Source organism: Engystomops pustulosus, chromosome 2 (genome assembly GCF_040894005.1).
Source record: "Engystomops pustulosus chromosome 2, aEngPut4.maternal, whole genome shotgun sequence".
Lineage (NCBI taxonomy): Eukaryota > Metazoa > Chordata > Amphibia > Anura > Leptodactylidae > Engystomops > Engystomops pustulosus.
Window position 1 is genome coordinate 30,139,974 of NC_092412.1, and position 72,089 is coordinate 30,212,062.

The 72,089-nt window shown below is 43.3% G+C and overlaps 1 protein-coding gene across 3 annotated transcripts; it reads right to left on the reverse strand.

Annotated features, from left to right (window-relative positions):
• Window positions 1-7,342: 7,342 nt before the first annotated feature.
• SESN3 (sestrin 3) lies at window positions 7,343-60,505 on the reverse strand. 3 transcript variants are annotated; one of them, XM_072134159.1, is made up of 11 exons: window positions 60,312-60,505; window positions 27,154-27,216; window positions 23,283-23,480; window positions 22,968-23,150; window positions 22,017-22,253; window positions 20,935-21,082; window positions 15,400-15,518; window positions 14,179-14,369; window positions 12,831-12,975; window positions 12,475-12,571; window positions 7,343-7,738 (listed from the first exon to the last, which is right to left on the reverse strand). In XM_072134159.1, exons 1-10 carry the CDS (start codon window positions 60,372-60,374, stop codon window positions 12,485-12,487), a joined length of 1,434 nt encoding a protein of 477 aa, XP_071990260.1. In that variant the 5' UTR covers window positions 60,375-60,505; the 3' UTR covers window positions 7,343-7,738; window positions 12,475-12,484. The 3 variants fall into 3 exon arrangements, with proteins under 3 accessions (XP_071990260.1, XP_071990259.1, XP_071990261.1); XM_072134158.1 differs by lacking the exon at window positions 7,343-7,738 and having other exon boundaries at window positions 11,673-12,571; window positions 60,312-60,504; XM_072134160.1 differs by lacking the exons at window positions 7,343-7,738; window positions 27,154-27,216 and having other exon boundaries at window positions 11,673-12,571; window positions 60,312-60,504.
• Between the last annotated feature and the right edge of the window lie 11,584 nt (window positions 60,506-72,089).

Below are 72,089 nucleotides of genomic sequence, written 5' to 3' on the forward strand. Positions count from 1 at the left end.
GGCACGTCGCACAACAGTCGGTGAGCGGGCAGTTGGAGGCGGCGCTGCGCTGCCCTGAGAGTGGCAGCATCTGTGCTGGACTTCCTGAAATGCGCACAGATGCGGCGCACCTTCGTGAGCAAATCAGACAGATTGGGGTATGTCTTGAGGAAACGCTGAACTATCAGATTTAACACATGGGCCAGGCATGGCACATGTGTCAGTCTGCCGAGTTGCAGAGCCGCCACCAGGTTACGGCCGTTGTCACACACAACCATGCCTGGCTTCAGGTTCAGCGGTGCCAGCCACAGATCAGTCTGCGCCGTGATGCCCTGTAATAGCTCTTGGGCGGTGTGCCTTTTATCGCCTAGGCTCAGCAGTTTGAGCACCGCCTGCTGTCGCTTAGCGACGGCACTGCTGCTGTGCCTAGAGCTACCGACTGATGGCGGCATGGCCACGGATGGTAGTTCGGAGGAGGAGGTGGAGGAGGGGTGGGAGGAGGAGGAGGCATAGTAGGCCTGAAAGACCTGGACCGAGGTAGGCCCCGCAATCCTCGGCGTCGGCAGTATATGACCAGCCGTAGGGTCAGCCTCCACCAAGTTAACCCAATGTGCCGTCAGCGATATATAGTGGCCCTGCCCGGCAGCACTCGTCCACGTGTCCGTGGTCAGGTGGACCTTGTCAGAAACGGCGTTGGTCAGGGCACGGATGATGTTGTCTGACACGTGCTGGTGCAGGGCTGGGACGGCACATCGGGAAAAGTAGTGGCGGCTGGGGACCGAATACCGAGGGGCGGCCGCCGCCATGAGGTTGCGAAAGGCCTCGGTCTCTACTAGCCTATAGGGCAGCATCTCCAGGCTAAGCAATCTGGAGATGTGGACATTAAGGGCTTGGGCGTGCGGGTGGGTTGCACTATATTTACGTTTCCGCTCCAGCGTCTGGGGTATAGAGAGCTGAACGCTGGTGGATGCTGTGGAGGATCGTGGAGGCGACGATGGGGTTTTTGTGCCAGGGTCCTGGGCAGGGGGCTGACTATCAGCTGACACAGGGGAAGGAGCAGTGGTGTGCACGGCCGGAGGTGAACGGGCTTGGTGCCACTGAGTGGGGTGTTTAGCATTCATATGCCTGCGCATACTGGTGGTAGTTAAGCTAGTAGTGGTGGAACCCCTGCTGATCCTGGTTTGGCAAAGGTTGCACACCACAGTCCGTCGGTCATCCGGTGTTTCCTTAAAGAACCTCCAGACTTCTGAAAATCTAGCCCTCGCCGCGGGAGCCCTCGCCACGGGAGCTTCACTACGTGACACATTTGGCGCTGATGCACCTGCTCTGGCCCTGCCTCTCCGTCTGGCCCCACCACTGCCTCTTCCAACCTGTTCTGGTCGAGGACTCTCCTCCGTCTCAGAAGCACTGTGTTCACCCGGCCTCTCAACCCAGCTTGGGTCTGTCACCTCATCATCCTCCGATCCCTCACTCTGCTCCCCCCTCGGACTTCCTGCCCTGACAACAACTTCACCACTGTCTGACAACCGTGTCTCCTCATCGTCGGACACCTCTTTACACACTTCTTCCACTACGTCAAGAAGGTCATCATCACCCACAGACTGCGACTAGTGGAAAACCTGGGCATCGGAAAATTGCTCAGCAGCAACCGGACAAGTGGTTTGTGACTGTGGGAAGGGTCCAGAAAACAGTTCCTCAGAGTATGCCGGTTCAAATGGCAAATTTTCCTGGGAGGGGACAGACTGGGGGGGAGGAGGCTGAGGTGCAGGAGCTGGAGGAGTGCCGATTTCGGTGACATGGGTGGACTGCGTGGAAGACTGACTGGTGGACAAATTGCTCGAAGCATTGTCGGCAATCCACGACATCACCTGTTCGCACTGTTCTGGCCTCAACAGTGCTCTACCACGAGTCCCAGTAACTTCAGACATGAACCTAGGGAGTGTAGCTCTGCGGCGTTCCCCTGCTCCCTCATCAGCAGGTGGTGTCTCACCCCGCCCAGGACCACGGCCTCTGACCCCTGCAGTAGTTGGACGCCCACGTCCCCGCCCTCGTCCTCTACCCCTAGCCCTCGGGTTAAACATTTTGAAAATGAAAGTTAAAAAAAAGTTAAAAAAAAATTAAAGTTATGTGTTTTTTAGTTTTTTTTTGTGTTTTTTAGTTTTTAAAACCAAACAATGCTATCCTATTGCTATGGCTATTTTCTAGCCAAGTATGAAAGCACACTGCTATGCCAGATGAGATGACGCTGAGTTATGAAAAAATAAACGTAAAATAAAAAGAAACTGCCAGACTGTGCCTAATTGAAATCCAACCCCTAATAAATTATCCCACTTCGGTCTTTGCGATGGATATGTGCGTCACTAAGCGCTAAACACAGCGGTCGCAAGTCTCACTCCAAATTCCTGACAATTGGCTAGTAGATGCACTGCAGCAAGTACAGCCACCAGCAGATCAACCAGAAATAAAATATATATAACGCTACTGTAGGCGTAAGTAAGCCATTTGGATTCTCCTTTGGCTATTTTCTAGCCAAGTATGAAAGCACACTACTATGCCAGATGAGATGACACTGAGTTATGAAAAAATAAACGTAAAATAAAAAGGAAATGGCAGACTGTGCCTAATTGAAATCCAACCCCTAATAAATTTTCCCACTTTGGTGTTTGAGGTGGATATGTGTGTCACTAAGAGCTAAACACAACGGTAGCAAGTCCCCCTGCAAATTCCTCACAATATGGTACTAGCTGCACTACTAGTGCCAGCAAGCCCAGCCACAAGCAAACAAAAAAAAAAAAAAGTATAACGTTATTGTAGCCCTAAGAAGGGCTGTTGGGTTCTTGTTGAATCACTCCTGCCTAACACTATTCTAATAGAACACCCTAACGCTTTCCCTGACCAGCAGCAGCTCTCTCCCTAGCGGCATCCAGACACAGAATGATCCGAGCAGCGCGGCCAGCGGCTAGTCTATCCCAGGGTCACCTGATCTGGCCAGCCAACCACTGCTATCGACGTGTAAGGGTACCACGTCATGCTGGGTGGAGTGCAGAGTCTCCTGGCTTGTGATTGGCTCTGTTTCTGGCCGCCAAAAAGCAAAACGGCGGGAGCTGCCATTTTCTCGAGCGGGCGAAGTATTCGTCCGAGCAACGAGCAGTTTCGAGTACGCTAATGCTAGAACGAGCATCAAGCTCGGACGAGTATGTTCGCTCATCTCTAATACTCACATATAGTATATATACATCACATATGTTATACATATTATACTGTACCATGTGCAGCATAATATGTATATAATGGGGCACATCCTCCATTCTTTAGTGTGTCAGGTTGGATGCCTGGGCCCCCTAACACTGCGAGCCCCACAGTAGCTGCTATCACTAGCACGTGCTATCACCTTTTCATTTGAAGTGACCCCTCCTCTTTAATCCTTGGCTTTGAATGATCACAGGGGTGCCAAATTTATACAGGTTTTTTACTACATTGAAAAAAAAGGTTTACCGTAATAACCTTTTCATACTTTGATGTACGGAGCTGTGTGAGGTGTAATTTTTTGGGGGGGTGAGCTGACGTTTTCTTTGCTAACATTTTGGGGACTGTATGAACATTTGATCACTTATAAAAAATTTAGCAAAATGATGAAAAATTGGCAATTTAGACATTGGGGCGCTATTTACTGTTACAGGGTTCAACACCGTATATATTTTGATAGAGCGGACATTTTGGGATGCAGCGATACTGAATATGTTTATGATGTTAGCTGTATTTTATATCAGTTATAGGGAAAGGGGGTGATTTGAACTATATAGTTTTGGGGTTTTTTTTCAACTATTTCTCAGACTCCGTAGCTTGTCTGATCCTACCATATACTACAGATCCTCGCTCCTGGATGACGTGAAAGGAAGCAATGATCTAAACCATTATGGCAGTGCCCACACGCTGCCGGCTTTGATGTGATCAGTGCTCGCATCAAACGCGGGTGTAACCGTTGGGTATTTCCTGCAATATCCCCATGAGCCCTCTCCATACCCCCGTTACCGACGTGTGACGTACCAATAAGTCACACATCGGTAAGGGGTTAAACTCAAGTCACCCGTCATGAGATTGGGACAAGCTAGTGACATCATTTGCCAGCCTTTTTTTTTTTCCCCAGACAAAAAAAAACAACAAATAACACCTGGACGGTTTTTTTTGGGGGGATATACGGCTCAGAAACGGATTACACACAGATGCCACGCAGACCTCAAATTGGACCACGGATCTGTTGTTTGTGACCAGCAAATGCACGGACTTGCATGATATATCGTTTTTCGCCCTCTTGTTTATTAAAAACGTTATTATTTTTCTTTAGGTCTTCACCGGCCCCTGTAAATTTTTAAAAAACTACTTTAGAACACAAAACCTCGTGATTTTTAATAATACCAAAACGAATGGAAACCTCTGGATTGGTCAATATTCCTCATGTTCCAAGGTTCTTTCCAGGGTCAGGCATTGACACAAAGGGTAACCACCAAGAGGTGGCATCATTCCGTTTGGAGGAGAGCTCATTTGCATAGCTCAGTATCTTCTAAATTATACTACTTCTGCTGGAACTCCCAAGATAATTCTGGGTGAATGTTGAACTCTATGAACCATAAAAACATTAAAATTGTGATTATTTTATTGTTGCACATACAAAGGAAAGAATCTAAAAGCTTTGAGCTCTTCTTTACTTAGGTTTCAGCTGATCGGTAGTGATCCTAGTAGTAGATTAGCTGTAATAATGTAAACGTATAAAACATTAAAAATATGCGATTAAAAAAAATAAAATGGTCACTACACATGTGCATATATTAATTATGAAAACATTTTTCGGGAAACTTCTAGCAGTTTTGACCCATAATAATTGCAGACATGTTGGACATTGACCCTGGAGATGTGTGTAACCATACCTTTGTATGTTATAAGCAGCAGGACTGTGATATATGCATTTATATTACAGGAATGTAACTGGACTTCTAGATCTTTTTACTACACAGAATAGCTCCTCCCCTTTGCTCGAAGTCACAACTGAAGGATTATGGTTAGATATGACATCAATTTCAATCCAGATTCAAAGGACACAGAAAACGTGTGAGGAGACTTCCCAGGGCGTAAAGTCCAGCTACAATCCTGGAATCCTATAAATCTGAATTTCACAGTAATTTGAAACAGTAACACTATTTCTGGTCATATTTTAACATTCATTCTTTATTTTCTTCTCTGCAGTCCTCCCTGTGCTGATGGGTGGAGACCTAGCTGCTTTGACTCAGCTCCTGCACACCTATCCCCCCCCCCCTCTCCATAGACCTACATGCAATCAAATACCTTTTGTCATTTTTGCAAGGATCCTGCAGATAGAAATTTACTTTGCAGTAAAGGGGTGGCCTATAACCAAGCAAAAAAATAAAAACAAAGACAAACTCACTTATGCAAAATTCTCTTTATTTACATAAAATACAGAGTCTCTCTATAAGATGTTGGATACATTGAAACACAGTAATGAAGTTACTGCTGGAAAATCAGTCAAATGACACAATAACAATATAAAGTTTTAAAAGCAAATGATAAAACTTCAGCCATCGCAGCCGATTTATCAACATGGCGACAATCTGCTGCAATGTAGAGCAAACTTCCCGGCTGTATTATGACTGATTCAGCTGGGAAGGACTACAGAGCACGATCTGCGTGCCACGTTTTATTGAGCAATAAATTGGTGGTCAGTAGGAGGTCTCAGCTTGTCAGGTCAAGCTTTAAAGGGGATCACTTAAAGAAAAAAGGCTTGTTTTCAAAATTTGAGTAACGCCACCACTTTTGTCCACCATGGACTGAATCTAGAACTAACTCAGCCCTTTATTAGGGGGGAAGATGCAATACCAGTTGCAGCCACTGAGCAAGGGTGGCGCCATTTCTGAAAAAAAAAAAAAAATGTTTCCGTTCTGGAAAAATTCCTTTCAATTTTTTTGCAGCTCTGGGAATATGATGGTTCTAATATCCATCATGGCCGTTGAGGAAAATAAACCTCTGTATAACCTCACAACGTGAAGGAAACACCACCAAAACATACATCACCATCCACAAATAACTCTCTTAGGCCTCGTTCAGACATAGTTTATGTGGCACTTCAACTGCTGGGGTCTATTTTAGATGTTACCAATGGACCAACAAGTAACCCCAGTCATTTCAATGGAACGAATGCCACACCTCCTACATGTCTGGCCGGAGGACCCCTTTAAATTCTGACTTCCTTGTTTAAATTCCTAAAATATTCTCAAAACAAGATCTGATCTGGAACCTTACCCGTGGGAGTCAGAGGAGACTTTTTCCTAGACAAATGAGAATTATGGAACATTGTGCTATAAGGAATTGTCCAGGACAAGAAAAACATGGCAGCTTTCACCCAGGTACAGTGCTGTACACGAGTACTGTGTGGTATTGCAGCATAGCTCATTAACTGTCAAGTAGGTGGAGCCAACCCACGACCACCCACTTGACAACAGAGAGCCTAATTTCCATAATTGGATGCCGAAACCAATGGCATAAAAAATGGTGAGGCCAAGAGGAAAAAAAATATAAAATCCACCTGTACCGAACTATTAAAGGAGAAGAGATTTGGCGCAATTGGAGGTGGTAAAAGATCCTCTTTAAAAGAGAATACTGCTGCGATATCAGACACAATCCCTGGACAGGTTTTATAAGAAATTATCAAAAAAATCTTTGAAGACCACCAAAAGATATGATATAGAGCACATCCCCTTAAAGGGGCAAGGCAAATTGCACTAAAAGGGGAGGTCTGTTACCTAATCTTGGGGCTTAGATTCCTGTCTCCATTTACATGTCTTGCATTACTTAAAGGGGTTGGCTACTTTACCTCATGATTTTTTGTTGTGTGTAACAAATACACACACTTTCTTGATATGTAAATTATGGATTATGGGTTCAGGATTAAAAGGGGTTGGCCACTTTACCTCATGATTTTTCTTTGTAATGTGTGTGAGGGGGGCAGGATATGAGGTAATTTACCAATATGCATCTATTCCCAATTCTGCTCTGCTTTCTTGATGTGTAAAGTAAAGTTTTCCATCTTTTTTACCTCATAAACCAAACATTCCTGATCATAAAATGGAGGCAGATGGAGGGTCATGTGATCTGACGGTCCCTGAAAAATCACCCTGCCAGGACCTGGATCTTGTAGGCGATTGCTCACGGACAGATAGAGATCACATGACCCTCCATCTGCCGCCATTTTATGATCAGGAATGTTTGTTTTATGAGGTAAAAAAGATGGAAAACTTCACTTTACACATCAAGAAAGCAGAGCAGAATTAGGAATAGATGCATATTGGTAAATTAGCTCATATCCCCCAAACACACACACACATAAAAAAAAAAAAAATCATGAGGTAAAGTGACAAACCCCTTTTAATCCTAAACCCATAATCCGGCCCATGATATACAATTATGACGTTTACAGGTTTTTTTTTTTATATAAACCTCCTCCTTTAATTTTTTTCCCCAAAGTATAAAAAAAAACTAAACGAAAACCAAACAATAATCATCTATTCTGGTTTTTCAGGTTATAAAGAGATTCCGAAAGGACACTTCAGCTTCATACAAAAGGGGGCAAGGTGGTCGCCTTCCGTGAATATTGCACTTTACCTTTTGTTCACTTTAAACAACATTGCATACGAAATATATCACAGCTTGGAGCCATCGCGACTACACTGATGAATGAAGGTAAAATGATCTGGAGTAAACATCAAAAAAAAAAAAAACATCAGAAAAAAAAAAGATAACATACAAATATAGCAATCAAGTACAACAGGTGCCCACCGCTCTCCTACCGGAAGGGGGCCCTGGAAGTATGTGCAAAACTTTATTTTTTTTTGGTCAGCTTTTTCTTACCCAACACCCCTTTATTGTATGAGGCAGCTACATAGTTACAAAAATTTTTTTTAAACTTGGGAGGGTGCTTTAATACTAGGACTATCGAAAAAAAGTGCAGTTGGCACCATGGCGGGCACTGCGGCGTGGGCAGTGCTTCACAGAACATGTGCGGGCTTAGCAGTTTTCGGATACTGTTATTGCTTCTTGGCAAGATTTTTAGAACATAAACACACAGGGAGAGTTTAGGTGTTATGTTTGACTTCCCTGACCCACCGTTACACGTTTTATAATCCGTTCCTGCTGTGCCGGCACCAATTTTACCGCATGAACACTGAAGTTTTAAAAGGGGTTGTCCATTTTGTTAAAAAAAAAAAAAACACAACTGCAAGTGTTCCTTTCTCCTGGAGCGCCTCCGCAGGGGAAATGAAGCATTGCAATCCAGGAGGTCCCAAAAGAGGGGCTTGATTTTAACATTTCAGGACTCCCTAAAAGGGTATTTTATATTGTATATATTTTATATTGTAAAGGGTATTTTATATTGTATATCTATTTTGGACAACCCCTTTAAAGTACACAACCTACATTAGATTAGCTAAATTTGGATTTAAAATGTCATGAAGGTGCACCTCTGGTTTAGAGATATTCACACCATTTAAATGAGGTGTTGCCATATTTGTAAATCCATAAAATACACTCCCAAGCAGAAACTTAAGAGGAGTCTTAAAGGGGCATTCCATTTCTTATTTTTTAAAGACCCTCCAAGGGTGAGGTGTTCAGACAAGCACTATGGCTTCTTTAAACTTTAAAACCAAGGACAGCACCATACATTGCATAGTGGCTGTGTTTGGTATTACATCCACTTAAGCAAGCAAGTCATATGATCGATTACACCACCAAATGGATGTGATATTATTAAACAGGCTTGTGTAAGGTATATTAAGGAATCACAAATGTCACCATTACTTAATATAAGGCACCCCCTGAGATACCATTTAGAGGATAGCTACCAAACCAGCTACGCACTAGTTTAGAGTAAACTCGTCACAGTGTACCAGCGTATCAATTCAAGAAAACGCCCCCTTAACGTTGGCACATTAAGTGCCTCAATGATGCCCCCTGCTAGTCAACCAGCAGAATGGCGTCCTTGTCATTGAGGTGGGATCTCAAGAATCGATTGGTTTGGCACACATAGCAGAAGGTGACGGGTTCACTATAAAGCATATAAGCCCATCATACAGCTACTGATCCATAGCAGGTCAACAACCCAATAAAAAAAAAAAAAAGCTATATAAATCTATTCACATGTGCCATGACTATATGTAACTGGAGTGCAAACACGTTCCCTTACAACACAGCATCTGGCCTCATGGCACAGGAAGTCTGGTGTGCGCTGGAAAATGCCTTCCCCTAACAATTCCTATATCAGATTTAGATCATGATCATTACATAACTTTTTTTTTTACAAATATATCTGTAAATGTTACAGTAGTTTTTCTTTTACATATACATTTTTTTTAGGTTGCATTAAAGTTCTAATAAATCTGCATTGACAATCTGGGTCTAGTGATATGGCACATTTTGTGGCACGCATTTTAAAGAACAGTCTAGGTAGACGATCGCTGAACAGAAATAACGCATCGTAAGAGCGAAACAGGTCACGTACGATCTAGGTGAGTGGTCGGTGGTGGGCAATATCAATTTGTTAGGGATCAAACTTGCTGGCTAAGAAGGAGACCACTGGTGGCCATCTTAATTTGGACAAGGGAGTAGTGAGTCGATCTGGATTACAATGGGTCAGAAAAAGAGACCATTAATGGTCATGCCCTGGTTCGTAAAGGGCCACTTATGGGTTGTGTAAGGGTATAAAGCCAAATACCACAAGTCAACAGACCATTGGTGGTAATGTCTGGATCATGGCTGGGATGTTAAAAGTAAGATCATTGCCATCAATGTCGGGATTGCCTAGAAGACTACCAGTTGTCAAGCCTGAGTACAAGTAAAACAACTGGCGATCATGTCTTGATTGTTAAGAAAGTATTGATGGGCATGCCAGAGACCATCCGTGGTCCTGACTGGATTGTTAAAGAGACCATCCGTGGTCCTGACTGGATTGTTAAAGAGACCATCCGTGGTCCTGACTGGATTGTTATAGAGACCATCCGTGGTCCTGACTGGATTGTTATAGAGACCATCCGTGGTCCTGACTGGATTGTTAAAGAGACCAACGGTGGTCCTGACTGGATTGTTAAAGAGACCAACGGTGGTCCTGACTGGATTGTTAAAGAGACCAACGGTGGTCCTGACTGGATTGTTAAAGAGACCATCCGTGGTCCTGACTGGATTGTTAAAGAGACCATCCGTGGTCCTGACTGGATTGTTAAAGAGACCATCCGTGGTCCTGACTGGATTGTTAAAGAGACCATCCGTGGTCCTGACTGGATTGTTAAAGAGACCAACGGTGGTCCTGACTGGATTGTTAAAGAGACCAACGGTGGTCCTGACTGGATTGTTAAAGAGACCAACGGTGGTCCTGACTGGATTGTTAAAGAGACCATCCGTGGTCCTGACTGGATTGTTAAAGAGACCATCCGTGGTCCTGACTGGATTGTTAAAGAGACCATCCGTGGTCCTGACTGGATTGTTAAAGAGACCAACGGTGGTCCTGACTGGATTGTTAAAGAGACCAACGGTGGTCCTGACTGGATTGTTAAAGAGACCATCCGTGGTCCTGACTGGATTGTTAAAGAGACCATCCGTGGTCCTGACTGGATTGTTAAAGAGACCAACGGTGGTCCTGACTGGATTGTTAAAGAGACCATCCGTGGTCCTGACTGGATTGTTAAAGAGACCATCCGTGGTCCTGACTGGATTGTTAAAGAGACCATCCGTGGTCCTGACTGGATTGTTAAAGAGACCATCCGTGGTCCTGACTGGATTGTTAAAGAGACCATCCGTGGTCCTGACTGGATTGTTAAAGAGACCAACGGTGGTCCTGACTGGATTGTTAAAGAGACCAACGGTGGTCCTGACTGGATTGTTAAAGAGACCAACGGTGGTCCTGACTGGATTCTTAAAGAGACCATCGGTGGTCCTGACTGGATTCTTAAGGAAACCAATGCTGGTCCTCACTGGATTGTTAAAGAGACCATTGGTGGTCATCCCTGGGTTGTTAGGGAAATCATTGGTGGTCATTACTGGATTGCTAGCAGGACCACTGGTGGTCATGCTTGGACTGTTGACGAAACCATTGGAGGCCATCCCTGGATTGTTAAGGAGACCATTGAGATCCTGGTCATATATGGGTCAGGTTATACTAAAGACCAATGACCTAGACTTGTCAACTAGCCCGCTCATCAAACTTGACACACATCAGCAGTGTGGTGGCCACCACACCTTATAAGCAGCACCAAAGATAAGTTCACATGATTAACCTGCAGCGAAATTATCGCCTTGAGTAAGGGATGGCTTTGCCCCCCAACCCACTATATAAAGTGACTATTTTTGCTACATCAACCAAATTCTCATGGTCAGAGAAACGGTATGAGATCAAGGCCACCTACCTACTGCCCACCACCGACTCGGGACACCTTCAATTAGCTTATGCATGTATTTTGTGTATACTGTTATGTGGAAACAAAAAAAAAAAAAAAATAATAATAATAATAATATCACCATTATCGGCTAAGAGAGTCTCACAGCTACAGAAAGTTTTTTGGGAAAGCACTCTCCATATCCAAGAAAAAAAAAACAAGCATATCACAAAGCTTTGCACTTCAGTAGGATGCTGCAGGACATTCTATAAAGGGAGAAGATATTTTTCACATTTTTTTTTTTGTATTTTTTTTTTTTTAGCAATCAGCTACTATCCACATTCAGGAAGTCAGTCTTTTTATTTTTATTTTTTTGACAGATTTGGTGAATATCTACTTCCCAAACCTGATTGGAGATTACCTGGATGTGGAAGCTGTTAAGCTATAACGTAATACCGATATGTACAAAACAACTTTATGGCACCGATTCAGCTTTTCAACCAAGAAGTTGGCACAAGACTGGTCGTAAAGCTTCTAAGTTCTACGAATTAGACAGTACAGCTTATTTTGTTGAGTTTTTTTTTTAGGTTTTTCCATAATTTTTTTTCTAGCTTTTCCTCCTTTAAACCCCCCTATCACACCTCCCGTCGCCGCCCCCCCCCCCCCCCCCATCTCGTGTATAAAACAAAGCACTCTACACATAACAGGAACAAGGCAAACCAGGATAACAAATGTATAACTGTACAAAAGAGGGGGGGGAAACAAAATTAAATTTCCCCAAAAATCGGAAATCCGGTGTCTAAAAGAAAACTTTTTGACAAAGCAGTGTGGATTAGTTACTGCTGTAAAGTATAAAAAAAAAAAACCCAAAAACATCATAGTAGTGCCATTTTTCTAACATTAGATAGAGCATTGTAGAAAAAAACAAAAAACAAAAACAGGTCATTCATTGCACATTACTGCCACATTTTTGGCCAGCATGGACACTAGAAATGCATATATGTTGGATGCTACATGACAGGCGGCCGCTGTTAAAGGTGAAGTCACGTTGCATGTCAATAATTACGTGCAAGACTTCAGGTCAGGTGACGGGTTATAGCACGCAGGGCATAGAGAAGTTCTGCCTGCATGCGTGCTTCCATGAGAAGAAGGTTGACATGGACCTGGAAAAAAAGGGGAGAGAATATTTACGAGGTGGCTGCGAGGTAGACAATGGCATAATACTTTAATCTAGACATGTGGTCTGGTGGAAACATAAGCATTTACTGAATAAGTATTGCATGTTGTATTGAATGAGAGCTTTATAAATCTGAATACAAAAAGCGCCATCTAGTGGTGACTCCAGACAGTCAGCATTTTATCATCTAAATTGTAAGTCTATGGAGCGAATTCATCAGAAAAATATCTTCCGGGAGGACTTACCTTTTCAGAGTGCTTGAACTGGCGCCAGTACCCGTCATACATGCGTTTGGTGGCTCGTTCAGGGTAACAGGTCACAGTTTTAATGTAAACCTTAAGGTTTCTCTCAAGTAACTGATTAACTTCCCCGTAATCGTAGTCATCGTACCTGGGGGGGAAAATCAGGTCAGACGCAGAGAATTAGCCACTCAGTTGATCTCTTGAGTGTATAAGTACAGTACGTGGCAGCTTAGACCCCGTTATTAATCATTGTACGCCATCTTTCAGCACACAAACTGCAGTTACCATAGAAATGTTAAAGGAGTTAAATAAGTTTTAGCACATATGACATAGGGGAAAAAAAATAGCTGGGGGTCATGTTCCTAGACATCATTAAAGTGACCTGTTCTATACAGACCGAGGCTTCTAGGATTGACTGTCCTGAGCAGGAAGTAGCAGAAAAGTCAATGGAGTTTAGTCCTACACTAAAAACCACAACACATCTGCAACAGAGTCAATGCACAGACAAATATTACTTCTTTATTATATTTGCCCTGATAGGCATTGTGATCAGTCACCCTTAATAAAATGGATTATGTCTGTCCAGCTATCCAGTCTTTAAATCTAGATTATGTCTGCCCTAACAGGCAATATGCCAAGACACCCTTGGGATTCTTTCAATGTGATCTAAGTCTGCTCTAGCAGGCAATATGGACAGACATATTCCATGACTAAGAGCGACCAGTTCCCTTGAAACGCGTAGGAATTTTGGAGTAACACTATGGACAAATGAATGATTGACGAAATAAAAGTCTAAAAAGATCACTTTTGCTGGCTGGACCATCAACTTTATTACTCAATATGGACAGACACCCCTGAGGTGGCAATATAATCCGAATTTGATTATATTGCCCAGTTAGGCAATATAGTCAAACATCCAAAAGGACCCTTTTGTAAAAAGATCACAGAGGCGTCTGACCATATTGCCTGAACAGCCTATTGTTCTTTGTATTACCTCATACAGTCCAGAGGGGTGGCCATTTCCCCTATCCTGGTAGGTCGTAACAATTATCCGTGTACAAAGGTAAACGATGTGGGTCAGCACATCATATTATAATTTATTTTAGAATTATTTTTACATCCATTAAATCATTTTCAAATCTAAATTTACATAAATTATACATACATATATACACATATACACATTTAATGTCCTAAAATATAAGGGGTGCTTTAATGAGCCTTCCGCATCTACTCTATTACAGGTTGTATTAGTGAAGGTTTGTCTCGTATGGGAACGAAATATATAAAGATATTTTTTTAAAAAGATGTAATAAACAATAAAAAAACCCACCAAAGTGGCACTACATACCTGATTCCAAACATACAGTGAACATAATTAAATAAGGCTCTTCTCAACATGGTGGTGTCCACGTCCTCATGAGTGGCCATGGTGTTATAGGTGAGATTATAGACCATTCGAAACTTGTCATCTAATAGATGGCCAATGTCGGAGTACAGTCTGTTCACCAGTGAGAAACCGTGATCTTCCCAGGAGTAGTCCTGTACATCAAGAACAATCTGATGAGAACATACCACTACAAACAAGGGGCTAATACCCAAATTCCTGTTCCTAAAGTCACATGTCACTTTCTTCCATCTTCTCCAACTCAGAGTAACACGTCACTGCAGGATCTGACTACGCATGGCTTATCTGTAGTCTGTCACCATGGAGATGATACATTTGTTTTGTCAGGTTTGTCTACGTAAAATGATGACATCTAGTGGATATTAAGCTACATTACACCTTACAGAAAGCTGGATGTTATAGCCATCACTAGTAAGCAGATCAATGGCCCATCCCGTGTTCTGCCTCAGATAAGACACATAGTTGGGTTATCTAGAAAGGACCGGGTGATATCTGGCAGTGAATTGTGGTTTTCCAGTAACACAAGCTATAAAGCAAGTGTGAACAGAATCTAAAGGGGGTCATCTCACATGTGACACTCCCCAACGTAGGGCAGCAGGATACCTGTATTTTATTTACTGTATTTTATCACTGAATGTCCTAATTGACACTTGTCCTGTTCTGGCGATTAAAGAGAAGCATCGTAGGTGTAAATGCCCCTTTAAAGGCCTTTGGTGACTGTGTCCCTTTTCCCTTTGTAGAGGAGTAAAAGGAAAGAATGTATTGCCAATGCAACAAAATACTAGCCAACTATAACAGAGACAATGCCTCACTGTCCTCCAGGATATCTATAACCCGTGCTGTACCTGCCAACGTGTGTTGAAATGAAATTTCCACTTGTGAAACCTGAACAGTGTGTGAACTTTGCTTCTCTTGGACAGGACTCGTCTGCACTTTATTGTCCTGTCTATTGCTAGTCAGTAAATATTCTTGGTAGATAAAAGTTGGCTCTACCACAAGCTCCATGTACACAGTCATGGATACGAGTCAAACTATTGGTTTTTAAAACAAAATCATTACTAAAGTGAACATTCCCTTTAAATTAGGAGGTCAAACTTCCTCAATCCAGCTTGTGAAGGTCATGTCACCTACACCAGGGTCTATACATAGAAGATGTATACGTACATGTGCTCGGAATGTAGGCAGATGTTCTTCCCCTCGCCTTGCAAAATCCTTGTATCCAAATCCGGGATCTTCTATATAACGAGAGGCATTGGACATCGACACCACATCATCATCGAAAGCTGAGAAGAGAAACATACAAGGGATGTCAGGTTTAGCAGTACAGGATAAGTAATGTCATGTATGTACACAGTGACTGCACCAGCAGCAGAATAGTGAGTGTAGCTCTGGAGTATAATGCAGGATGTAACTCAGGATCAGTACAGGATAAGTAATGTCATGTATGTACACAGTGGCTGCACCAGCAGCAGAATAGTGAGTGCAGCTCTGGGGTATAATACAGGGTGTAACTCAGGATCAGTACAGGATAAGTAATGTCATGTATGTACACAGTGACTGCACCAGCAGCAGAATAGTGAGTGCAGCTCTGGGGTATAATACAGGGTGTAACTCAGGATCAGTACAGGATAAGTAATGTCATGTATGTACACAGTGACTGCACCAGCAGCAGAATAGTGAGTGCAGCTCTGGGGTATAATACAGGGTGTAACTCAGGATCAGTACAGGATAAGTAATGTCATGTATGTACACAGTGACTGCACCACCAGCAGCAGAATAGTGAGTGCAGCTCTGGGGTATTATACAGGATGTAACTCAGGATCAGTACAGGATAAGTAATGTCATGTATGTACACAGTGACTGCACTAGCAGCAGAATAGTGAGTGCAGCTCTGGAGTATAATACAGGATGTAACTCGGGATCAGTACAGGATAAGTAATGTCATGTATGTGCACAGTGACTGCACTACCAGCAGCAGAATAGTGAGTGCAGCTCTGGAGTATAATACAGGATGTAACATATTTAGCATTAATTATACTGTATGATCCTAAGTTACGCAACTTTCCCTGACGATGACATATAAGTTAGTGGACAGGATTAGTTGCACGGATGATAACTAATCAGTGAAATGTCAGCTTTATGGAGCGGTGTCTGGGCAGAGCAGATGTGCTGGTGGTGTTTGCAGTAGCCAGGTAATTCTCTAGAGCTGTAACAATGTGTTACTAAGCAAATACCGTTCCCCTATCTATAAAGTGCGTCCTCTATTCCTGAAGAGGCAGGTGGCTTATATTGTGTAACTAAATGGCCGTGGAGGTAATTACCCGCCGGCTGACTGCGCGTGACCTTGGTGGCGATGCTCAGACGAGCTCCTCCGAGCCGTGCAGAACATAGCCGCCATATGGCCTTCACTGGCCGCCAACAATCACGAGGGATGAGTCGTGTCCCTGCGCTTCATTAACCCATCTAAGAGCCACTCCGCAAGGGGTTAACAAAAACGGAGAACATGAGGTCCTCGTACCCTAAAAATCACTCCTAAATATTGGCCATTCAATTTTTACGAAAATGAATACTAAAAATTTATAACCAATATAGCCATGGTTAGATAGCTATTCCTTACGACTCCCCGATGCACTTGCATGCTCACATCACATCTTAAATTATCTTCTCGAAAGAAATATTGGAGCATGATATCGAACATAGCCTACCCCTCCTCTGGGGATGTCAGAACACCCCTTCAAATATTCAATGAACACCCACTGTGCTTAAATTGGAAGCTTAGCAGACCCTCATCGTATATGACTGAGCTCCCCTAGTGCTGCAATCAGATATTCCCCCATATTTAAAGGGATTGTCTGTAGTTTTTTTCTTTTAAAAGTTTGATATTTTTATAAAAGTTTACCCCTTTAAGGTTGTATAGAAATGAATGGAGCTTAGTTGCAACACCACAAACTAGCCATGATCAGGGGTGGCACAAATTTTTGGAAGAAAAGCCTCCTCGTACAACCCCTTTAAGGTAGGGGATGTACATATATACATGAATTATGAAGTTAAAAAAAAATAGAGATTTTAATTGAAATATTGAACAAAGTTTAAGATCCATGATATTCTCTCATCTCTGATCAGATAACCGAGGTCTACCGTTTCCCAGGGAACCTTTTGTAACTTTCTAAAACACATCTGACAGCAAGGTGGAGCTCAGCTGTAGTCTGTTACCAAGGGCGACCTGCCAAAATTTTACAACAGCAGTAAGTGACATAATAAGACTCCAAAACTGTACTGAAATAGTAGGTATGTGACGAGTTACTTAACTTTTCTGTAAAATGACCCTCGATTCATCTTTGCAGGTGTGTAGAGACTGATACTAGATGGGCTCCCGGGGCGCGCACCCCCGGGCCCTCACTATTTTGCCCTTAACTGGCCCCCACCAAGTGTGGACATTTTAAACCGGTTCATAGAGGTACGTATTATGTAGACACTTGGGTCGTAGGTGTGGCAATCCAGTTTGTGCAAATTTAGGAAGGTTTTAGCTATTTTTATACTAAGGGCGGGAGAGGGTTCTGGGTGCTGTATGAGTACAGTTCAGCTGCCAACGATTAATTTGGGATTCCCCGTCTCATCGGGTCTACGCGCCAGGTTGTTGTCATTACATGAAGAGTAATTACAGTGGGAAAGTGCAGTGTGCGGCGCTGTCCTTGGAAGCAGCAGTCTGTGTTCTCTGAAACGTTGACGTTCCATGTGCGCGGCACACGTATCAGCAATGTGATCAGTAAACAGCGCTCAGAGTTAGGGTGTTAGCCAAAACCAGTTCTATCTTGACAAGACGGAGCTCTCAGCCGTGATCTCTGACTCCAGATAATAAGAAGATACGAAGTTGCCAGATTTTTAAAAAAAAAAGAAAAAATGTGGTGGCGCAAAACGTTTTACATTGCGTTCGATCAGATCCGAGCTTTCCGGAGATATTCACCTTTTTAAAGATATTCAAATTAGGCTGCAAGTGCAGTAGGGGCGGGACCATTTTCTACATTCGTTCTAAAGCAGACAGGCAAAATACATCACTGACGGCTAAAGGGATTGAAGTGTCCAGAGCCGATTCATGACATTTGCAGCTGTTAATAGGCAAATAGGCCCCGCCTCCAGTGCACTTGCAGGCCAATTTGAATATTGGTAAAAACGTGATCATCTCTGCACGGCTCCATCAGTTTGTACTCCATTTATATTAACCAGCAGAGGCGGACTATCTTTTACGTGCCCCCGATGTGATGTAATGGGGGGGGCAAGATTTCGGCTGTCACATCTCAAACATGAACCGTGGATGACCTCGGCACGCGGAATGCAAATAAAATCCAGAAAAACCTGTTTTCTGTGGTAAATAAAAACTAAAAATAAACCATGTTACGTAAAAGGCAGAAGGTCCCACAAATATTCATTTCTCATATGTTGAGCAAATATTAGTTATTATCCATGAGAAGTGACAGCTCTGGCCTCCCACACCAATGACATCGCTGCTCAGTGCCTTTGAATAGGGGCAGAAACATATCTATGTGACAACAAATGCAAAGATCAGCAGCTTTTTATGGATATGCAAATCAGCCTACAAGTGCATTAGGGGTGGAGTCAGATTTTCTCGACAGCTGTAGGCGCTCAGTTTTTCTTCTGAAGTCAAATCCAAAAGTTCCCCTTTGAAACATGATTGATATTTTCATCCTCTGGCCACATTTGCCAACATACGGCCTTAATGCAGAAAATTTGGCACCGCCCCCAATGCACTTAATGAACGATTGCATATAAAATAATGCTAAAATGATGATAATTATGTTTATTTCTAAAATGCGGTCATAAAAGTCTTTCTGTTCTGTTGAAATGCCTCTATTACGGGAGGAGGAAAAATATTGCATGATGAAAAGGATCTTTATATATACATTAAACATCTTTTTGACGTTTCGGATCATCAGGTTTTATTTTACTAGTGTAGGAGACACTCAAACAGCTTTATATAAAAGCTACAGCTCATGCATTAACAAAAGCAGCTCTTCCTGCCTCTACCCCAGCAGCAAGTCACAGCACTCATGTTAAAAGCAAATCAATGAGAGAATTCCAGTTTTGTCTCTATGGGTCTAAAGCTCCACAAACCACCCTGTGGTGAATAATTATAGGGAACTCTAACACCGAGCAACGGGACTATGCATTTTGCACCAAGAATCTCTTCCCATCTGCCATAATATTTAACGGTTGGTGGAATTTTCCAATTTACGACGACGGAATCTAACGTCTATGTTACGTCCTGCGCAGATCAATGCAGTCTATTGTTCCTTGTTATCAGGTTAGGGAGTGGCTAGCTGTAAATTATTCATTTGGATTACCCTTTAAGTTGTATTAATTTTTAACCATATATAAAATACCCCTACCAGAAACACAATCTATATAGTGATGGGAGATAAAGTTTGCTGATCCTTTATATAGGTTACTCATTTTAATATCCACTGCCCTCTCCCCTCCCTCCCCCGCTGCAAATCATGAAAAAAAAAAAAAAAAACTACCCTGGAAGCCATAATAGCCTCTTCTTACATAACATAATACATAACCAGTTCAAGGTCAATGGCGGGAGGCTGCACACTATGACTCTCCGATCTTTATCTTGCATTATATGCACCAGTTAAAGCTTACCTAACCTCTCAACAAACTTTACAGACAGTAGTAGTTCATAAGAAGCAAGACTTGCTCTCTTCATTTTGTAGCAGCTCACATTTTTCTATAGTCTGTCAAATTTGCAATCCTTTCTGTGTTGCGGGGGGAGACCTAGCTGCTGTGACTCAATTATCCCACTCCCCTTTACATAGACTTCTTTTTAATCTGGTACCCAAAATTCTGTTGAGATCCTGCCCACAAATATTTTGGTGCTGATAGGTGGAGATCTAGCAGCTTTGACTCACTCCCTCCCCCTCCCCTGTCCATAGACTTCTCAACAGAATCTCCGGTTCCAGATTAAATAGATCTTGCCCACAATCCTCTTGGTGCTAGTGGATGGACAGCTGCTGTGACTGACTCCACTCCCTCCCCTCTACATTTTAATCTGGCACTTGAGATTGTTGAGATCCTGCCCATAATCCTTTTTGGTGCAGACCTTAGCTTCTGTGACTCACTGCTCCCTCTCCCATCTCCATAGACTTCTTTTTAATCTGGCACCTCTAGCCAACAATCCCTACAGTGCTGGTTGGAGACCTAGCTGCTTTTCCTCACTGCTCCCCCTCCCAAACATTCAATTAAATCTGGCACCCGAGAACCTGTTGAGTTCTTGCTCACAATCCTCTTGGTGCTGGTCTTTTTATATCTAGCTGCTGTAACTCACCCCTCCCCTCTACATAGACTTCTTTTTAATCCGACGACAAATATTCTGCTGAAATAACTAAATGAGCAAACCTGACCCTAGTTCTTTCAACAGGACTCCTTTTATCAAGTGTTTTCTAATGTATTGAGTCAACCTGATGTCTCTAGATATTGTTCTTTCCGACCACCACTATGGTCGTCCGATTTCCTATGAACGTCTTTGTAGTCACACTCCACCCCATACAAATGGGTCATTGACTATTTGTTTTAAATATTATAATATAATAAGGTTATAATTTAAAAAGGAAAGAAGCATCTGTCTTAGACACAATGATGGCCCCCTATAGTGTATAATGTACTATATAGTGTACTGACCTCCAGAGACTACAAGAAGACTTTCCTTCTTTTCTTTCTCAAATCGTGTGGCCATCTCCTCCTGGGACGCCTCCTCCTCCTCTCGTTCTTCTTGAAGTTTCTTCATCTTTTCCATCAAAGCTTCAATCTCGCTTTCATAGTCTGCGTTCTGTGAAGGATTGGATATTGTCAGTTCTGGGTATATATCCATGGCCCACCAGAGGATTCTCTGATCCAATTCCTATCCAATTATAAATGGGCTCCCAAGATCCAGCTGAAAACAACACTTTTTGGGCAATCACTTGACACAAAGGCTGCATTCACACAATTGTAGGGTGGTGCATGTACGGATGCAAGCTTGCGGCCGTACATGCGTCCACATAGATGGCAATGGCCGCACGGACTGATACGCTGCAGCACACGAGCGGCACCGCACACGAAACAAAAGATAGGACATGTCATATCTTTCCCGTGGATCTCTATGGAGAGGGGAGGCTTCACCCCTTCTCCTTTCCATGGCGCCGGACGTATGCCCACCCATATGTCAATTCAGACTAAGGCCTCCGTCTTATAGGGGGTTTCACAAATAGTATATCTTACTGATGATACATTCTACATGGGCCTCCCACGAGACACGTTAGGCCCTATCCTAGGCTAAACCCTATCCACAGGGCCCAACTTGTTTTGTCGGAAAACCCCTTTAAGGATGGATTCGCAGGGGGAGGGTTTATCAGAAGAGAGCAGAACTGTTCTAGTTGCCCCTGAAAACCAATCAGAGATCAGCTTACATTTTCCCACAGCGGTTTATAATTGGTTTCCATGGACAACTAGAACAGTTTTACCTCAGCCACTTCTGATAAATCTCCCCCCATACTGTATATCGCACCAATATCTGAAATCACGACCTACAAAACCCAGGTTTCTGGCCATTGTACTTACCAGCCATCAACACTGAATCTCAACATCAAAGACAAGTGGTCCCCATTCTCCCACCAGTGCCATGTAAATGTAGTCACATACCAAGACCCCATTTCTTGATATTAAGGGTCTCAATTTCACCCCCACAGATGGGAGACTGGACCAAGACCCCAGATTGCCCTTACCTGTGTGCTGTTGCTCATCAGGCCCGTGTTCTCTATACTGTTGTCGTTGGCAAGATCGCAGACGCAAAACTTGTTTTTCACCACTAGGTGGAGCCCATTGGAAGGTTCGTGTTCTCGATCAGGGTTTATGCCACTGCCGAAAACAAAGCTTGCCAGTGCGTGGTAGTGAGCCAGCAGTACCACCGCGTGCACCAGCTCTGCCAGCGACCAGTTGTTCTCTCCCGTTTTCACCAATTTCTGAAAGGGGAAAAAAAATTTAAAAAAAACAAAAAAAATAAAATAAAATCAACCAGCAACATATACAATGTAATACTCCCAAATTAGAAATGAGGGGTGCACCGATGTAATGGTGTAAGTTATAAGGTAGCAGGGTAAGTTTTCTGGGTTAAGGTGAAAATGCAATATCAGACAAATCCTATGGATAAGGGTGGCGCCGTTTTATAAAGCAGATATGACTTCAATCTTTTTTTGAATATCTTTTTTCACTTTTAGTTATTAAGATAATGGTCAAAATAGAAAAAAAAAAAAAATTGTAAAGAACATTACTTTTTTCCCTCTCTTTACAGAAGCCTATTTTTTTCAGCACAAAAAAAATGTACTGCAAGGGGGGGAATCACAAGACTCACTTCATCCAATGAGTGGCCTCCTCGGAGCAGGTGACAACACAGGAAGTGATGTCCCCTTTAAAACAAAGTGACACCCGTGAGCTGTGGAGGCCACTCATTGGCTGCAGTGGATGTCACGGCCTCCCCTCAGGCTCCAAAACCCAAAGTACCAAAAAATTTGGGAAACTGAGCTGTACTGGGGAAAGTATGTGTTCTTTCCAAGAAAACTTAAAAAAAAAAAAAGTTCTGATAACCCACTGCTACGAGCGGTGTGAACAGTATCTAGTAAGAGCCCACGTGCCGCACCCTTTGCATAGACATCACATGGCATAGCTTGCGCCATTACCTGTATGTGATCTTTCGTGACGAGCCAGGGTCTGTGTGCGAGAAGCTTGTTGATTTCGTTGAGATTTTTTAGCCTCTGCGGTACATACTCCAACCCGTTCAGCCATTCAGAGGATCCTCCTGTGTTCAGGAACTCGTCCACGTGCATGTTTATCAGGTACGCGCACTGGTGCCGCGCCGCCGCCTGAGGAGAGGGGTGGGGACTATTACACATCAAGTCGTCAATGGGCGACAAATACAAAAATCTCCTATATGCCAATCCCCACAGGTATACACGACACCTCCTACATCACAGCGCACCGCCAGGAGCACTCACCATGATGGCGATGTAGTGCCTGTAATGGTAGGGCAGGGGACCGTCCATACGGAGCATATAGAACTGTGTGCGGAGGAAGGACTCCAGGTATTGCGGGTGCAGGCTCATGACTTGGGTGATGTTGTCCAGGCGGCCGGACGTGCTGTACTCTTCCACCAGCCGGTTAACGAGGGTGACCACATCGTTGGTTTGGCCAAACTAATTGCAAAAAGAACAAGATGTCAGACAAGAGAGACACTCCCTTGTATAAACAGGTGACAACATCAAGATTTACAGGGAAGACAAAACCAGATTTACATTCACGATAATCCGGAAATTTCTGCCTTCATGCAAGGGTTGACGGGCAGCAAACGCCACCAGGATAGCGAACCACAAAATATGGAAATATCCAAACACAATCAAAAATTTATATGATCCCAATGTAATCATTGCAAAAAGTTGTGCAAACTTTAAAAACTTTTTACAATGCAAAATTATAAAAATCTAAAAAGAAAAAAATCGCCTGCCAATGTTTTATGTACAAGACTCCACAGCGGTCAATGTACAATGAACCCATTGACCCCAGAAGAAAGGGATTCCTGAAACCCACCACAAAACTTGGTCAAAAGAGACATTATAAGCCCCCTCTATAGTCTGTTTTTCATGTGGGGGGGGGGGGGGGGGGAGGCAAATGAAGCGTGTCCATTAATTAAAGCTCACCCCCCCCCTCCCTCCATTGAGCCAGGGAGTATTTTTAGTAATAATGCAAACACAAAGCCCATAGCCTCCACCCAGAGAGATGCAAGATCAGCAATGCCTTCATTTTACCAGACAAACCCAGTGACCCCGATCATAGCGAAACTGGAGCGCATGAAAGAGATGAGCAACTAGAGATCCCCATAGAACTGTTCTGCTTATAGCCACCAGGAAAATGCTATGTGATCTACAGGCGGCATGTTATAGAGCAGGAGGAGCTCTGCAGATTGTACGTAGTGTCCTATCTGCAGGGACAATGTTAAAGAGCAGGAGGAGCTGAGAAGAATTAGCATAGTGTCCCATTTATTTATTTTTTATCAGAATTTTTTTTTTAAAGAGTTTTCTGGTATAATCATATATATGCACACACAAAGCACAGGCAGCAGGTTATAGAGCAGGAGGAGCTGAGCAGATTTCTCTCAGATAGAACTCTATGAGCAAAGAATTACAGAGAATATAAATGGCTGGACCTTTATACAAGTTCTTATACCTCTTGTGTCCCCCTCTCATCCTCATTGACTGCAAGCTCTTGGGAGCAGGGCCCCCACTCCTATTGTTCCATATGACTAGGTTTGTACTCTGATGTATTATTTTGTTTGTATAGGATTTGTAAAGCGCTACGGAATACGTTTATTATTCTTTACTGTAAAAACTAAGAACCCTCTGTAACATTTAGAGACTCTCAATAATAAGAATATCCCCCATCAACTCCAGTGGTTCTATACACAATCAGATTTTCCCAGTGGATACGGTCCTGGCTTCCCACTCCATGTACTACAGGGGACTATATGCAGGGAGGGGGAAGCTCCCGGCAGGGCAATACCTATATATTTTGAGAATGTAAGTGAGTAAGTTCTCTGAATACACAGAGATAGCGTGATGTCCCCAGGAGGTAGAGAAGGACAGGGATTGCATTCCCTTTTCCTTGATGCTCATCCCTTTCCTGTTTCCTATTCTAATTTCCTTCCTTACACTTCACAAGTCACTGGAGAAACTGCTTCATCATTGTAACGCATCAAAGGAAGAAAAATCACATCTATAGAAGTATATAGAGCACAGAGAGTATAGAGATGAATATAGAGAGAAGCAACACAGGCTCAACCCAATGCACTATATGTCCATTATATAATAACTTATCTATCTACAGACTCTCCATTATTATAATAATATCTAATATTTATGTATATGTTGTATAGGAGAGAAGATATTAAATTTGTCCATAATCTGTCCATTTAGATGCATTTATCTAATAACAGTATCTTGAAGCAATATCGATCTCTCCTATTGATCCATCCCACCCTCATCCATCCAGCCATCCATCCCACCCTCATCCATCCAGCCATCCATCCCACCCTCAGCCATCCATCCATCCATCCAAACCAACAGCTATCCATCCATCCCACCCTCATCCATCCATCCATCCCACCCTCATCCTTCCAGCCATCTATGCATCCCACCCTCATCCACCCAGCCATCCATCCCACCCTCCATCCAACCCTCATCTATGCATCCCACCCTCATCCACCCAGCCATCCATCCCACCCTCCATCCAACCCTCATCTATCCATCCCACCCTCATCTATGCATCCCACCCTCATCTATGCATCCCACCCTCATCTATGCATCCCACCCTCATCTATGCATCCCACCCTCATCTATGCATCCCACCCTCATCTATGCATCCCACCCTCATCTATGCATCCCACCCTCATCTATGCATCCCACCCTCATCTATGCATCCCACCCTCATCTATGCATCCCACCCTCATCCACCCAGCCATCCATCCAACCCTCATCCATCCATCCATCCCACCCTCACCCTTCCAGCCATCTATGCATCCCATCCAGCCATCCATCCATCCCAGCCTCATCCATCCATCCCAGCCTCATCCATCCATCCCAGCCTCATCCATCCATCCCAGCCTCATCCATCCATCCCAGCCTCATCCATCCATCCCAGCCTCATCCATCCATCCCAGCCTCATCCATCCATCCCAGCCTCATCCATCCATCCCAGCCTCATCCATCCATCCCAGCCTCATCCATCCATCCCAGCCTCATCCATCCAGCCACCCATGCATCCCAGCCTCATCCATCCAGCCACCCATGCATCCCAGCCTCATCCATCCAGCCACCCATGCATCCTAGCCTCATCCATCCAGCCACCCATGCATCCTAGCCTCATCCATCCAGCCATACATCCCACCCACCCTACATCCAGCCATCCATCCATCGCACCCTCCCTACATCCAGCCATCCATCCATCGCACCCTCATTCAGCCATCCATCCCTTCCTCATCCATCCAGCCTCCCATGCATCCCACCCTCATCCATCCATCCATCCATCCCTCATCCATCCATCCAACCCTCATCCATCCAGCCATCCATCCATCCAACCCAACAGCCATCCATCCATCCAACCCAACAGCCATCCATCCATCCAACCCAACAGCCATCCATCCATCCCACCCTTCCAACCATCTATGCATCCCACCCTCATCCATCCATCCATCCCACCCTCATTCATTCATCAAGCCATCCATCCCACCCTCATCCTTCCAGCCATCTATGCATCCCACCCTCATCCATCCCACCTCCAGCCATCCATCCCACCCTCATTCATCCAGCCATCCATCCCTCATCCATCCTACCCTCCAGCCATCCATCCATTCCACTCATATCCATCCATGTCAGGCTGTCTCGCTCAGTTTGGTTTGACTCATATACACTAGCCCTCTCTGGTGTATGGACGATGATACCGGTGTCAGTACATCTTATTTTATTTGTGAGGTGATGGTGACCCCAACCAGAGGGGTTTCTAAAGAAGAAACTTCTAGGCCTCAACTATAATGAAAGCGCTGGTCTTTCTGTATAAGGAAGAGGCACCTCAGGTTACACCCCTGGTCTTCTCACAGCGTTTCCCCCTATATATTATCACATCAATCACAGTATAAGCACAAGTACACACACAGGACTGCACGACAGACAGACAACAGCGGACACACACAGTGTCTATATGTACCGGGCCTATAGGTGTAATGATTGGATACTGGAGAAGTGATCATCTTTATAAATTACTTGTGGATCCCATCTATAGGCGAGGCCATGACAAATACGAACTGTAGGATGTATTTACCTCCTTCTCAGGTATAAAGGCACTGGGTCCTCTTGATGGTTGGGATATTATGATTTTCTTATCCTAAAATAAAATGGATAAAAGGCCTTGTGAAAGATCATGTCAGATTTCTAACATGGCCTCTAAGAAGTCATTCTGGCGGGGTTGCTTTTTGCGGATTAAATTTGCGTCCACCATTTTTGTACAGACTTGGCTCATGTAGTCAGGTGCATCTCCCCCTAAAAGCGTGTTCATACTGTGCAAAAAGCTCATCCACTTGTGGGAAGTAAGGGTGCAATCAGCGCAAACGCAATTTTTCCAATGGTTATCTCTCCCAATATTCCCCTTTCAACAATTCCTCTGTTATTCCTCCCGAAAATATATGAAATATTTGACAACTAGGCGTAACTTTACCGTAAGTTACTACTGTATCTCTTATGGCACAGTGCAATATCTTCTGTTTATATTGTACCCTACTAACCCAGTTTTCGATGTATTGGTGTATTTCCAGGATGAGTAATCAGAGGGACTACATCAGGAGCAGGGGGTATATTACTATGCCGCATGTCAGATGTATCATCAGGATTTATTGCCATAATGTTTGGCACCCAGCTTCCACAGAAACAGGAAAATAATTGCTTATTTTGGTTTAAAGGTTTTATTTTTTAATACTTTTTTTTTTTTTTTTTTAAACTTAATTTGAGAGAAATATGACATGTTTTGTATCTGATGTGTAGACCATGTACAAGGGGGAACAACACACAGAACAGGATTACACAAGGTGTCACATTGGACAAGACATCTTTAACAAAGGAATGGGTTAAAAAACAAAAAAAAAAAAAATAATAACATGGGCCTGTCTGCTAATAAAAAAATTCTGTATTGGTGTCACTCCTCTGTTACTCCGCCTGGCAATGTATAGATTAACTTACAAGTTGGTGGAATAGTTCCCGTTGTCATTAGGACACATTGGGGCTCATTTACTAAGGGTCCGAATCATGCACTTTCGTCGGGTTTCCCGATGATTTTCGACTTGCCCTGAATTGCCCCTGGATTTTGGCACGCATGACCGGATTTTGGCGCATCGGCGCCGCCTTTCACGCGACAGAAATCGGGGGGCATGGCTGTCAGACAACCTGACGGATTCGGAAAAACCACAGAATTTAAAAAAGAATTTGTGTCGCAAGATCAGCACTTATATGCACCGGGAAGAAGGTGAACTCCGGCAGACCTCGGCGCAGTAGCGACACCTGCTGGATATCGGGCGCACGGACCTAAGTGAATGCCGGCAGACCCGAATCAGCGTCTGACAATGCGCTGCAGGATCGTGGTTGGACCGGGTAGGTAAATGTGCCCCAATGTGACACAAATCAATCCTGGGTGGAAAAAGTATGGGAGAACTTGGGGAATGCACAGGTGCAGTGGTAACGCCTACTTGTCAATTTATACACTTCAAGGAGGAACTGAGCAACGCCAATTCCTTAAAATTAGAAATAGATCTTCTACCCCTACCCTGACACTGAAGGGTGACCCATTTATGTAAACAAATTCCACCTAAAAACAACTTTTTGCAAGAGATGTCTATTTTATGGTGATGTGGGACTTGAAATATTCCTTAAATTTGGGATATAAAAAGGGAGGGCACCTACCTATGGATTTCTTATTGTATGAACCCTGCACTCACTGAGCCCTAAACCAATCCTATAGGTTCCAGAAGGGTGAGAGAAGACCCCATTAACACAGGGTGGACACACCCCTGGACACAGGGGTGGCCTTGGGTCAGAATAGCTCCCATAATCCCTGCAGTGCTGCCCATAGGTAACAAACTTCATACAAGCTTCCACCCTAATCCCTTAAATCATTGAGATAATTTGTGAGTCACACATTGCCCTGGGAAAAAAAACTAATGAAAAACATGTGCTTGTCATAACGGGTTATTCTACTTCCATGATCTAATCACAAAGAGGGATCAGTTATAACCCGAGTCAATTTATCTACAGTGCCCCCACAGGAAATGTTTAGAATTACACAGCGTCCGTTCAAATAAATTGGGTTTTCTATATAATACATTATAGGACAAGGGCCTCCAGATCAAAAGACGTTCTCTTTAATCAAACAAAATGCGAATCCCAACAGAGGATTAAAGGGAATGTGTCAGCAAGTCTTGCTCTGTAGTACTGCAGACAGTGTTGGGTATTGCCATTGGAGATCTGCTTAATTATACCTTCGTACTGTATTCCAGGATTGTAGCTGGATTTCGAACATTGGGGGTGTGTCCACACACTGCTGTGCTCTTAGCGCACTGCACTGATCTGCAGACAGTGTTAGGCATTGTGACGTCACACAGTATTACAAATTAGAGCAATTGGAGCGGTGTGTTATAACGAGGCGCGCACCGGTGTGACATCACATGACCAGGCAGCGGGTTGTCTACACAGGAAGTAAATAATGAAGCTTCCTGTTGAATGACAATAAGCAGCGATCTAGAAAACCGCAAGGAATTGATAAAGAAAGTATATGGTAAAATATTTTATAACTTTTCATTACACAAACATTGTTACTTGCTTTAAAAATGGACAACCCCTTTAAGGACCAATAAGAGGGACTTTTTCGTTTGCAAAATCAAGTGTCAGCAAATCAGTAAGGTTAGTAAACATACAAGTCAAAAGCTCATCCATTAGTCAGCGGCTGACGTTTAACCCCCCCCGCAGTGTGTTATTGGGTGTCAGGGACACACCTTCCTGTTTATATGGAAGAGGAAAAGTGCAGCGACCCGGGATGACCTATGACCCCTGAACAGTCTCGCAATCTGCAGCAGATGACAATGTGGTTACAAAGAATGGGTCGAGATCACCTGTCATACGTGTCACACATCACTGTGACTTGCAGGATTGTCTAGGACACACGTAGCCGCTATGAACAAGTATACTGAGCCCGATTGGTGCCAGTTAAACAGCGCCACGTCTGTCCAATGGTTGTGTCGGGTATTGCAGGTCAGTTCAGTTGAAGAAAATTGAGCTGAGATGCAATACCTCTCATAACATGTGATTAGGTGTGGTGTATTTTGCCCGACTGGGAAAAAAAAACAAAAAAACATTTAAATAGGGTTGCCCTGCACAAAACTGCCCCAGCAGTTACCTGGCTGTGCCAGGAATAGCAGCCGACCCCTTGTAAATTAACTTCTACTCTGCCTCTACTATAATAAAAAAAATAAAAATAATGATATATATGGCTGCTCTTCTGCAAATACAGCGCCACACCTGACTGTGGTTGGTGCCGGTATTGCAGCTCAGCTGTATAGAGGTCAACTGAGCTTAGTTATTTTAAAGGGGTTGTCCAGAGGTTGAAAATCATGGCTGCTTTATTCCAAAAACAGCGCCACTGCTGACCATGGTTAGTGCGGGATATTGCAACTTATCTCCTTTTATCTCTATGCAGCTGAGCTGCAATACCAGCACCGACCACGGTCAGGTGTGGCGCTGTTTTTCGCAAAAAAGCAGCCATCTTTTTCAATCCCAGGACAATCCCTTTAAATCTCAGGACTAACCCTTTAAACAGGCACAATACAAATACCATTTGAAACAATGGGTCCCTGTTGTAGGAAAAAAATAAAAATTCTTATCTAAAAACTGTGGATTGTGGGATTTCCAGGCGCTAATCCCTAAACCACAGTCACTGCTACTCAATATCAGTAAGACGTTCATAAAGCCTCAACCTCAAACCAGGGTGATGGACGATCCCAGAAGTAATACTGAAAGATTGTTGGCCTGTAGATTATCAGAAAGGATTCTGGGAACTGGAAACTTATACACAGTGTAGATTTACAGCGGCAGTAAAGTGACAAGTCAGGGAATTTTTTTTTCTCTTTTTTCCCTACAAAGAGCTGCATTTTGCTGCTCGGATCAGAGTGGGTTGTGGTAACGGAGAAGCTTTCACAATAGCGATAGGAGCTGCGGTCTGTACCATATCTGTGCAGGAGCGGCAGAGGCCCCGGCACAGATACTTCCATGACCTTGGCCTTGTTAGATAAAACTCTGCGGCTTCTGGGAGTAATAGATCTTCTGGAATGGTTTAACTCTTAAAGTGCAGCTGGACCTTCCAGTAGAAAGTCATAGAGGCTCCTTAAAAATGTAAAGGCCTCTACGACTCCTAGTAGAATAATCAAGTCTCCGGGGTACTGCCAAAGTTTCCTTAAGTGAGCGCTGTAGTATAGGCAAATTATTAGACTCCTTCCTCAGTTGGCACGGCACTACAGCGGTTAATTTGATGGAATTATTTTGTGGGGGTCTGATCAGTATGTTTTTTTCCCCCAACTTTATGCCCCCCAGTTCCAGCACGGGTGGCCTGGTCACTAGGAGTCATGGGGTCACATTCAATGTCTGAGCCAAAGTGTACTTTTTAAAACTGCACTAAATCCAGTGTGTGTGAATGGGGGTCTAAAAAAAAAAAAAGACTTGGAGTATAGGTATGGGCTTGATGACCGCAGCCTGACCAATTGCAGACCTCAGAGGTCACAGGATTTTTAGTTTTTAAACTAACAAAAATCGGAATAGAACTGGGGTCTTAAGGATTCATAAGGGAATGGAAAAGGGTTGTATAGAGTCCCCCTCTTATCCAAGGCTGTGAAGCCCGATTATACAACATGCTTCACCCCTTACCCATCTCCCCGGACCCTCAGCTCAGCTCCTGAAAAATAAACTCCATCTGCCCAACCTCTTTCTAGGATGTCTGCCATTGGGGTGAGGGTCAGGTGGCCTTTAAACACATCATTTGGTCAACTGGCAAGTAGGTTGATATTGAATATAAAAAAAATTACAAAAAAAAAACACCACACAAGTTATCAAAATTTTTGAGTGTCAAAAGTAATAAAAAATTAAAAGACACAATTTAGTTATCTTAGACTATAGAGACATTGCTAATCAATGGTGGGAAGCCAATTACTGATCTTACAAGAAAAAAAGAAAATAACTGTAAAAAAAAAATTCTAGTATGCTATATACACCGGTAGTTGACATAAAATCTCCCATGCAGTTATACAGGATGCACCTGTGCTTTAGCTATGTGCTGTAACCCGTGTTGCGATTGTAGGTCTGCGCCAAGCGTCTTAAAGAACCCGCAGGGAGATTTACTTCACCTCTTTAAGATCAGCGTTCCTAAAAGCGTTAGGAATAAAATAACCTTATTGACGCGCAGATCAATCCAGTAAAGAAAGGCATTAACAAATACTCTCTGCAACAAGTCCTGGTGAGCTTGTGACTATAGAGACAGCAGACAATCTGTACAAGTGGAACTGCAGTATAAAGCATGGGGGACAAAGCAGTCCAATGTTTGGATACTGTTTTTAAGAGCCCTTAGCAGCGGTTTTCAGTCAGTCAGACGGGCAGCGGTTTTCAGTCAGTTTGTTCAGTGTAGCTGGTTCTTTTTTTCCTGATTGAAGACTGTGGTCTCTCTTTTCTATGCCAATGGATCAGTGAAAAAGTCATTGCACTTGCATGTACCTCAGAGCACAATGCGATTTTGATGCATCCCCATACACGTCTGTAGGGCACGTGAAATTAAATGGGTCTTAGTCCAATGCAAGTCCTGCACAACTGAAAAGTGTCAAAAACGCTCATGTGAAAGGGGCCTAATAGGTACAGAATTTTCAAAAGATCTTTCTTTGCCACTCAGGAATCCCAAAACCAACTTCACCATTATCAGTATACACGAAATCTGTGGTAGTGGCAAGGTCGGCTGATAGCGGGCTCTACCCCCCCCCCCCCCCCTTTTCCCTGAAGAGCTCATTAGTCGAGTTTTTCAAGAAAACAAAATGTAGCGTTAATACGAGAAAATCAGAGCACTGGGTCTTTCCCTCCGCAGCATTACGAGGCTGGGGGGGGCGGGCCCGCCACGTGAGGACGTGGTCACAGATTATAGACCATAAAGCCAGGGAGCCAGGGGTCCCCCTAGATTGGTAGAATTCTTACATTTTATTTAGGAGACTCTCTATAATGTGAACTCCACACTAGCACCGGCCTTGGCACACCTCCCCACAGGTTTGGGTAGTATACATAGACTTTATCAACCACACCGTGTTATCAGGAAGCAGATTAGGCCTATCAGCTATTTCCTGGTGGATAAATACAATATAATAACCAACGCAATAAGTTATTGTAGGTGAATATCAGGGACTCTTAATATTCCCAATTTTTGGTTACTTAAAGGTCAAGGGGAATGTGGTCTGAACAGATGGCGGGCAAGGGACGTGTACCTTAGGATAGGGTTTCAATATCAAATGGGCACGGGCCACATAGGGTTGTGTGTTCAACTACCAAATAAGGGACCGCCCCTTTGAGGCCATTGTTCTCGAGTCCATCCCATTATTTTGAAAAGTATTTTTGAGTCCTGCCTCTTATGGCTGGTAGTTTTAATCCCCACCTCCCCAATATTTTTAAATTCCCGCCTCCTCTTGTGGAGGTCTTTTTTTAGCCCTCCCTTGTGTTGAGGCTGGTATTCCAGAGCCCAGCATTCTGTTGAGGCCATTTTTTTTTAAGCCCCGCCTCCTATTAAAGTCGATATTTTTTTTAGTCCCGCCTCCTTGTGTGGCCGTTATTTATCAACCCTACGGTGCCAAGAGGAGCCGGTAAGTAGAAACTCGTGAGGGGAAACCTGTTAGATATTGGAATTTGAAAAGCAGGGAATATATTAGGGTAATACAATTTTAAAATTTTGAAACCTATTCTTTAGTTAAATTATTTTTCACCAGTGGGCAAACCCTATATACTATGTGGTTATAGACAACCCCACTCAACCCTCCCGAAAAAAAGTTTCCTAGATATTGTGTGACAACGTTGGCACACACCATCTACATAAAAGTGCAAAGTAACCAACTATTTATAGCTGGTTTTCTAAATCCCATCTGGCTGCCGAACTTCCTTTTTTTAATGGCCACATCTCCTTTTCAGATTGGGTTTCTGCTGTTTTTAGCATCATGTGGGTTATTTATGTGTAACCCATATACAGAACAGAGGACAAACACACTGAAGCCTTCAACTATGTATATATAGGTAGTAATGATCGCATTGAAAGATGATCATTGGCGGGGGGTGTTCCATGGCTGGATCGGTATCAATCACCCGATCACCAATTCTTGTCTGCCTTCTTACACTTTCTACATGTCCAATAACGGTCTATATTCCTCCCCAGGAGAAGGTTCAAACAATTAAAAAAGTGCAGACGGTGTTACCCCTTGGGGCAGGAACAGTAACGTTTTTTGCTTATTCCACATCACTGTAGCCCATTGATGTCTGGAGCGCCAGAGAACAGGAGCATGATGCTGGAACTGGTACCTAGAGCAGGGCAAGTAAGCCGTAGTATTAAGTACTGGGTTTTTTACGATTCTCAAAAAAAAAAAATCCCTTTAAATTATTTTCCAGGACTATAGCTTATGGGCGAGAACAAGGCGAGATTATAAACACATTCACAGTCCTGCTGCTACTACCACCACACACAAACTTACGATTACACAGCTCTCAAGGGATAATACCAAACATTGGCTGCTGAGAACTAAGAGCACAGAAGGGGAGGACAAACCCCAATGCACTTGGAGAGGCTACAGTCGTGAAATATAAATACATATTTCACAGTCCTGCTGCTACTAACAATTCACACAAAGATATGATTACAAAGATCTCCAGGGACATTACGTAACCCTGTCTGCAGGTTTGTATGGCAAGAGCACCCGACAGACTGGCTTTAAATAGTGGGTGTTCAGAATGAGTCCTAAATTTGTATAAAGAAGACCAGTCAAAATCATCACAAACTGCAGTTCTCTTTTTGGTGCAGATTACAGAACGGAGATGAGTCAACTACTTGGTTATCACCCTCACCCCCGTCTGATGAAAGAAAACGTGTAAAGCTTTTTGAGGAAATTAACCCACAAGTGACGGGTGACCCCACAAGCTTCTCCTGCTCTACGTCCTATACTAAATTTAATTGGCAATCAGCATGGGTCTGGAGTTCCTGGGCCCACCAGATAAAATTAGTGAAGGACCTCTTCTCCATCAACACTTAGGAAATGAACCTCCAAATTAGGTGGTCTTCTGCTGGACATCTGGCATCCTGTATTAGGTAAGAGTCTGGGCCCACCAAAGGATCCTCCGAGTCTCCGGTGGGACAGTCCGACACGTTTACAAGGACTTCTTTATGTAGTTTGAAAATTACATTGACCAACTAAACAAGATCTTTTTACTGAGGCTGGAGGGGAAGTGTCATTGCAGATACCCCAATCTTGTGCTCTATAGCAGCTTGAACAAGAATTCTGATGTCATTGAAAAGATGAACATTTCCTTTTTTTTTTGGCATCAGTCTTTTTTTTTTATAAAATATACATTGTCTTGTGTAAACACGGCATCTACAACCATGGTTTAGGTCTTTTCTCTCTTATATTTGTATTTTATATATTCTTTACATGGTTAGTTATATTCTTGAGTGTTACATTGCACGGAATGTAATGGCAGAAGTGGTTATAAACCACTTCTGCCTTTCCCTACGTTGTATTTCAGAGAATGTATATGAGCAAGCGCTTGGATAACAATAACACATTAGGACATTCACACAGAACAAGTGATATTTTTCTCTAAAAAGTAAAAAAAAATTAAAAAAACATTTAGTATTTCAGTACGTTCACAACACCGTGAATCCAGAATGCAACCACATGACTGGCCAAACTCCACAGGGACTTTGCTTTTTAGGATTATCTGAGAGATCGCAGCATGTGAACTTTTAATATTACTCTCGCATTCTGCTTTTTTGAACTCTTGGCATTTTGACTCCTAACCCATTTCTCTACAAAGCAGAGGAGGACGAATTCGGAGAGTAGGACAGAAACAGAAAGTAGAGACCTGCCGTGTAATGAGCAGGAAACAAAGTTCGGTGCATGGTCGGTTCTGTACCTTAACTTTTAGAGAGCATATACCACCAGAATGAAGGACTGTATGCAAATGAGCCTGAGGGGCTCCAGCCTCCCGGAGCTCCTTAAGCTTATTTGCATACAGTCTTTCATCCTGGTGATAGATGCCCTTTAAGGAGGTCTGTGCCCCCTTATGCCACTTTTTTCCAAAAGTTGAGGGTAATGAAGAAGAGATTAGGGAAATAGCAGTGACTTTCCAAGACCCAACCAATTTACTATAAAGCATCGTAAATTATAGCTCAAATTCACCCCAGCTCCTCAGGAGGACTACATTTTAGTTTTTTCACCAATACATTAGAGGTTTCTCCATTACAATAGAATGGTCCCTTAACAAGTAGATAATTAAAGGAAATCTACCATTATGAACCAAAAATACCTTGAGAATGCTGCAGAAAGGTCTCTTGGTTAATCCCTGAATGCAGTGGTTTTGCCCAAAAAACAATTATAAAATTAAGGACCTTTAAAAAGCTGGGTAATGCTGGCTGCTGTACATAAACACATTACACAGAGCTTCCTGACCTGTTCAGACAGGACTAACCAACCTGAGCTCATACACATCAGCTGGGGGATGGTGCAGTGATTGATTACTTCTGCCTGTCAGGGACAACAGTGATTACATAATTCTCTGGAGCAGTACATAATTAGGGTAAGAGGAGAAGTGCTGGGGCAGCCACAGGAGTGACAGAGCCTCATTATCATAACTTTATCATTGTTGTTTTCAGCAAAAACACTCAATTGAGGGATTAACCAAGATATGCATCACTGTAGCTACAGCATTCTCAGGGTATGTTTGGTTCACAATACATAAAAGCAAAATGGTAGATTTCCTTTAAGCTGCTATAGATACAAAATTTGCAGCAAAAATTACTACTGTGGAATATAGGTACAATACTATTATCGAGCTCGCAGCAAGGAGGCGGCAGAAACCATTATTGTTGGAATTGCTGACGAATGTCCACAACAAATATAGCGCAACAATTTTGCAAATGAATTTCCCTGCATTATGACATTTGTACGTCGGGATGTTTAACTACACCTTAAAGCTTATCCACAGGTTCTGGATCTGCACAATGACTGGGTTCCATTTACAGAAATTCTCCTATACAGTTCCCCTAATATCATACAGACAATTTATCGTCTGTATGTGCTTCACAGAATTTATGTTTGCAAGAAGAGTGAAAAAAAAAAAAAATGCCTTTATCAGCATTTCGGGATTTACTATTTGCAAAGACACTAAAAGCAAAAGTGCAGAAGCAGCAAGATTCACTGCTGTGGGTTATCTCTAAATGTAGTCACATACAGTAGCTACAGGTTATATAACATGAACAAGGTCCACGCTGTAAAGCCATAGGAATCGAAGGTCAATCTATAAAGCTAACGCAAAAGGAAACTGCTAAAGATTCTAGAACAGAAGCAACACCATTACCCATTAATGGTTCCTCAATGGGGAGAGAAGATGCTACCGCTCAAGGGTGGAAGCAAAGGGTCGTGAGAGGTTTAGAACAAATATATCAGATCCTTTTGCTCCCTCTTGAAGTCCACCACCACGGTAGAGTCCAGAAGATCCCATAAAAATCAAATAAACAGCTGACCGCACTAAAAATCGGAGGATTTGGTTGACACCCATTTACGAAGCCTAGAAGTCTACTTGGAATACATAGTATTGAAGATCCATCTCTAATGGAAACCAGACCAATAAGATCATCAAATATCACCGGTCTCCCGTATTACTGGTTGGAACAGAAATGGAGTATCCAATGCTATAGAGATATTATTACTAGGACACCATTAAAATTTCATCTCCGTCCACAAATGACTGACCTGTTGAGCTTCGGAAGGAATCTCCTTGTTAGCCATGGTCCTCAGACGTGTTACGACTTGTCTAGAGAACTTTACTCAAGATTTGCATGGTAAGATAACAAAAAGGAAACCACCCATCCCCACCCAATAAGGTAATGGGGAAATCTTCCCATTTACGGTAAATAAGGGGATTTTTATTTTTCCAAAGGATCTGTACGTCTAGTCCATCTAGTTGCTCTTTTGCATCTTCAGGTCTCGTTAAAAGCTTAGTCTTGGTCAGATGGGTTCTTCTAAAACCTGACATTATCTGCCATGATTGGTCAACAAATATCAATCTTAACAATGAAGTAGTACAAGATTCACCTAATACTAGGAACAGTGGAGGAGAGATCTAAACCAGACATCTGCCCTCTAGTTTCTGCTATCCTCTAGCTACAGACATGGCATCCAACATCTGATGTGAAACTAAGCAAGCTGGGAGCATAGGTTTCACCACAAATTGAGAACCGCAGGTTGGAAACCACTTTCTCCATGGAAAGTCACATTAAGTGCTATTATTGCTTCTACTATCAGAACATAGGTCTTCATACACTGGAATAACTTCTTTTTGCCATCCTCCTATAAGAGAACCTATAAAAGGGGCTTTTACACCACTGAACAGCCAGCCCCTTCCCATAGGGTATTTACCGTATATACTCGAGTATAAGCCGACCCGAGTATAAGCCGAGACCCCTCATTTTACCACCAAAAACTGGGAAAACCTATTGACTCGAGTATAAGCCGAGGGTGTAGTATACAGCCTGCCCCCATAGAGTATACAGCCTGCCCCCATAGAGTATACAGCCTGCCCCCATAGAGTATACAGCCTGCCCCCATAGAGTATACAGCCTGCCCCCTGCCAAGCGAATAAAAAAAAAATAAAAAACGTAATACTCACCATCCGGTGTCCTGATCTTCAGCGCGAGGCTCCCGTTCCTCGGCGCGGTACCAGGCAGCGACAGTGGCTCCTCTTCTCTTGTGTAGCCGGCAGATCACGTCCATGTGATCTCCCGGCGGGCGCGCACTAGGATACCGCGGTGTCGCGGCTGATGACGTCATCAGCTGCGACACCGCTGCATCTTATTGTGCGCCCGCCGGCAGATCACATGGACGCGATCTGCCGGCTACAGAAGAGAGAAGAGGACCCGCCGCCGCCTGGTCCCGCCCGAGGATCGGGAGCCTCGCGGTGAAGATCGGGACCCGCACTGAAGATCGGGACACCGGATGGTGAGTATTACTGTTTTTATTTTTTTCTTGACTCGTGTATAAGCCGAAGTGAAGTTTTTCAGCACATTTTTTGTGCTGAAAAACTCAGCTTATACACGAGTATATACGGTAATATCTTTTAGCATTTGTTTTTTTATGTTAAAATGAACCCTTTTTTTTAAAAAAAAAAAGCCTCCAAGGCAATATGCAAATAAGCTGAAGAGTCATTTTTATATGGAAATGAGTCAATGTGGCACCTAGAACCGTGCTTCTGGTGTCATTTTAAAGAGGAGCATCTCAGCCTTTGCAAGTAAGACTTATCCACAGGATAGGGCCTAACTTGCTGATCGGTGGGAATCTCCGTGATGGGACACCCACAGATCTTGAGAAAGGGGGCCTGTTGTACCCCAGTTGTGCTCCAGATTACCAAAGCAGCCAGTCACGCATGCGCCTGCTTTTCTGTTCATCTCTTATGGTGATGAAAATAGCCAAACACTGTAGTCTGCAATCTTTGTCAGTGCCATAGAGACCCCCCACTAATCAGCATGTTAGGCTCCATCCCTTGGATAGGGCTAAATTTGCTATAACTGGAGAACCTCTTTAGGGATTGCGAGTCTCTCTAGAACCAGATGTACAGGCAAGTAAACCGGAAGTGAGAAATGTATTCTCGCCAATGGGCAATGAAGGAGATTCATTATTCCTTCACTGCCAGTTTTTTGGTGGAGAAAGCACATGAATCTGCTCCTCCACAACAGTTCTCATGCCTCACTGACCCTCGCACCGCAGGGGCGTGAGCTTCTTGGTGAACACCATCGCAAGACCGCTAGTTGGGGTGGGAATGGGGATTTTAAGACTGGCTTTCAAAACATTTTATGCCATTCTTTTTTCCCCATGATTGAGATTCTCATCTTTAAAATTACACCAGTAACATGGTTCTAGATGCTAAAGTTTGACCACTCTTAACTCATCTGTATATCACTTTTGAGGCAAGAGAGTGCCTAGAGCTGGTGCTAAGGTATTGCAAACTGAAAGAAAAAAAAATTGCTAAAAAAGCGAAGTTAAAAGCGAAACAAAATGTCTTAATGCAACAAAACTGGATAAATGAGGGAATTTCCACTTTACGGGTCAATGCCGAGTAATATCTATAGGTTATTCCATTAAAAAGGGAAGTTACTTGAAAATATTTCTTGTAACTTTTAAAGCACAGTCCCGATTTCCCACTATTCTAGGCAATACGCAACCGTATAGACAAGTATCTCCAAGCAGCGGCAGCACCGAACTTGTGCCGAGGGTAGGGACGTCAATGTATGGGCCCTGTACTGTTTTGCCTAATGGGTTGTTCCCTTGGAAACTTAATACTAAAAACTTTTGTAATATTATCTGATAGTTACTGTTCTTTTCCTGATGGACATGTTTGCACAGACATTTACAATAATCTCCCCGTAAGAGAGAAAGCTCAGACGCTATACATGTCTCAGCACACAGATTCAGACTATCCGTCCAATAACGCAGGTTAAGAGTCAATTAATGTACTTTTATGACTTAGCGAAAACCATTTACAGCTGGGTAAGGCACATTTGTTATTGGATGTGCAGTAAAACCTTCTGCACTTTGTAGCCAGTTAAGTGAGAGACTCATATTGTGATCAAAGGCGGCTGCATGCAGAGCTGAACAGGCTAGAACAATGTAAAACACACAATTCTAGGGCAAGGAGAGACAATACATTAATAAGGTTTCCCAGCATGTTATGTGCACAATACTTAGACATCGATAACAACTGTAAAATCCAAGTTCGTGCAAAAATTCTCCTATTTCCTGCATGAAAGGGTACCGCAATGGGCACGGCGCTAGACCCTTTTTTTTCACGGATCAACCCAAAGCAGGTTTTTGGAATTACTCCCATGATTTATAACTACAATGAATTGTTACCAATGGGCAGAACCATAAAATTGTTTTGTTTTACGTTATCTGGATCACTTTGGACTAACCCCCAAATAAAAATGTGATAAAAGAAACTGCAGGAATACACAGCTGTAACCTATGGGACAAGCTAGAAGAAAATATACACAAATGGTAAACTGGAAGATGAAGTTTATAGATATGTCCATTTAAAAAAAATAAATAAAAAAAAAAAAAATCACTTTATTGTTATTATGTTGTAATTAAGTTATTGTTTTTCTATAATTTGTCATTTCATAGGTAGCTGCTATGGGCCCGTAGACAACTACAAATTCTACTGACCATCTCAGTATGGCTACATTCACACATGTATGGGGGGGGGGGAATGTATATACAGCCGATATATGTCCCCCATACACTTCTATGGGCTCACAGCCCTGTACGGGAGAGGTACGGTGCAGCACCGTACCGGCCCGTAGAAAGATAGGACATGTCCTATCTTTCTACGTGATACGGCGCTGTGCACTTTATAGTGCTATGGAGAGGGGCGGGGGTGAGCTGCGCTCATCCCCTGCTCCTCTCCACAGCGCCGATGCCCGCCACACTACGGTACAGCGGGCATACATCGTGTGAATGTAGCCTTAGTGGGAGGTTTTGTTGCTATGTAGGCAGGTTTATGGGACGGCTTCTGTTACATTTCCCAAAATCCCATTATCATAGGAAAAGGATCATAATTCAGAACTTCAAAAATAAATGGGATTTAGATACTAAAGCATTTTAATTGGCAGGAAATAATCATAGCACTCAATTTGGATGAAAACGTGGGAACGAAAAGTTTCATTGTGGAATTAGTGATCTAGGTTGAAAACGGATATAGGAGTGTAAGAAAGTGCCCCATACGTTTCAGTCAGCTGACCTTCCTCAGCAGGGGGTCTGTGGAACAATGATGATAAGGATCTGACTGGTATCCTCCGGATAGGTCATCAGAATGAGATCGGTGGGGGTCAGACAACCAAACCCTGCAACGTTCAGCTCTTCCAGAACCCTGTTCCCTTGCACTGGATTCTACATAGGAAGTAGATGGCATTGCATTCAAGGTAACAGGAGCCGGGCTGCAGTACCCCTGGCCGCTATATACAGAGGAATGTAAGGAAAACGATATGAATACATTTAGAATGCCACAAAATTGAAGATTCCAAGTCAAAAAGCACAAGGGAAAGTCTCCGGCAATTCCGAATTCCATTGACTCTACAGCTGGATATAACCTGGCGATATGTCCTTATCTCGTAAACGCTGACTGCAGGACAGATAAGAATCTCCCGGGCCGGGAATTCGCTTTGCAGTATAAAGTTTGCTGTCGATTGCCAAATAAATAAAAACCACGGGAATTGTCACAAGCGCTACATCAATTTTCTCCAAATCTCTCCTCTACAAAAAGGACTGGAATATTTCTCAATTCACCTACAATAGACTTTTGGGCTTGAGCCAAGCGAATGCCGGCTGCTAATTTGAGACTAGCGATAATGTAAGAAGGAGAGCTGGAGTCAAAATGTCCAAATTGCAAATACAAAAATATATTATATATGGCAAAATCAGGGCAAGTTATAAACAAAATCAAGTGATTGCGAGTAACTGCTCACTGGGGCAATTGTGACCCCCATTACCAGTCCATCAGGTTAAATTGAGTTATACCTTATACAAAGGTTTTAGAACTTGCAAATCAGTGTTAATCCCACCAATCACCCCCAAAATAATGAACTGGCTGGATATACACACGCTGATCTTTGTCTATGGGACTTTCAAAGGAGAACCAAGAGTTTCGAGGTCCCTTAAAGGGGTTTTCCCACGAACAAAAGTTAGGCCCTATCCACAGGAAAGGACCTAACTTGCTGATCAGTGGGGGTCTGAGTTCCAGGACCCCCCCCCCCCCCCCACAGAAGATGAAAACGAGCGCCACGCTTGGCAATTTCCGTCAGCTCCATAGAGATTAATGGGGCAGGATGGTCATGCGCGGCCATCTGCTCCATTAGTCTGACGGAACGTGGGGTCAGAGGAGGTACGTAGGACCCCATTGGTCCCCTCGTTTTCGTGATCTGTAGGCGTCTCAGCACTGAGATCCACACTTGGGAAAACCCCTTTAAGACTTAATGGAACAGATGAGCATGTGCGACCAGTTCATTTGTGGACACAAGGGATCTTTGTACTCAGGATCAGCAAAAATCCCCTTAAAATGCAATTCCAAGACCTTCCATACAGGATATACATCATAGATTTAATTTCCTTGAGGGCACTTCAAGCAAAACATGACATTTCTTAAATGTCACAAAATTGCCCATTTGCAACAAGGTTATAAATAAAGTGCTAAATGTTTTCATAGGAAAAACCCCACTACTTCCATCTGCCGATCAGATGTCACAGCAGCAAGGTCTCACTTTACAGCCTGTTTTTAGGAACGCAGTCATTCCCTTCGTTATAGATAGGGGGGGCGTCTCCTGTGCATAACAAGGCGGTCACCACAACAGAGCCCATCTTGTTTTTCAGGCACAGCTGCTGGAGTAAGAGGGTAGGATAAGAAGATCACAAGACTATACCAAATTGCAGGGTGCTTTCATTTTCTGCAGCCGGCTGTACAGGCCGGGGCAGAATGAGCAGAGTCATCTCGATGTCATTAGACAAGGTAATTGATAGAATGACATAACTAATGAACTGCTGAAGACCTCGATAAGGCAACATAACAAGACTATAAAACATAGATAAGACTACGTATGCAGCTTCCCTGGTCTTTGGGAGGGGGAGGGCTATATGAAAAGCTAAAATTTTCTCTCTGCATACAAAAAAAACAAAACACATGGTCACTTCCTTGATATTGCAGCTCAGTTCTATTCACTTTAATGGCGTTGCAATACTATGCACAACCTATGGACCGGGGTGGCGCTATTTTTGGAAGAAAAAAAAAAATCTATATTTCTAGACAATTTTTTTCTAGGTGTGACACTGGGTAAGGAATAAATCGCTCACTATTCCCTGTGACTACATGGGTGCAGGTTAAATAAGGTGATGGATGTCTCCTTCTGCCCTAATTGCTTGACATGAATTGATTGACTTTCCGATAGAGTCTCTGGTCCGGGTATTAGCATTGCAGGATATGTTACCACTTGCAGAAGTTGTTTTTCTTCCTGTGCATGCATTACTGCGTTTCCACAGAACGGCTTTATCATCTAAGCTGTGGTTAATACAAGTCCGACTAATCGATCCTGCTAATCTACCCATAATGCAGGGGGTGAAACTAGTCTTAACGTTCGCCTCCAGGATCTGACATTTTCCTTTCTAATCACTTTAGCCTTTGAAACACTAAAAGAAAACAACTTCCATAACAGCGCCCCCCTTGCACACAGGAGGGATCTGGTATTGCATCTTAGTCAGATACAGGATTCATAATCTGTCACAGACTAATTTTTACTTAGATTTGATAGACAAAATTGCAATCCGTCAGCACTTTCAAGATTCGGAGCAAGCAACCCACTACCATATAGACCATTTACTGGATCTACTGGTGATTATTGCCAATTGTGGCTCGGTGCTGACAGACCATCAAAAATGTAAGAGGGGGGGGGCGCATTTTTTTTATGGCTCATGTGCTAGGGCCAAAATCTCGATCATGCTCACATTTCTCACCCAACCACACGGCTCCGACACCTAGGAGCTTCCAACAAATCAGAATATTACAGTGAGCCAACAGAAAAGACTTAAAGGGGTAGTCCACATTATTGATAACTTGTTGATCAGTCGGGGTTCCAGTGGTGGATCACAAGAATGGGGGATCTGCGCCATTGAGAGGCGGTGGGTGCAACTAACTACTCTGTTCATTTGGGGTACAACAGACCCCCACCCATTCTCATAATCTGAGAGGGGGGCCCCCACCCAATGGAAAGTTAACTAAAAACTGTACAACTTCTAAAAACATTAAAAAAAAAAAAAAAAAACACACAACACACAACACACAAGTACGCCACAACAAGACAAGACTCCACAAATGAATATCTACTGGAAAAAAAAAAAAATCCATACCCTGTTCCCCCACCCTGTGATAAGATTGTTTACAAAACATTTGTGTCCTTGGGTGATAGGGAACCTGAGCATGAACTTGGATGGTGACCCAGTAAGTTAAGGTCAGGGGGGAGGTGGGAAGGTCCTGCTCCCCAGATGTAGGCAGAAGACTCCAGGCAGGCGGCGTGTGTGTATGTGCACGTAGAGCGGGAGGTACGGCAGGGATACGTGCGCTTGTTTGTGTCTCTTTATAGGACGCATGCATCAGTGTGCACCGAGCAGATAACACATTCTCGTTGCTATTTTTTTTTTTTACAATCTCTTCGGGGCGGTTTTTATTTTTGCTTCGCCAGCGAGAATCCGGAGATAGACACGAGATATGTATACTGCAGGATTGTCAGTCACTTGCCCGTCCAATTAAACTTTCTGAACTTTTGCTGTACTGAATACAGTTTCCACTCCTGTTTCTATGTGGCCTGTGCACACACATGTACATGTATACAACTATAACACACACAATATAAAATAAATATAAAATAGAGATATATACACACACACCCACTACAGGTGAGACCCCGTTGATGACAAGGTGCCCTCCAGAGAGGTAATCTTATAGCGATCAAAACTAAGAAACATGTTTCGAGTTTCCCTACAGCACCCCCACAGGGGAAATGAGGCATTACACATTCCCCACTGAAACAAATGACTTGGGTCCTCCAAATTTAAAGATCATACACTTTATATATCTGTTGTGCCAATTTCAGTCAACACACACACACACACACACACACACGGCCTAGCTGTACACAGAATATACCAATTTGGAATGCAGCTTCAATAAGTGCACCGGAGCATGTCCTCACACTGCTGTGCTCTTAGCCCTCTGCATCGAACTGCTCACCAGCTATGAAGCTTTTACTCAGAGTAATTAAATGCCGCTTGGCGAAAGAGCTCAGAGCACAGCAGTGTGAGGACATTCTTCTTGCCGAAATAGACCTCCTGCACCTCTGATTCAAGCCAATAGGATTCAGCAGGAAAATTACCATTTTGCAATCAATTTCGGTCTCCAATACGAGGCGTCACAGAACGCTTTGTATAAGACAATAAAGTCAGACACTGATGGGGGGGGGGGGTCTACTGTGTAATAATTGTGGTGTTGGGGGGGTCATGTTACTGGATACAGCAGAGTGCGCACAACCCGATAGCTGGGGCACATAACACCATGTTAAACCCAATGTGCAGCGGGGACTATACAATTACAACTTTTTATTTTCAGAGGGACAACCAAAAATATGAATACTATGTGTTGGGGGAGGGTGTGGGGGCCGACAACCTCTTGTAGGGAATCCTATGGACAAAACTGCCGTTTTACAAGGAATCTCCAGGGATCCAGGGATTCTACGATGCCGGACAGATCATGGGCAGCGCTTATCCCTGCACAGCAGCGCCCCCAGTCACCCGCTGCTCCTTTGTTTGGGAGAGTAGAAGTTTCAGATTTTATAAAGTGGGATGTTCCTTTAAGAGACACAGCTAGATCATGGAGACGCTCTCTGCCACCCACTGGCCGCTGCGATTCATTGCTAAGCAACCGTCGTACGTATTCAAGACATTGCTGGGCGAATCGGAATGAAAAAAAAATAATTAATATGTCGATTCCTTAAAGACGTTTTTTTAAATTTAAAAAAGAAAAGTCAATCTGTAAATCAGAGGAAACTGAACGGTAAGTATTCAGTATTTCTACAGCACCCCCGCGGGTGAAATAAAGTATTGCACAATTCAAATGAAAGGGAACTCTAATGTAGAACAGGACTGGTCCTCCAGAGCGAGAGACAATTTATATCACATCTATCTCCTCTGGCCCAGGGACCTCCCTCTATTAAAGGGATCACCCATCAATAACACCCATTGGAAAGCATTAATGTATACCCTTCCAATCACTTAAATATACAGTTATGGGCCCTAGTCCCACCCAGGTCAATATCTGCAAAGAGTTTGTTTGTTCTCTCCGTGTTTGCTTGGGTTTCCACCGGGTCCTCCGGTTTCCTCCCACACTCCAAAACATACTGGTAGGATGATTAGATTGTGAGCCCCATGGGGACAGGGACTGATTTGGCAAGCTTTGTGCAGCGCTGCATAATCTGTGTGTGCTATATAAATAAAGAATTATTATAGTTTAAGAGCTCAGAGACAACTACCTCTGACTGGGCCAGGGCTCATCGTCTTCTATGATCAAATTTTGATGACCATCAATATATTCATACAGTTTCCCCTACTTCTATGATACCCATAAGGAGGTTTCTTCAGAATTAGAACTTTTAACTTTCTCAGAACAGCGCCCCCTTTGCCTACAGGTTGTGTCTAGTGTTGCATCTTGAGAATTCTGTGTTCATCAGGCAGATATTTCAAGCTATTAGGCCCCAAAAAATTAGTGCCAGAAAAGACAAAAAGTTCACCAAAAAACTTCTAGCCGTTATTTGCAAAGTCTCGTTGTTAAACATTACCCTGGGAAGACCAGGGTGAGCGGTGAGTTCCAGTCTGATGCATTTCCTACTTGTAGAGGAACTAACACTGCATAGATTAGAGGATACCCTCCTTCCTATGCCCCCCCCCCCCCCCGGGGGATGCTATCCTCTCCCAGGCCTAGCGAGGCAGCACCATGGCTGTGCCGCTTACCCGTTCCTGGAAATCAATAACTGCGCTCCATAAACTATCACGTATCACTCCGCACACGTTCCCATCATAAATTCACAGACGAGCTGGCAGACGACCATGTCCTGGTGCCGCATCGCTCGTCTTACTGTATTCCCTACCATAAAGTGACATCAGAACGCTCCGCCAAATCATTAAAACCGATTGCATAAAACGGATTGTGGCGCCTCCTCAGGGGTGGAATATATTAAGCGGGAAATAAACAGTCAGTTTTTAAAAATTTTTGTGGAAGCAGGAAAAGTGAGCAAGCGGAAGGTTCTGCCCGACGCTAAAAAGCATAACGGAGATTGTTCGATGTTTGGGGGGGAGGGGGGGTGGGGTCGCTTGTCTAGGAGCAGGGGACCTTGTGGGGTATTTGCTCTATGCAGCGGTTACAACCTGATGAGCAAGCGGGAAAAATAAGCAAGCGGAAGGATCTCACAAGTCATTAAAAAGAGCCAAACGGAGATGGTAAGACAACGGCGTAAATTATCTAGAAGCAGGTGACCTTATGAGGAGTTTGTGGTATTCAATGGGTATGACTGGATGTGGAAGAATGGGCAGGCGGAACGCTCCCCTATGTTCAGGTTGGAAGTGTTGGAGGTCACATAACCGAAGGGGGTAAACAAGAGCACTAAGTTCCAAAAACTTTTTTTTTTTTTTTTTTTAACCGTGCTCCTGCCCCCTAGAAGTTTTCCGGGGAAAATGGAAAGTCCCTTTAAATGAAAATAAGGAAGAAACCAGAGATGCAGCCAATTCCATCGCAGTTTATTTACGAGGCACACAGGTCAGAGGTCAGTAAGGAAAATCTCATCCGATAGGAAAATATTTACGATTTACTGATCCGTGGTCACTTGTCAGTCAGCGCCAGTCTCCGGGGTATATAATGGTGTGACTGGTCTATCCCACAAGTGACTCTTGGCAGAGAAGGTCTATTATACACAGCTTTATCATGCCTGCAGAATCTGCCGTGTCAGCAGAATATGACTTCTGCTATTTTAACAACACAGGAGGCTGCGGAGGGAGCGATACAATAATTATCTGTACTGCACACCGTCCCGCTGAGGAGCCGAGAGGAAGCACTGACCTCAGCGAAATTGTGCCAGGAGATGGAGGCTCAGTCAGGGGTACCGCTACATGTACAGCCTCCTGGAGCTGCAACTGGTGGCTCTCCAACTCTTGGAAAACTACAACTCCCAGCATCCTGTAACTCAGGATCAGTACAGGATAAGTAATGTCATGTATGTACACAGTGACTGCACCAGCAGCAGAATAGTGAGTGCAGCTCTGGAGTATAATACAGGATGTAACTCAGGATCAGTACAGGATAAGTAATGTCATGTATATGCACAGTGACTGCACCAGCAGCAGAATAGTGAGTGCAGCTCTGGAGTATAATACAGGATGTAACTCAGGATCAGTACAGGATAAGTAATGTCATGTATATGCACAGTGACTGCACCAGCAGCAGAATAGTGAGTGCAGCTCTGGAGTATAATACAGGATGTAACTCAGGATCAGTACAGGATAAGTAATGTCATGTATGTACACAGTGACTGCACTACCAGCAGCAGAATAGTGAGTGCAGCTCTGGGGTATAATAAAGGATGTAACTCAGGATCAGTACAGGATAAGTAATGTCATGTATGTACACAGTGACTGCATCAGCAGCAGAATAGTGAGTGCAGCCCTGGAGTATAATACAGGATGTAACTCAGGATCAGTACAGGATAAGTAATGTCATGTATGTACACAGTGACTGCACCAGCAGCAGAATAGTGAGTGCAGCTCTGGAGTATAATACAGGATGTAACTCAGGATCAGTACAGGATAAGTAATGTCATGTATATGCACAGTGACTGCACTACCAGCAGCAGAATAGTGAGTGCAGCTCTGGTGTATAATACAGGATGTAACTCAGGATCAGTACAGAATAAGTAATGTCATGTATGTACACAGTGACTGCATCAGCAGCAGAATAGTGAGTGCAGCCCTGGAGTATAATACAGGATGTAACTCAGGATCAGTACAGGATAAGTAATGTCATGTATGTACACAGTGACTGCACCAGCAGCAGAATAGTGAGTGCAGCTCTGACGGATAAGCCTCACAATGATGCAACACTTCCCGTCCTGTAGAGATCACTTCGCAGCCATCTCATAATCACACACATAATTCCATTAATATGTAACAATCATATTTATATAACACATAATCCATCGTTCACACAAAGGGCTCGGTATAATGACCTCTACAAAGGCCAGAGAACATGCCCAGAACACTCCCTCAATCTCCAATCCAAAACGACTGCTGATGAATTCCCCCGTTATTCTAACAGATTCTGAAACAGCGCCAGACCTGTCCACTGGCTTCGACTGGTACTGCAACTTGTCTCCATTAAAGCAAACTAGTTGTAGTACCATACACAACCTATAGGCAGCGGTGGCGATGTCGCAGAAAGCAGATTTGTCACTTTGGACCACTGCCCAACTATCAGGACATGCTGGGGGTTGTAGTATTCCAACAGCTATGGCGCAGGAATATGTTGCTTCAGCATGTTGTTTATCTCCTCGTCCTATCGCTGACCTTATCCCGTACCTATAACTTTTTTTTTTTTCCTTCTGTTTTTAATACTTCGACCCAACCTTGCCATTGAGCAACAACCCCGTTGCGAGTCATTTATCTCAGTTCTCTGACACGCCGCAGCAGTGCCAGTCCCCGCAGCCTCACGCCTCCTTATGGTATGAATAGAAAGCATTCCTGAAGAGAAAAACAAGTCATAAAAATATGCAGAGAGAGGCCCCCGGGGAGGAGAGGGTTAAACAGAGGCACAGTCCACCACCCCCAGCCCCCTCCTCCTCTCTGGGACTTCTTAGTCCAATATGGGGTCCTTGAAAGCATTATATGTAATCTGATCCTAAGGCAGAAGAAGAGTAAGTCTCCCCATATACATTCAAGGCTAAAAACATTCTTATTCTGGGGGTTTTTTTTTGTTTGTTTTTCTGGCCACCAAGTTTTTTTTTGGGAGGGAGATTTTTTTTTTTTTTTTTTTTAATCCTCGTATCTGCAACTGTTCACTTCAACAACAAGATCCTCTTACACAGAATCCAGCTGCCAAAGGCAGAGCAAGGCTCGACAAACAACTGCTGCTGGCTGCCGGCCAGGGCCTCCACTAGAAAAACAGTTTTTACCCCCCTCAACTTCTTCTGCAAAGATAGGGAGAGGAAACCGCGGCCCCCCTAAACTACCGTCCACCGCCAATAGCAAAGCCACAGAAGATTAGACCTGCCCCAACAAGTTTCTTAAGATATATTGGTTTCTGAGAAAGTTGGAAATGAAAAAAAATTTGCTTTACAGATCTGAATTATACTCCAGAGCTGCATTCAAAATTCAGCTGGATATCGATGGAAACAGAAAACCGGCTCGTCCCTGGCCAAACACACCAGTAACAGCTCAGCGTGTCAACAAATATACTGCATTGTGTCATTTGTATTAATCCTGAGCTATGCTCTACATACTGTTTTTTTTTTTATTTAACTTCCAGAGCTGCAATCACAATTCTGCTAGATATCATTGTTACAATAATGCAGAGGATGCTTAATTTATCCCTCATTGCTTTTTGTAACAGCTACACTTCCCATAATATAAACCACCAGTTTTTGGTAAACTAGGAGAATTGAGCACTGAAGTCAATAGCATAGAGAGTGCAATACTGTACTGATGTTCAATTAAGGATCAGTACAGGATAAGTAATGTCATGTATGTACACAGTGACTGCACCGGCAGCAGAATAGTGAGTGCAGCTCTGGAGTATAATACAGGATGTAACTCAGGATCAGTACAGGATAAGTAATGTCATGTATGTACACAGTGACTGCACCAGCAGCAGAATAGTGAGTGCAGCTCAGGAGTATAATACAGGATGTAACTCAGGATCAGTACAGGATAAGTAATGTCATGTATGTACACAGTGACTGCACCAGCAGCAGAATAGTGAGTGCAGCTCTGGGGTATAATACAGGATGTAACTCAGGATCAGTACAGGATAAGTAATGTCATGTATGTACACAGTGACTGCACCAGCAGCAGAATAGTGAGTGCAGCTCTGGGGTATAATACAGGATGTAACTCAGGATCAGTACAGGATAAGTAATGTCATGTATGTACACAGTGACTGCACCAGCAGCAGAATAGTGAGTTCAGCTCTGGAGTATAATGCAGGATGTAACTCAGGATCAGTACAAGATAAGTAATGTCATGTATGTACACAGTGACTACACCAGCAGCAGCAGAATAGTGAGTGCAGCTTTGGGGTATAATACAGGATGTAACTCAGGATCAGTACAGGATAAGTAATGTCATGTATGTACACAGTGACTGCACCAGCAGAATAGTGAGTGCAGCTCTGGTGTATAATATAGGATGTAACTCAGGATCAGTACAGGATAAGTAATGTCATGTATGTACACAGTGACTGCACCAGCAGCAGAATAGTGAGTGCAGCTCTCCACAAGTAATATAATTTATACTTGCGTATTACCAACATGCGTTTTAAGAGCGGTAAGGGAGTCGCAGAGGGAGGCGGCGTTGGTTACATGACGCTGCATTAAACAGATTACACAGCTGGCCCTTCAAACACGGAATAAAAGGGGGATAATCTTTTTCTTTTCAATAAGATTATGAAGGACGCAGGAATGTGGAGACTACGGGTGAATTAACCTTTTCAAGACCTCAGAGGTCAGGACTGAGATTCCTTTCAGAGCTGAACTTAGAACAAGTGCTGCACTACATCCCCCACCTGTCACTCGCCCCCCACCAAAAACCATCTGATCTGGTGTCAGTACGTGACACTGAAACGCCTGTCCCAGAACACATCTGCCTTGTTAAAGGGAACCCGGCAAAAGCGCAGGAATTCATCTGGAAAGTGAATGGCCGCCACAGACTGGACAGACCTCATCTTCACAGCCTCCTAGTCCTCAGACCACCTGTGCCCCCAACATAGAGGTCAGAATAACCAAACTGTGCATGACTACCCATAGAAATACCGGTCACACAGGTGAATACCGTACATTTAAAGGAATTTTCCACAATCTAGAAAACAATACCGTCCCTGGTATTCCACCTCATTTTCATTGTAATAACTAGAACTGAGCTGCAATACCACACACAACCTACAAGAAGGTATGGCGCTAATTTTACAAAGAAAGTAGCCATGTTTTATTAATCCTATAGAGCTCCTTTAAAGAGAACTATTATAAGAAAGCCGATTAGTCTTAACTCAATTCTTGGAAAGCATTTTCTAAACTTAAGATGGAGCTATTTATACACAGCCTTCCTCTAGAGGTCAGTATAGTGAGATATGGTGGAAAAAAAAAATAAAAATAGAATCTCACTTTACAGCGTGAAGTAAAATTGAATGTTGTCAAGACTTCTTTAGATATAGTCCAGATAAAAGGCATATAGACTAAAAAATTTAAAGGACTTGAGAGATTTGGAAACAATATTTCTTAGAAGACTTCACATACAGAAATTTCTTAACATACTTCTAACTCCAGTGCCACTTGAGGTAACCGATAAGAATATTGGCCAATCTAATGTAACTGCGCAGAACGAAAGGAAACTCTGGATAAGGATACATCCACACAGATCGGAAAAGGAGAAGCTAATTTTTATGGAAAAAATACTCCAAAAAAAAAAGGGGTCGTCTTGATGAAAAACATGGCCGTTTCTTCCAAAAACAGCACCACACCTGACCATGGTTTGTGGTGGTATTGCGTCTTGGCTCAATTAATCTCTATGCAGCAGAGTTGCAATACCAGCCCAAACCAGTATCAGGTGTGGCGCTGTTTTTTTTTTTGAAGAAAGCAGGTTTTTTAAAAAAAAAAACTGTTTAAAAAGTGACTTAAAACGGGAACTAAAGATACTGACGACCCAGAGATAGATGGGGGTCTGATATCTGGCCTCCACACCACCCGGTAGTAAAACGGAGGAGGAGTTGCAGTAATCCAGCATGACCACTATACAGTGGATGGCGCCTTCTTCCCATACAAAGCTGAAATAGCTGATGAATATGGGGTCTACCAAATCCGATACGGAGGTCCTATCCCAATTTAAAAAAAATATATATAATCCATGAGGATTTAAAAGGTAGAGGAGCCCGGCCCAGAAAACTAATCTGTCTCCCAAGTGACCCAGCAGGTCTATGAAGTATCATCGTCTGTATACACAACACAGAGGGCGATACCATCTACCGTCTTGTATCTCAGATGTGTAAACAGCAACATTCCCGTCTACAACCCCTCAGTAGGATTTCGCGTATATATATATATATATCCATCCTGCCAATGGACAACCACAAAAAAAAATTTCCACCAGGAAAGCCACACACCACAATCAGCATTATGCAACAAAACCTGCGTCCGACATTCAAGACGTGAAGGTTCGGCCTCCCGGCAACGCTCAACGCTCTGGACTTTGAGATACTAAATGTTTAACACGACGCAGTAAATACTTCTGCTGCCCTCATGGAAAAACCCCAGGAGAAAAGGAGAACGTACCTTCACCTCTGACTAGTCTTCAAGGTCTAGGTAGGGGACATGACTCAAAAATACTGGTCACTACACCTCTACAGAGGACCCCTTTAATAAAAGTAGTCACAAACAAAATTCTGCCCAGGCTGGGGGGGAATAACATGGCAGATGCCAAACCTAGGACTCAACACAACCCAACACCTAAATTTGGATAATCGCATCCCTAAAATTCTAACCCTGGAAGCCCCATAAAAGGGTTTTTTCATGCTGTGCATCTGTAGAACAGGTCATCAATAAGATTGGTGGACGCCCAGAACCCCCACAGACCTGATGTTCTCAGCAAATGATAAAGAATGGAACAGGACGTAGACGGCGCCATTCTATGTCTAGTGGACAGAGCGGGTAACTGCACAATGACATGTTTCAGCCACTACAGCGCCGTCTACATCCGGTTTCATTTTTGGTTTATTAGGCGATATGTAGTGGCACCAAGAGTCAGACACCCTATTTAAGGGGTAAAAGGGGCCCCATTAAGAAGCTTACTACGGGGCCCTGCCTCTCCTAGTTACGCCACTGTTAAGAAGTGTTCACACACACGCATTTTGAATCACAATTCAAGCCCGGTGGAACTAAACGCTTGCATTCAGGGGCAGGAAAAACGTTTTTTTTGACCGGTAACCAGTAAAATATGCGCGCGAACGCCAGCCTTTAGGTCTAAATGCAACTGCAAAACTCAATTTAAGCGTAATGTGTGAACACGGCCCGAGATTTATAACCACCATGTGTCAACAGGTCTTAAGACGTAATAAAGTACCTCATTATTGAGTAATTACATAGGGGTGTAATTGACTAGTCTGCGAGCCATCAGCTGCTGTGAGTGCAGATAGTATGAGAAACATCTGGGGGGGGGGGGAGCGCAGCTCTGCAGCGGATAGGAGGGGGTGAGCGCAGCTCTGCAGCGTGGGGGATGTCTGTGGTAAACAATGAGCACATTATCAGTAACCCTGATGACCTCCGCTGCTGGACTTAAGGGTCTGGTCTGCATCTTAGACGTCTCCTCCCACCAACCCAATTTTCCTATCCCAACTCTGACCAAAATCAATACACAGGGGGAATCACAGAACTTCGATTGTCCATGATTAGAAAACCCCAAAACAGTTTTCTGCTACTGCCTCTCAGCTCCATTTACTATAGTTAGGATGAACAGCAATACCAAAACATCAGCCATGAGAAGGGGTGGCACCAATTCTTCAACCAAACGCATGGTAAACGGCCAAAAACAGATTGAAAACGGATGTTTAAAAACTGACCAAAAACGCCATGTGAGGCATCACCCTAAGGGTTCTTTATGACTGCCTAGCAACAGACTGACCCAAAATGGCCACCGTTGATACTACACTTATGTACCCTATAGTCATCCTTCGCCGCCATAAATAGGTCTGAAAAACTCAGACGATCATTGTATTTTGGGGGGGGCATCCCCACAACACTACCCCATAAAAGGTCGACAGAAAGATTGTTTCTGTATTATAAGGGCCGCCATCTTGCCCCAGAGTCTGTTACACCATTTCGAGTTTTGCTTTACAGCAGCGACATGGACCATACAGAATGAGACTTCTATAGGGGAGTGTAGTGGGCCACCTCTGTGACCTTTGCAGGGGTCATTGTGCAAGGAAGGGGGGGGGGAATGAGATGAGCAGTGATGTCACCTATTGTGATTGATAGACCCTTTGTTATTGCTATGTAAGTAATAATGAGAGGACTGCTGAGAAGTCATCTTTACAGAACAGGAAGCACCAGACTATTGTGATTGGTCGATCCTGTGTTATCTATATAGTGGTGTTAATAATCAGAGGACTGCTGAGAAGTCATCTCTACAGAACAGGAAGCGCAAGACCATTGTGATTGTATAGACAACACAGGATCGACCATAGTGGTGGTAATAATCAGAGGACTGCTGAGAAGTCATCTCTACAGAACAGGAAGCGCAAGACCATTGTGATTGTATAGACAACACAGGATCGACCATAGTGGTGGTAATAATCAGAGGACTGCTGAGAAGTCATCTCTACAGAACAGGAAGCGCAAGACCATTGTGAATTGCTTGATCCTGTGTTACCTATATATTTATAGCGGTGCTATTAATGGGTTGACTCCTGACAAGTGATCTCTACGCAACAGGAAGACTATTGTTAGGTGCGAAAACTGACAGATTTTACACTACTTCTCTTACTGAAGCGACAAGAATATTTTGAAAAAAAAAAAAAAAACTTTAAAAAAAAATTGTAACTGGATGTAAACTCAAAAACCTTCTCAACCACATCAAATCTGCTGCTACAAAAAAAAAACATCAATTTTAATTAAAAAAAAAAAAATAAATTTTGCAAAAAAAAAACTCCAAGGGGGTTGATGCTAAAATCTGTGGATATTGAGGTGCTTCGAGGGATCAAGCCAAAAAAAAACAACAAAAAACGTGTGTTTAAATCTCTGTGGCGACTAATGAGACTAATACAGTCGTCAGAAATTAATGAAGGCAATTAGGATGTGTCTGAGCAGGTAGCGCTGAAGTAAACAAGATCTTCGTACGGTGCCCCCCCACCACCACCACCACCAGTGCCGGAATGTTCTGCGCCGGCTGACAGTGTACGAAGCACTCAAATTATACAGTAAAAGAACAATAAATCCAACATTCTCAAGATCTCTGCTTGCTGTCTTTGAATAGATTTCTTCTTACAGAGGCTGAAAACAAATCTCACAGCTGACATCTGCTACAACAGGCTGCAGTACCATGAACAGCCTTGGGAGAGGGGTGGCGATATTTCACACTTATTCTTTCCTTGCACAGCATTAATCGATGTGCAGTTACAACAATATAATGGGGGGGGGGGGGGGGGCGCTATAACTCACATGACTGCCCACACTGGATGCAATTGTAGCAATCACTCAGCTGTGAGATATTCTGGGTCTGTACAGGGTTCCGCATTCTCTAACCACTAGCATTGAGGTTCTTAAATGTTGAGGAACTGAAACGCAAAGCAGTTTAGAAAGCAGCAAAACTTTTATAAGCAAACATTGCATAAACCTGGATACTACCTTTAAATATTTGAAGGGGAATTCCACTTTTTTCGGGCAAGTCACTCATTGTGAAGTCCATAGCTGTACACACACACACAATGGATGTGAATAAACAGTCACTGCTCTGCTAAAAGAGGTTGTACAGGATAAAAAAAAAAAACAAAAAAAAACATGGCTGCTACCTTCCCAAAACAGCGCCACCCCTGTCCACAGGTTGTGTGAGGTATTGCGGCTCGGTTACCTATACTACAAAGAAGCTGCTATACCAGATACAACCCAAGGTGCAGATGTGATGTATAGACCATACAGCGGTCTAGCAATTTATAGCCTATCCTGGGTGGGAAGGTTAAGGGGCAAGTTAAATCTTGTGACAACCCCTTTAAAAAAAAAAAAAAAGTGTTTTGTTAAGTCGGAAAATAATCTATAAAGATTGTCACTAAACTTTCCTAGAGTCCTGAATGTTATCCATGTCAAAAGGAGAGAAACTGTAATACCTGACACTACCACTAGATAAGAGTGGCGCCGTTTTTGGATCCGCCCACTAAAAGGGAATCTATTACCCGTAAGCGCAGCATTGTGTAGGACACTTTCCAGAAACATATTTTCTGTTTCCCAATGATCTGTTTTTACAGAGAAAATTCAAGTTTTTATATGTATGTAAATTAGCTGCTCAGTGCACTGGAGGCGGAGCTTTGACTTGTACAGTTAGTTTTGTCCCTTCTAAATTTTGTCTCTATGGGAAGGTCACTCACTATGTAAAGAATCAATGACTGGTGGTGCTGGGCATTGTAGGAAAAAAAAACAGAACAAGTGCAAATAAAACCCCGCCCCCAGTGCACTTAGAATCTAATTTGCATAAAAATAAACATTTTATCTTGTTTACGATAAGAGATCGTTGAGAATTGGGAATTTTTTTTCATCTGCATTGCTTTTACAACAACACCAGTGAGGCGATTTGGGAGTTATCATCCTTCCTTAAAGGCGAAGATCTTAAAGGTGAAGTTTTTCAGACTTATACGGCCACAAGTCACAGGTGAAGAGTCATTGTTGCTCAGTAAAGGACAATTCAAGGACTTAGGAGTTTAAAAAAATAAAAAATTTATGGGTAAATTCCCTTTTCTACACAGTTAGCAAAGTCTTACGGGGAAAAATTCTGATGCATAGAGCAGGCGGCGTAATTCCCGTTAGATCCGAAAAATGGGAGGAGAAAACCGCAAACCTGTCAGCGCCAGGCGAGCGTGTATATCACCTGGTACTAAACCTATCCCTGCGCCCCCTACAGATGTAGCAGAGCCCAACGTGCCCTTTAACCTGACTCAAAGCGACAAACTCGGCTCTGCTACATCTCACGGCACAGATTCAAAACCCAGCAATGAAGACGCAGCTTAGATACAGTGATACGTGCAAAAAAAAAAAAATTCTACCTATTGGCCTTGGGCAAACCCGAGGTAACCCAAATTAGAGCGCAAGCTCTTCTTACACAATACACAACACATTACAAACCCCCTATTCCTACGTTATCTTATCGATTAACCCCTTCCATGCTACAAGTTTTAGGAGCATACGAAACCTTTCTATGCCAAATCTTTTGGAGAGGGGGGGGGGGATTTTGGGAAAATAAGAAGATGTTTTTTTTGCTTTTTTTTTTTACATAGCAACAGGATAGCGCTGCAGGCAGAGGCCCCTGGGGGTGTAATATACTGCGGGGACACAGCTCACCATATATATATATATGTCAATTTTCATGGTTGATAATGGTTACAACCCCCATTTCAGGAGATTTACGCCTGATCATTTCACATTGTTGTGTGTTTGTGGGGGATTAGAAAGACTTATATTATGGATATGGAGCGCATATCAGTCGGATTTTGGGGAAGTTACCCCCCCATATTAATTAGATAACACCTAAAATGACACATTTTACAAAACAAATGGTTGAAATAGTAGCCATTTTGGGCAAAAACTAAATATAGGAGCGCTACAGTTTCAAAGGGGGGATATTATACATTGATATAGATATTGATGACCGATACGTTGAGAAAAATCAATATTTGTGAGTGATCGGTTGATCCTTTCGGTAATATTCATCCAAAAATTGGTCTTTTAACCCCTAAAATGACACGTTTTGCAATAGAAATGGTTGCAAAAGTAGCTATTTTTGGCAAAATGATGAAACATAGAAGGACTACAGCGGAAAAGAGGGGAGAATATACAGCGATAAAGATATTGATGACCGATACATGGAGAAGATCGATAATTGTGAGAGATCAGTCGATCTTTTGGGTAGATTTCACCCTAAATTGATCATTTAACCCACAAAATGAGTCATTTTACATTACAAATGATTCGAAAAGTAGCCATTTTTGGCAAAATTATGAAATATAGAAGAGCTACAGCGGAAAAGAGGGGAGATTATACAGCGATATAGATATTGATGACCGATACGTTGAGAAGATCGATATTTGTGAGAGATCAGTCGATCTTATGGGTAGATTTCACCCTAAATTGATCGTTTAACCCACAAAACGAGTCATTTTACATTACAAATGATCAGAAAACGAAAAAATAGGAACGCTACGACAGAAGAGAGGAAATATTAAGCATTGATGTAGAGATTGATGACCCATACATTGAGAAGATTGATATTTAGCAGCAATTTTTGAGCTTTTGGGTAGATTTTCACCCCAAATTGATCAATTAACCCCAAAAATGACTCATTTTACAATAGAAACAGTTGCAAAAGTAGCTATTTTTAGCAGAAATGAAGGATCGGCGGTCCATGGCGAGCTGTGCAGGCGCTGGAGGACTACAATGACCAGCATGTCCCTGCAGGGATATGCCAGGACTTGTAATTGCACTCGTGCCCGGCGGACAGAGGGAGTTGGGGGCACTTGCATGGAGGTTGCGCAGCTTTTGCAGGAGTTTTGCGGGTGTTGAGCTCTCACCTTCCTCAGGACTTTGTGGCAGTTGCTGCAGATGACATAATCGCTGCTCTCCGTGCTGTTCATGGTGACAACTCCCGGCCCGGTACTAGGAGAGAGCAGCCGGCAAGCTGTGCACTGCGGGCCGACCCGAGAGCACAGACCGGGCACAGGAGGAGGGGCTGCAGAGACTGACAGAGACCGCGGCTCCGCCCACTCACTGGCAAACACACTCCTTCAAACACGCCCATTAAAGCTTCACTCCTTATAACCCAGTCTGAAACCACGCCCTCAGTCACGCCCTCACAGCTGTGCATTCCATCACCACTCCCCTTCGAAGAGTTAACCACACCCAGTACATGTTCAAACTCAGCTTCTGTCATCCCGACACAGCTCCTCCCTCTCGCCCTCACGTTCTGCTGCAGCCAATCGCCGCCATGCCGCTACTTGCGTCACGCCCCCCAGTAACTGCTCCACTCGGCCAATCAGGGGACGGGAACGGTGAACGGCGTCTTGGCCAATGAGAAAAACTCGAAAACAGGCTTGGCCACGCCCCTTCAGCTTTTAGTTGCAGGACAAAGAGAATAGTGATTAGAAGGGGCGCAGCGCCTGAGGGGAGGAGGACGAGGAGGAGGGGTGTGCGGGCGGTGGAAGGGATAGCAGCGCCCAAGTTGGAGTAAACAACTAGGAATTGGGATGTATCGCAACAGAGAGGAAATTTTACTGAAAAATAATGGAAAAAAAATTGAAATATGCAGTAAACATTGTTCTGTGCGTCACTATAAAAACCATAAACTGTATGAATGGTGACCAAAATGGCTGCCAGTACAGATTCTGGAGGCCCTGAGTGACTGTCATGAAAGACATTTATGTTAACCCCTTAAAGGCGCAGACAGTTTTTCACTTTTGCGTTTATCTTCTTTCTTCCAATCAGCCATTAGTGTATCTGTCTTGCAGAGCTGCACGGGGGCTTGTTTTCTGTAGGACGAATTGTACTTTGTAATGGCGCCGTGGTGCGCAATGTACTGTATATTGCACAATGACGTATTCGTAGTATAATGCAACAATTGATAAGGCAAAAGGGGGTTGTTTTTGGGAGGAAAAAGGTGACATTGCAATACCTATTATTCTGGATAACTTTTAGTAATTTGGCACTCTGAGGTGCGGTCGCACAATGCGTTCTTGGGCCGTTGATGCGCTTTTGCATGTGTATCATGCATTTGACTGCTTTTCTTCGTTTCTGGAAGTGTAAGCAGCTGCTTGAACTTCCACAAATTAATACAATCTCATGGTAAACATTCAGTGCATTTAAAAACTCACCGTTAACGTCACGTTTACATGACGTTTTGTAAACAGTAATGTAATTAGGCAAATCGGCTCTCCCCAGCTGTTGTAATGCGTTTCAAACCATAATGTAAACGCAACTTGTGAACACGGCCTATCCCTTGTGATCAAGAACGAGCAATACATTTTTATTTTTTTTTACTGATGCAAAACAGAGATTGGTCAATCCCAATTATACGTGTAAATATGTCACCGGTTAGTATAGACGAGGAACGCACAAATCAAAGCGCGTTTCGACAAGTTACAAGACTGATTCCGTTTCAAAAGAAAGTCAATGCAATCGTGTGACAGAACCCTAAGGGTGATATCACACATGGCGTTTTTAAGCCGTTTTTCGGCTGTTTTTAGTTGTGTGTTTTCAGATCGTAAAAAACGCGTGGGTTTTTGACAGGTTAAGATAAGTTTGAATTATCTTAATTCAAACTGGTCAAAAACGCATGCGTTTTTTAATGTGAAAACGCATTAACTTAAAAACGGCCTAAGAACGCCACGTGTGTCACCACCCTAAGGCTGCGGTCACATGTGGCGTTTTGAACCCGTTTTTGGCCTGTTTTTAAGCAGTCCGTTAAAAAACGCATGCGTTTTTGACCAGTGTTAATTAAGATAATTGAGAAAAACGGATGCGTTTTTTAACGGACTGCTTAAAAAACGGGTTCAATACGCCACGTGTGACTGCAGCCTAACTCCCACAATAAAGTCTATATTTAAAGAGCAAAATATAAGGCAAATATGGGTGAAATTGGAAAAAAAAAGTAACTCTTTTCTTCTCCAGTGCAATTCCAGTGGTTCTCTGGCCCCCATAAGACTTTGTTTACTTCACTGCAGCCAATCAGTGGAGCAGGGACAAAGTCGATCCAGCGATCGAGAAGGGTCTTAATCTAAACATAAATTCCGATCCTCACAAGACCTGCTCCGATTTCTACTATCTACTCACAACCATCTCCAGAACTTCTCCCGTGCTTCCCCCACATTCTGGAACACGTTACCAAAATGTGTCTGTCCCCCTCCTTCCAACTGTTCAAACCTTTCCTACAACACAGAATAACCCCACTGCTATGTTCCCTCACCTTGTGACACCATTTACCCTCCCATATAGATTGTGATTGTTCTCCTTTGTGCTAGTTTTGTGTCTTTTAGTATTTGTTCTCATCATAATGTAATGTTTGTGTCGCATTTCCAACAACCTCCGAGTCACCATCCGTATTGTCCTGGCATTCAGCTTTATACAATTGTCACACAGAGATCAATAAAGCGGCTGCGTATCTGCCTGATTATGGACTCGGTCATTCCCACGCATGCCTCACAAAGCCAATGGGTATTTTCTCATTGGCTTATTTTTTCACTTGTGGGTGGAAAAAAAAAATTTGAAACATGTCCAGTGATTTTCATATGAAGTCTATGGGGGTCATTTATCTTATTTCCCCTTTCTCTGAGCTCTTTTTGTGCCTCTTGTGAGTCTATTTTTTGCACCTTATTTGTCTTTGCCATTTTGGCTCTTTGTCAAATGCAGATTTTAAAGGAAACCTACCCCTTTAAAATTCCAATTATAACCCACAAATACCTTGCACCAGGGTGAGCTGATGCCAGAGCATATCTTCACTATTTGCAGAAAACGCCGTATTCCGTTTAAAACTGTTATATTCTTTATATTCCAACCCCCCTTCGGCGCACCACAATATGTGTTCGGCGCACCATGCGCGCAGCGGCGCGTGCGCCTTATTAGCAGGTGCCGGAGAGCCGGTGATGTCACAGAGCTCTCGGGAACACTCGTGAGTGCGCAACTGCGCGTGCGAAGCCGGCCAGGATAAAAATGTTAAGTTGTGCAGGCGCGAGTGTGCTCGAGAGCTTGGTAACTTCAACGGCTCTACAGCACCTCCTAATAAGTAAGGCGCATGGTGCACCGAGCACATATCGTGGTGTGACGAAGGGGGGGGTTGGAATATAAAGAATAAAACCGTTTTAAACGGAATACGGCGGTTTCCACCAATAGTAAAGATATGCTGAGCTGGTGCAAGGTATTTGTGGGTTATAATTGGCATTTTAAAGTGGTAGGTTTCCTTGGTCGTTTATCGTTGATATGAAAAGTGGCTCTTTGTTAAGGGGCCTACAGGCGCCACACTTTATATGTCAACAATGCGAAATATTTTGGAATCTTTCTACCGCTCTGTTGTTGACAGAAGTCTACATTCATCATATCGCTGGATCAAATTGTAATTTTCTGGAAATTCGTCATTCTTCTCCTTACGTCTTAAGGACACAGATGTATTTTTTACCTCTGTCTTGGCCATTATTCTTTGAATAGGAGCTTGGATCACTTTTTCATGGATAAGACTGGAAGCAACACAGAATACAAATCAGCTGGGAAAATCCGTGATCAGACATGGCTGTGGGCATGGCGGCGTCTTACTTCTTGCATCCAGCTGGTATAGACTTATGGCAATGCTCCATGGGAAAAAGTATGCAAATTAGCTCTCCACAAGTTGGCAAAAAACTGTCCAGTGCCACCTACAGGGACCTACCCAACATTAATTTTTTCAACTAAACATTTCAAAAGCAAAGGCTTTCAGTTTATTATAAATTAATTTCTTTTGTAATTTTCCCCTATTTTGAATTCTTAGTTATAGAAAGGATATCCAGATCTCACTAATTGCTGAGCACACTGCCGTGGTATCTCCAGCTTCTCATAGACTGTAAATAGGAGTGCTGGAGATACCAGAGCATTGTGCTCAGCAATTATTGACTAACCTATAGTATTGCATGGAGAGACAGGACAATTGCTTGATCAATCAGTGAGAACAAACTTTAGTTCTCGTAATCCTGGGGATCTCAGCAACCCAAACCCTACCAATCAGATTGTGGATAGGAGATAACAAACTTTGTAAAACCAATTTAAGTAAAATCATTGCAAAATAGGCAGCGCTGTTGAAGCAGTGGGATAGTGTTGGGCAGAAATTATAGTTTCACATTCCCCTGATTTTAGCTATTCCCCCCAATTTTAGCTATAATGTTACTTATCAGACCCCTGTAGGCCCCTAATAAAAACTTGGCTTCATAGGAATCTGTATATAGAGGCCGCAGGATCATTCGGAGGCCATTGACTTTCATGACAAGCACTCAGCAGCCCGTAATGGTAGGATGTGGGGCCAAAGATGGAGAGCACTTAGTTGCTATGGTCAGTATTGATGGACACAGGTGCATAATATGTCTCCTTTGTAATAATCGCATCCAGAGAGTCGGCTACTATGGTTACTGGGCTTCCAGATTTTAATGGGAGCTTCAAAAAAACATCCCATAGTGTCTGGAAAGAGAGGTGGTCCTCTCCGCAGCGGCTGCCATGTGCTGGGGATGCTGGTAACTGTGATTGTGTTTTTGTGTGATTGTGTTTTTTGATGCGTTTTCAAAAAACGCATGCGTTTTTTAACAGACTGCTTAAAAACGGACCAAAAACGGTTTCAAAACGCCATGTGTGGAATCACCCTTAGCCTAACAGAACACGAATGTGCTCGACCCATGGAAAGGATACATGTGCAGCCGGCCTCATGAATACAGTCTAGTGATCATAATATGGCTCCTTAAGAACAGATCTTGACCTGGACATGTCCAGCCTTGTCTACGTATGTTTGTGGGCAATATTGCAGATCATTTCCATCCAACTTTATACAGCTGAGGTGCAATACCAGCATAAACCATGGTTTGGCGCTGTCTTTGGGAAAAAAAGCAACCATGTTTTTCAACCTCTTTAACCCTTCAACAACGCATGATGTATAGTTACGTCACACGTTGGCTGTGGGTGTTTGGACAGGGCTTACTGGCTGCATATTGCAGCAAACACCAACCGGTAACACCTGCAATCGGTGTTGCGATCACTACTGGCGAAGCTGGCGGCGGCATTAAAAATCCAGCCGCCACCCGTGACGTCATAGGTGAGTGGTGAGTCATTGCAGTGACAGCTTCGGGTCACACAAAGATCCAAGGCTGGAGATCCAATAGCGCCCAAAGTCAAAAATGCCCCTTTTTTTGCGATTTTGAAAAATATCAAAAATTCTATAAAAAGTGACCAAAAGCCCATACAGTCCTCATGGTAGCATTGAAAACATCATCAAAAGTTGCAAAAATTGACACCATACACAGCTCTGTACACCGAAGTATGAAAAAGTTATTGGAACATGGCATAATGAAGAATTTTTATTTTGTGCAGGAGGTTTTAGTTTTTGAAAATGTGTGAAAACACTATAAAACCTATACAAATTTGCTATCCCCGTGATCGTACCGACCCAAAGAATAAAGGAGACTTGTCATTTGCACAGCACATTGAAAGCATTTGTAATTTTTTTCCCTGCTTACTAGTATACGGCATGGAATATTAAATACCATCATTACGCAGAAAACAAGCCCTCACACAGATGTTTACATGGAAAAATAAAGAATTTATAGATGAAGGTGGGGAGAAAAAAATGGAAACACAAAAACGAAAAAGCCAAGTCGTAAAGGAGATAAAATTAAGGACGTTATTGAATTTCAACTAAGGGTGATGGCACACGTGGCATTTTGAACGCATTTTTGGCCCGTTTTTAAGCTGTCCGTCAAAAAATGCATGCGTTAAAAAACGCAGCAGTTTTTGACCAGTTTGAATTAAGATAATTGGTCAAACCTGTCCAAAAAAAATGCATGCGGTTTTTGACGGACTGCTTAAAAACGGCCCAAAAACGCGTTCAAAACACCACGTGTGCCACCCCCCTCAGGCCTCCTGAATATGAACATGGGGTTTTCTTTGGCCGCAAACAACAGGCCCATGGTCCATTGTATGTGGACCATTTGTCATCTAAGTGTAACCACCCAAGAAAATAGAAAAAGCCCCCCCCCTAAAGCCAGAAATTCGGGGACAAATAAGACCTGCTTTATTATTTCGTGGCATGTGCTGTAGAAACCATGGGAATCACGGCCACGGGCACAAGCCTATTGAAAGACATGGGGAAGTGTGCAACAGCCGGTACATATCCCTAATATACGGTCGTGAGCTTTGAGACACATTTACATGATGTGCTTGAATTTCATCCTGGTTAACATATCAAAGTATGTGTTGCTAGTTCCTACACAAGAGTTTAGGTCAAAACGCATCTGCATTTAGGAGCAGCTCCTCCACGATGCACTTGATTTGTGTTTCAAAATTAAATTCAAGCCTAATGTATGAACGCCGGTCTTAACGACTTCCCCCCATTGTGTTAACATTGCGTTTTGTAAACACAAATGTAAATAGGTAAATCTCCTCAGCGATAAATGCAATAAAAGTTTCACATGTGAACACAGCCTAAAGGTGGTCATACACTTTTCCTAAAAAACTTCCATAGACATGCATGCTTGGTTAGGACGAGTGTGCATGCTTTTAAAGTTGAAGTTCAATGGGGCAGATTTACTTATCCAGTCCTATCGCGATCCCGTGGTGCGTTGTCCGACAAGGATTCGGGTCTGCCGCGATTCCCTAAGACTGTGCGCCCGAGTTCCTGCATGTGTCGCTGCTGCGCCGAGGTCCGCCGGTGTTCACCTTCTTCTTCCTGTTGCATGTGAGTGCTGATCTTGCGACACAATTCTTTTCTTAACTTCCGTGGTTTGTCCGAATCAGTCGGGTTGTCCGACGGCCACATCCCCCGATTTCTGTCACATGCAAGCCGGCGCCAATGCGCCAATATCCAATCGCATGCGCCAAAAACCCCGGGGCAATTCGGCCCAAACTGGAAACATTCGGGAAACCCGACGAAACTGCGGCGTTCGGACCCTTAGTAAATGAGCCCCAATGTGTGGGTTATTGCTAGATTTGGGTGCATTTGGAGCATGTTTTTTTTTAGTGTTACCAGTTTAAATAAAGCGTAGCCATGGATTTGTAAAGCGCTACGGAATAGGATGGCACAATATAAATAAAGATTATTATTATTAAATGCATGACCCTCCTTTCCATATAACATCTGTTGGTAGAGAGCTTGGGAACACTTTAGATAGAAAGTCATTACTGCCAGTGTTTAACTCAAAAAGGGGTTTAAGGTTTTAAAAAATTGTGCCTTCTTTCTTCCAAAAATAGCACACATCTATCTACAGGTTGTCCGTAGTATTGCTGCTCAGGTCTATTGTAAATAGGGGGAAAGGACTGAGCTTCTTTACCACCTCTAACCTGTTGGCAGCCATGTTTATCATGTGCTAGACAGCTCCTTTAAAGGGGTATTGTGGGAATATGATTAAAAAAAAAACATATTGCTATAAATAAATGAATACAACAAAACTCAATGTCATTAATCACAAAATGAAGCTTAAATATTTTGCTTTTATGATTCACAAAATTTTATGGTCGGAGTTATTGCCAAGACGGCCGTCATCTACAACTACAAGTCCCATGATCCCTCAGTTCTCAGTAACTCTTCTTCCCTCTGCTCTGCTCCCAGTGATGATGTAACAGACTGTCCTGCTCTGTTACCATAGTAATGATGTGTAACTGTCATCACTGCACATTACCTCACAACACTGGCCATACTGGATGCACTGCAACCAACCGACTACAGCCAAACGTAGTGGTGATCACATGACCTGCCCAGGCAGGTGCAGGACATGTGATGTGGACATGTGACCAGCGGCCATTTCTGTCCTGTGTCTACTCCACACGGACAAATCAATAGACTGATTAAAGGGCCGGTAGCCTTTTCATTCTTCATTACAGTCTATGTCACAGCTTTTTGTGCTAAGGGGGAGCAAAATTGTAAATAACAACTAATTACATATTCGCTTATATTTTAATGACCCATTTGAATATGAATTATGCTGATTCCTGGAATACCCCTTTAAGTGATTGTGTGTGACAGTATTACAGCAATACAGGAAGGTGCTGATGAGTGACATATTAGGGGCACTGGATGAAGGACATGGGAACAGCAGCAGCGATAATACAATATCCTGTGACTACGCTAATAGTACAAATATCATTTACAAGCCGAGTTTGGCTTTAACTACTATTTACACCATAGCCATTAATGATATGGAACAATCCAGTTCATTGCTACCATCACCCTAGCGGCTATTAACCAGAATACTTTTAGTGGTTTGGGGAGGGTACGAGGAAGTAATTATGAGATGTTATGACTACATTAAAGCCGCCTAAATTCCAACATTAAAAATTAACGTGTTCCCATCTCTTTGATGCCGCTAATACTCGGCATTGAGTTAAAGAGCATCATAAGCCTATGTATGTAATAACATGTCCTGCCCGGAGGGACTGACGTGACACACGTTCCTAAACAACATGTTATGACACACTCGTCACAGTGCAGGTTCATCCGTGATGGAGGATTAGGCCGCTGCTGACACTGATTTCTCTCATTATTCGGCCATTGCAAGTGTTAGTAGCTTCCATCTCAACACACAATTGCCCCTGTTAAAACATATTTCCTGTAATTGAGGAAGATGTATATAAAAAGTTGCCTATCACAAAAATCAGTTTGGGTTTGGCAAAGCAGAGGCTTAGTGATGACTCAAACAGCGTGCCCCTAGATCCTTGGGAAGAAAACTGCACCCAATTTAATACAAACCACATCTCCCTCATGAGGGTGACCGCTCAATTTTATGAGAGCCTGTTTGGGCATGCCTGTTTTTAGGGACAAATCAAATTGAAATACAGCCCTGAGGCTGCATTGACCCACTGTTCCTGAATTGCATAAGGTCTACCACACAGATGTTTTGGAAGAGTTGAAAATATCCATTCATGGGGATGGATATCAACACACAATTACAAGTGGAGATTGACTACTCTGGAAAATCAAAGTTGTTACTCGAAAGAGTTGACAAATTGTAGCTGCTGCAGTTTTGGTAGAGCCTTTGCCAAGACACTTGTATGGGTCCAGAAGCAGAGGTTTTAGAGAAGGTTGCCTGAGCATCTTGATGGTTCTCCACCATTTACACTTCTGGAAGAATAGGCAGCAAGATGAGACCTCCAGTGTATCATGGGGCACTTATAATACTGGTGTTTTGTTATATACTAGAGGTGCCCACTCTTGTAGGAGTCATCTGGTGTGGTCTCACTCTGTAAACTTCATTCCACAGGGACATACACATAGGGGGTCATTTACTAAGGGCGTTTTCCCGACGTGTTACCCGAATATTTCCAATTTGCCCTGATTTTCCCTGTATTGCCGCAGGATTTTGGCGCACGCGATCGGATTGTGGCGCATCGGCGCTGGCATGCACGCGACGGAAATCAGGGGGCGTGGCCAAACGGAAACCTGACGGATTCGGAAAAACCGCATCATTAAAAAAAAAAAATGCCGCGGGACTCGCGCTTACCTTCACTCGGTCCGGCTTGGTGAAGATCAGTGCATTCCGGGGAACTTCAGCGCAGCAGCGCCACCTGGTGGACATCGGAGGAACTGCCTTAGTGAATCCCGGCCGGACCCGAATCCACCGCAGAGAACGTGCCGCTAGATCGCGAATGGACCCGGTAAGTAAATCTGCCCCATAGTATACACTTATTTACCACCTAACACAAGTTCAACTGAGGGCAACATCTTGGCCAAACACCTTACAGGTCTTGTAATTATGCCGGGGAAGCCATGCCCAAAAATAGCTTGTTTCCACCATAATTGAAGCGACTTTTGTGGACCACACCTAATGTCTAGATGAGCTAATGGGACATATGGACAAGTGTTGTCTTAATGAGACCAAGACCATTTAAGAGCCAGGCCTATTTTCACGTTTAGAGCCAAATTAATTTTTGTGTTCTGTCCGACAATATTTTTTTTGTTTCTATGACGCCGAATATGTGTTTATGTAACAATTTTAAGGACTTTTCCAAAAATAAAATGTATTTCTTCCCAAAGATTGCGTGACTTTTTTTTTCTCAGCTTCATTTGCTAGTCTGTTATTATGGGGGTTTTTAGACCCATTAGACAACTTTAATTGGAATTTATTACCTATTTTTATTTGTCTACTAATAAAAAGCAGATTAAAATCATTCATTTTTCTCAACTGCTTTGCCGATCGTAGTTATTTTATTCTGTTTTCTGTAAATGATTATGGGGGGGGGGGAGGCCTTTTTGCTAGAGATTTTGTTTGCAACATTTAAAAGCTCTACCGCAGCTACATGGACCATAGACACAACAGTCTAGTTCAGTCTATTGGCCTTTTATTTTTGTGAATACATTAGTCTTTTATTAGGACCATTTACAGCCAAACTATGGCCCTTGTGTGCCAGTGTTCTGGGTGCGTGCTCCTATGGGGCAGATTTACTTACCCGGCCCATTCGCGATCCAGTGGCGCTTTCTCTGCGGTGGATTCGGGTCCGGCCAGGATTTATTAAGGTAGTTCCTTCGCCGTCCACCAGATGTCGCTGCTGCGCTGAAGAGCATCGGAATGCACTGGAATACACCGAGCCGGGCTGAGTGAAGGTAAGTGCAATTTTCGCGACATATTTTTTTTTTAAATGCAGCGGTTTTTCCGAATCCGTCGGGTTTTCGTTCGGCCACGCCCCCGATTTCCATCGCGTGCATGCCAGCGCCAAAATCCCGGGACAATACAGGGAAAATCGGCGCAAATCAGAAATATTCGGGTAACACGTCAGGAAAACGCGAATCAGGCCCTTAGTAAATGACCCCCTATGTGTCTGGAGAAGTCTCACAGGGTTCTGCCAATTCTGAGCCAATGGCATTACTGGACATTGAATGCCTCCAGCCTGTGCCAGTCACTGCACTGGTTGCCTCTCTCATTGCAAATACAGTTTAAAATAATCACCCTCATCCACAAAGATCTGCTCAATGTTTCACCTCCCTACCTCTCCTCTCAGTCTATCCCCCAACCCTCTTCGTTTTTCCAGTGATCTTAGATTATTCTCATCATACTCGTCCCCCACTTCTCTGAAGCTGCACCAATTCTCTAGAATGCCCTAACCTCCAGACGAATACCTGACCTCCAAAGCTTCAAACGTCGTCTTATAGGGCTATCACATTCCGTTACCCGAAGTAACTTCCACTCTTTCTTCACTAACCTATCTTGGGCGCTCCTCCTTTCTGTTATCCTGTAAGTATTAGATACCCATATAAGGTCTATTCTGCAGTTCTATTCACCTTATGCAGAATATGATGTTACAATATTAATTAAGATTTACTAAACATGATGGGGCACATTAACTTACCCGGTCCGGTCGCGATCCCCCATCCGAACGGTCCGACGAAGATGAAGAAAACGCTTCTGCTTGAACCAGTCATTAGCCGCCATCATATATACAAAGTCTGAAGTCAGTGGGACTGCGGAGAAGCCTGGAGCTTGTTCCGAACAACAAACAGGGGGAGTACCCATAATTGGTTTATTAGAGTTAAGAGAGAGTTCAAGTTGCATGCAGTTAGTAAGTGTGTTAGATCTGCCTAAAGAGATGGGTTTTAAGAGCAGTTTGAAGTTTTGGGGGGTTGGGTATTAGTCTGATAATCCGGG

Coding starts and splice junctions, on each gene's coding strand:
- SESN3 (XM_072134159.1), bottom strand. CDS start 60,374: ATGAACAGCACGGAGAGCAGCGATTATGTCATCTGCAGCAACTGCCAC. Junction 27,217..60,311: donor GCCACAAAGTCCTGAGGAAG/GTGAGAGCTCAA, acceptor ATTTTATTTTAG/GATAAGAAAATCATAATATC. Junction 12,572..12,830: donor AGTTCAAGCACTCTGAAAAG/GTAAGTCCTCCC, acceptor CTTTTTTTCCAG/GTCCATGTCAACCTTCTTCT.